Genomic DNA, 72089 nt, shown 5'->3' with positions numbered 1-72089 from the left:
CAGCTGTGTGCTGTCTGAGGAGTTCTCGGTGAGAGAAATATAGAGCCTAGAGAAAGAGGCTAACTGTGTGTGAAGCCTTACAAGAGATCTGTGTGAATGAGTTTGGATGAAGCAACCAGAAGAACTAAGAATGACTTTTATGTAACCAATACGCTTCTTAAAAAATAAACTTTTATTTTGTTTTGTTATATCCCAGAGTTATCTCCCATTCCTATCCTCAGGGCCACATAGAACCACGAAGGAGCCTGACGCTCAAACACGTTACAAAAGGGAAAATTTAAATAAAACATTTTGGAATTATATATTCCTGGTGGCAGCTAACTACCCAGAGGGTGTGAAGGGAAAGATTAAAGCAAAATCCACCCCAAAGAAAGTGAAGATCATAACACCACCCTATGTCATTTCTAGGTTTCCCCTATAAGTGACATAGCAGTTCATACAATGTCATCTCCACCCCCCGGTTTCCTGTCCCCCCAACCCTCCTGTGGGTTGACAATCTCAGACTGGCCCCAAACCTGCAGAATTCACTCACATACTAATGAAATCTGAATCAACTATGAGTGTAACTACACATTTAGTGTCATGACTGATATTATGGCCAAACTCAACTATAATAATTGTATGCTAATAGACCTAATAGAAGCAGTGATTTCTTATTCTGTAGGCTCACACATGCGCAAATGTGATAGGAGCTGACTTTGCACTAAAACGGTGACATGCATACTGAAATTTCTGTGATATATACTATGAACCAATCATATCGTAATTAATTACACTGATACTGTGATGTCATAAATGCTATAAAAACGCCACTGCTCAAGGGAGAGGCCAGAGAGAAATAATTTTGAGGGCTTCTAATGCCTGGTTCCCTTCCGCTGTTGCATCAACGAAGTAACTCTAACCCTCTCCTTACTCCTAGCCCCCAGTGTCTTATTGAGTGGGGCACTGGAGGAGATGGCTCTTTTCAGGCACAACAGTTTCATGTTGCTCCTCTTTTTGAGAGAACCACACAAGTCCCTACTATTATTCTGCTGAAATATGCTGTGTGGCAACAGATCATTTTCTTTTCCCCAATCATTTGCCCCAAGAGGTGGGAAGATGCCCAGCACAGGATTCTTCTGCCAACTTCCTCATTTCTCTTTATACAGTTCTTCTCTTAAGTGTTCTTTGCTTATGGCCAAGGCAAAAAAAAAAAAAAGACCTTTAGCGATCACAAGAGGGCTTGCCCTTTGTTCAGCTTCCATGCCAGGCCTACAGCCTGGCAGCAAATAATATAACAATCTCTTTTTGATGTTTATGTTGATAACTTAATTTAACTTGGCAGTGGCTTGCTTGCCAACCTCCAGTGGAACCTGGAGATCTCCTGGAATTACACCAATATCCAGGTCACAGAGATCAGTTCTCCTGAAGAAAATCAGAGAACACTTTGGAGGGGTACTCTATGGCATTATAATCCTTCTGAGGCCTCTTCCCTCCCCAAACCCCGCCCTCTCCAGGCTCCACCCCCAAATCTCCAGGAATTTTCCTACTCGGAGTTTGGCAACTCTATCAAGATGTGATCTCTCTCCTAGTGGGCTTGGGTCTAGTTAGAGTTGCCAACTTCCAGTTGGTGGCTGTGTCAGACTTGTGGCTAGATAACGTCCTTACTCCAGACTACCTCCTGCAATTAGACAACAGTCCATTGTTTCCAAAAGGCTTTTACTGAAGAATTAGTTCATTATAGTCCACGAGCCTGAATACAAAATTCAGGATGGTACATATGTCTTGTTACCAATGACAAGCAAAGCATGAGGTACAGAGTAACAGATCACAGCAGGCCCAACCTCCCCCCACAGTTCTCAAAACAACCCCTTTGAAGTCGGAAGAGCGAGAAGCTCCCAAGGCCGGTTCTTGGTGGAACGTCGGTAGCCAAAACAATCCTTTTCTGCGAGATAGCTGCCTGGGCACCTTGGCACCTGGAAGAGAGCACTTACACACTGAAAGGATTAAAATGGAGTCAGTTAAGCAAAAGCATACAAGAAAGCAGTCTGGACCTGACATTCTGCCCCCTCTAAGATGCTCCCCCCCCAGGTTTCTGTGGGTAGCGGGAGTGGAACGCCTTAACTAGTCTAGGGGCATGAACATGTACAGAGTTCACCCATTCATCAAACCCAGAGTCAAAGTCCTTCCACCTAATGAGATAAAATAACTGATTTCTTTGTAATTTAGAGTCCAGTATTTGTTGCACTTCATAGTGGGTTTGATCATCGATGAGAGTGGGGATTGGCGGTGCACAGGTGTGCCATTGATTAGCAGGAGGGGCTTTTTTCAACAAACTTACATGGAAGGTATCATGTACATGACGAAGATTCTTTGGCAAATTTAGAGCAACAGTCACTTTGTTGATTACTTTGCGAACAGGAAACGGACCTAAAAACTTCAACGCTAGCTTGCGGCTGGTTTGGGTTGTTTTCAAATTCTTCGTGGAAAGGTAGAACAGATCACCCGGTTGTAATTCCCATTCTGCCGCGCGGTGGCGGTCAGCGTATTTTTTGTAATCCTGTTTGGCTTTGATGAGATGTTTCTTAATCTGCGTCCATTGTTGGGCTGCTTCCCCCCACCATTCGGTGACGTCGTTGGAGGCTGTAGTAGGGGGGGGAAGCGCCTCGAATGGGAAGGGCTTGAAGTGGAAGCCATAGACGATTTTGAAGGGAGTTTCTCCCGTAGAGGCGTGCACGCTGTTATTATATGAGAATTCTGCCAAGGGGAGCAAATCAAACCAATTGTCCTGTTGGAAATTAATATAACAGCGCAGGAATTGTTCTAATATCTGATTTGTTTTTTCTGACTGTCCGTCTGTTTCTGGGTGGTGGCTTGAACTCAGACCTTGTTCAATACCCAATAGTTGTAAAAGCTCCCGCCAGAAGTTGGCAACGAACTGTCCGCCGCGATCCGAGATCACCTTGGATGGAAAAGAATGTATTTTTACAATGTTTTTTATAAAGATGTCGGCCAGCTTCCTAGCCGAAGGAATGGTTGTACAGGGTATAAAGTGGGCTTGCTTGGAGAATAAATCGACCACGACTAAGATACAATTGTGTCCCTTGGAGGGGGGCAAGTCTGTGATAAAGTCCATGGAAATTATTTCCCATGGTCGGCTTGGCGTTTCTAGGGGTTGTAGGAGTCCCGGAGGTTTTCCTTTTCGGGATTTGGCGCTGAGGCAGATGGGGCAAGACGCTACATATTGTGAAATGTCCTTGCGCATGCCCGGCCACCAAAATTGGCGCTGTACCAAATGAAGTGTTTTTAAGTACCCATAATGTCCCGCTGTGGGAGCATCATGACAGCGTTGTAACACTTCTTTCCTTAAGCTTTTGGGTACATAGAAGCGATCTCCCCAGAGCCATTCCCCCTGATTGGATTGTTGCAGTTTGTCTTTGGGCACATCTTCCCCCTCCTTTTCCACTTCAGCTTTTAATTTTTCTCTCCATCCCTGGTCAGGTTGGGTGGTGCGGCTGCGTGTTGTCACCACGCCCCCTAATTGCGTAGGTGAGAAGACTGTGTCTATTGTCTCCTCCCTTTTGCTTTTGTGTTGGGGCATGCGCGATAGAGCGTCCGCTAAGAAGTTGGTTTTCCCAGGGAGGAAGTTCAATGTGAAATCAAATTTGAGAAAAATTCCGCCCATCTTAGTTGTTTGGCGTTTAGCCTGCGAGGTCTGCGCAGGGCTTCTAAATTTTTATGATCCGTCCAGACTTCGAACGGATGGCGGGCTCCTTCTAACCAATGTCTCCAGGAGGTGAGAGCCGCTTTTACAGCAAAGGCTTCTTTCTCCCATACATTCCAATTCCTTTCCGATTCTGAAAATTTTCTGGAAAGGAAGGCGCAGGGTTTGAGCTTCTCATCCGCTCCCCGTTGTAGCAGTACACCCCCAATTGCCGTGTCGCTGGCATCGACCTGTACTATGAACGGGCGACTTTCGTCGGGGTGTTGTAGAACGGGTTCCGATACAAACTGCGTTTTAAGGTGATCGAACGCCGTTTGGCATTCCGCCGTCCAAGCCAGTTTTGCACTCGGCTTTTTGGCTTGGTCCCCCTTATCTTTGGTTTTCAACAGTTCAGTTAGGGGGAGTGTGATTTGGGCGAAGTTTGCAATGAACTCTCTATAGAAGTTGGCAAAGCCCAAGAAGGATTGTAATTCTTTGCGGGTTGTGGGGGTTTGCCAATTTAGCACTGCCTGTATTTTACTTGGATCCATTTTCAAACCCTCTCTAGAAATACAATAGCCCAAGTAAGTGAGTTCCGTTTTGTGAAATTCACATTTGGAGAGTTTAATAGGTAACTGGTTATTCATGAGGGTGGTTAAGACTCTCTTTACCAGTTCTACATGTTCTTCTTCAGTTTCTGAGTAAATTAACACATCATCCAGATACACCACTACACCTTTATAGAGGAATTCATGCAGTACCTCATTAATCATGGACATGAAAACTGAGGGGGCTCCGGCCAGGCCGAAAGGCATAACTAAGTATTCAAATTGGCCGAGTGATGTGTTGAAGGCCGTTTTCCATTCATCCCCTTCCCGAATACGAACGTGAAAGTAAGCATCTTTCAAATCTAATTTCGTAAAGATCTTACCTTGAGCCACGACGTTGAGTAGATCCCTTATGAGCGGAATAGGGTAGGCATTGCTGGAAGAGACCGCATTAAGACCTCGAAAGTCCGTGCATAATCTCAAGCCCCCATCTTTCTTTTTTACAAAAAGTACTGGCGCTGCGTGGGGACTGTTAGCTGGTCGAATAAATCCTCTTTGAAGGTTGAGGTCGATGAATTTGCGGAGCTCCTCTCTTTCGTTGGGACTCATAGGGTATAGGCGGCCTTTGGGCATCGAGGCGCCCGGTAAAATTTCCACAGCACAGTCTGTCCTCCTATGAGGAGGTAACGAGTTGGCTTCTTCTTCTGTGAAGGCTTGGGTGTACGCCCTGTATTGTTTGGGTATCAGGTTGATTTCTTCCTGGGAGAGGAGAGCCGGTTCGGTTGTGGTCGGATCTTTTCCCCAATTTTGATCCCACCGATGGCTTTTGCATGACTCATGGGTGAATGTGATGCTTCCCTCTGCCCAGTTGATGTAGGGGTTATGATCGCATAACCACCGGCTTCCCAGGATCAAGGGGTACTTTGCTGTGGCACTAATAACGAAAGATCTTTTTTCCCAATGTTGCCCCATGCCTGTGATGATTGGCATGGTTTCTGTAGTTACTGGATTCATGTTAGTGCCATCCATTTGTTCGAAAATGACCGGTATGTCTAATTCTTTGACAGGGAGTACTAGTCCGTTTACCAAGGCTGGTGCAATAATGTCTCTAGAGCAGCCCGAATCAATGAGGGCTTGTACCCGGATGTGCATCTTTCTGTCAGAATTCACTAAAGTTACTGGTATGAAGAGTATGGACCCATACGGTCGGTTCGGAACCGGAACTGACTGAGGTTTGATCTGCCGTTTGGGTCCTTTTACGACAGATCCATTTCGTTTCCCGAGGAGGGGCTTTCTGGATTCTCCCCTCCCGCCATCGCCATTGGATCATATTCCATAACTTCTTCCAGTTCTAGCCCCCTCTCAGGGGGATTTCTTCGCGGCGCTCCCCTACCTCTTGCCGTTCTGGGGGCTGGGGTAGGGCGCTGTGGCGCCGGGTAGGCAGCGGGGGCTGGGCGTCTGAGTTGGAGCAGAGGTCTTTGCACAGGCCGATAAGGACATTGCGCTGCAAAATGACCACTTTGTCCACACTGCAAACACAATCCTTGTTGCCATCTAGCATCTCTCGCTCCACGGATAGCGTAGCCAGCCCCCCGGCCCCCTCGAGCAGGAGTGGAGGAGCGTCTTTGGCCCGGAGGTTGTTGGTGTTGCTCCACCAAACGAACTTCCATCTGACGGTTTTCTACTTCACAGGTCAATTGTATCCACCCTAACAGCGTAGGAGGATTATCTTGCATTAAAGCTCTGTCCAGCAATCTAGGGTTCAAACCCTGTTTAAACATGATAATCTTGGTGGATTCCTCACACCTTGGGCATTTGGCAGCGAGTTGTCGGAATTTTGCGGCATAGTCTCTAGCCGACATGCTGCCTTGCCTGATAGCCTGTAATTCTGTTCGGGCTCTGGTTTCTTCTAGGGGATCCTCATATTGAGCTCGGATTGCGTCTACCAGCCCTTGGAGTGTATCTAACTCCGGGGCCCCCACGTTATACAGTCCTACATACCAGTCAGCTGCTTTGCCTTGAAGACGTGACCCCAGATGTTCGATTTGACTAGCTTCACTTCCGAAAAGATGCCCCCAACGATTAAAAAATTGCACTACTTGTACTAGGAAAAATCCCAATTTGGCAGGGTCCCCATCGAATGTAGCATCCAACTTGACCCATCCCATGGGTAGGTCTTGTCGAGGGGCCGGTGCCGGCATTGGATAGACATCGAGTGGGCCAAGTTGTAAAGGAGGTTGTCGTGGAGCTGGCGGCAGCTGTGGTAGAGGTTGCTGCGGGTGCGGTTGCGGCTGGTACGGTTGCGGGTGCGGTTGCGGCTGGTACGGTTGCGGCTGGCGCGGCGGAGGCACTCCTGGAAGCGGCTGGGGGAGTCCTCTCGGGATAGGTCGCGCTGGCCGAACGGGTGCTGGTTCCCCTCTAGGCAGCGGCTGATGAGGGGCCGGCCGTAATGGTAGCGGATGGGGAGAAATGGGTTGGAGAGGTACCGTATCCCCTCGAGGCCCTGGCGTTGGTCCCGTCCCTGGTATGGTTGGCGGTTGGTTCGCTTGCGTTGTAGGTGGAGGGGCTACCGGCTGGTCCGCTTGCGTCGTGGTTGGAGGGAGAAGCGGGGCCGCCGGCAGTAGCGGTTCTCCCCCGCCATCGGTAGGAGTGGTGGGACGGGGATCTCCCGGCTGCGGCCCGTCACCCCCTCCACTGGTCCCATCGTCACCTGGCCTGACCGGTTGGTCAGGATGGGAATCATCTGGACACGGGTTATCTGGGCCAGGGCCTTCTCCGGTAACCGAGTCATCATCTCCCGTCTCTGGTGGCTGCTGCGGCCAGGGTTGAACAGGACCCCCCGGCCGAGGTAGGTGCGTTTGAAGGTTGGCCAAACTCTGACTGATGTCTGGTAATCCAGCGGGCCGATCACGACCGCTGTCCCCCGCAACTAGCACTGACAGCAGGTGAACGGCACTAGCCAAACTTTCTTCCATATTTATGAGTCTGTTTTCCAAAAGCTGCACTCTATCCATAGTTTCTTCTCCCTCAGCAGTTCCGGCAGTCTGCGAGGTTTGCCTAGTTTCAGTCCGCAATCCCGTGGTGAGCGTTTGCTGCCAAGGCAAGGGTGTCTCGTCTCCTCGCTCCTCTTGGGACCTCGCGGCTAAAACTCCTTTTGTCAGGCCGGTGATTGCCGAAATCCCTGAGTCAATGGCTATCGTCCTGCTCTGCAGTTGCACCCACTGGTGCTCACTTACTTCTTGTTGCCCCGACCACGGGCAACTTCCGCATAATCCCAACTCAGGGCGCCACGGCGGGACGTGTCCCACTCCGATTGTTCGGTCGACCTATTCCAATATAGCCAAGGTTGATCACCGGTTTGCTCGGGGATGGATTCCAGGCTACGCCGACTATCCAGCTGTAAATGCGTGAACATCGCGCTGGCCCTCCTATCCCTCGTTTCCCTTGGTCTCGCACCCCACTGTGTCGGGGTAGGCAGCGACAGCAGCGGGAGAGCTGTGGCCCGAGGCTGCGTATCAGCCCTGCTTGGCGCAAGGGTATAGATCGTTGTAACCGAGGAGTTATTCTCCCTCGGTGCAGGTATTTGAGAGTCCGAGCCTTGAGAGCCGGGGGAGGCATATGGGTCAAACAAAGGATCCCTGACCGGGACAGCTTTGGATTCCGTCTGATCCGGCTTAGGCATTGGAAAATGAGATTGGTAACAAAATGTCAGACTTGTGGCTAGATAACGTCCTTACTCCAGACTACCTCCTGCAATTAGACAACAGTCCATTGTTTCCAAAAGGCTTTTACTGAAGAATTAGTTCATTATAGTCCACGAGCCTGAATACAAAATTCAGGATGGTACATATGTCTTGTTACCAATGACAAGCAAAGCATGAGGTACAGAGTAACAGATCACAGCAGGCCCAACCTCCCCCCACAGTTCTCAAAACAACCCCTTTGAAGTCGGAAGAGCGAGAAGCTCCCAAGGCCGGTTCTTGGTGGAACGTCGGTAGCCAAAACAATCCTTTTCTGCGAGATAGCTGCCTGGGCACCTTGGCACCTGGAAGAGAGCACTTACACACTGAAAGGATTAAAATGGAGTCAGTTAAGCAAAAGCATACAAGAAAGCAGTCTGGACCTGACAGGCTGGAGATCTCCTGGAATTACAACGGATCTCCAGGCCTTGGAGATCAGTTTCCCTGGAGAAAATGTAGAAAAGACCAAGAGTCCAGTAGCACTGATAAGAGTAACAAAATTTGTGGTAGGGTATGAGCTCGCTTCTTCAGGTACTTCACACTCTTGCTCTCTTCTACTGCTACAGATAGACTAACACAGTTATTCATCCTGAACTGGAGAAAAAGGTTATTTTATAAGGCAGACTATGGCATTATACTCTGCTGAGGTCCCTCTTCTCCCCAAACCCAACTCTCTTCAGGGTCCACCTCCCAAATCTCCAGGAATTTCCCAACCTGGAGCTGGCAGCCCTATGTTGCCAACACTGCCTTGACAAATGTTGGAGATTGCTGATGCTGGGAGAGGGCAGAGTTTGGAGAGAGGAGAAAGCTCAGCAGAGATGTAATTGCATAGAGTCCACCCTCTGAAGTTGCCATTGTCTCCAGGTGAACTGATCTTTGCAGTCCCAGGAGAAGTCCAGGCTCTACCTGGAGGCTGGCGAGTCTACTTGGATGTCTGTTAGGGTTTGTGGGGGGTGGTTGTATTTCATTCCCTGAGAGGAGGGAGCTTTGGGGGCGGGGTTAGGGGAAAGGGATTTCTGAGCAGAAGGAACATCCCATGCAGAGAATAGCATGGCCTCAAGAGGAGCCTCCCATGGACCTTGCCAGTCATGCTGCAGCCAAGATTGGGAACAAGAGATTTGCAGAAGCAGGTCTCCGAGAGACAGGAAAAGGCTCTCTCACCGCCCTTGTTCCAGCTTTCTGTTGTGTTACCTAAGTTTGTGTTTTTATGTGTTTGTGTCTTACTTTGAGTCCTCTCCCTTCTTGATGAGTAAACGCATTGTAGTTTGAGTTCTGCTTGCCAACCTCCAGATGAGGCCTAGAAACCTTCCACAATTATATCTGATTTCCAGACTAGAGATCAGTTCTCCTGGGGAGACCAGCTTCTTTGGAGGATAGACTGTATATATGGTTGCCAACCTCCAAGTGGCTCCTGGAGAGCTCCCAGAATTATAACTGAGCTTCATATGAAACAGACTGATTTCCCTGAAGAAAACCACTGCTTTGGAGTGGTCTCATTTTGGGACCAATCCAGGCTGAAATGGGCCTAAAATGGCCAAAAATCAGGTGGGCGGGGCCACCTGACATGTGACCTCTTTGGAGAACTACCGGAACTGCATTCCTGCGTGTTCCCCCTCGAAATGAGCCCTGCAGGTAAGAATCACGGGATATTGGCACATGACCCAAAAGCAATTCTAGAACTGGCATGCTGCATTCTTTTTTTTTTTTATAATTTTTTTTATTGGATTAGATGTCATTAAATTGTACATTACAATCAGTTTCCTTTAATTTTTCCAATTCTAACCCCTTCCCTTTCCCCCCCTTTTGTTGACTTCCAACAGTTTTCCAACCCCTTGTCCCTTTTCCCTTACTCATTTTAAATTTATTCTATCTATCAAACGTAGACTTTCACTTTCCTCTAAGCTTATCTATATAACACAGTGCTCCTTCTGTCTTCCTACTTACTTTAACAACTAAATAATACATAACTAAATAATACATTCTTGGCATATTTTCTTTTGATAATAATCATTTAGCTAATTTTGGTACTCTATACTCTATCTTATAATCTCATCTTCAATATGGGACAAACAATTTATCCCTCATTTAGCATAATTTTAGATACTTCTATAAACAGTACATTCAATATAAGTCAACCAATTTAACTTATACTCTCTATATTACTTTTTCTACATATCTTATCTTCATACTGTTTTAATTATATAATTATATTATTCTTTCATTATGCAGCTATCCACCAAAAATAGTCAACCAATTTGACCCATATATACCTCCAAACCAATTCAATCAATTTAATACATTAATATATATTTTCCCACCTTACTTAAATTCCTTCATTGCAATTATAAAGTTATCTCCATTATACAATTATTGCCAGAAATGAAATTAATTAGTTTCTATCCTTATAATTAGTTAATTTCTATCATTATAATTCTTGTAATAACACCTATAATACTTAATGCTATATATAATAGTCTAATAAAGTAGTTGCTTAGAAATTCTCATTTACCTCTCCACCCCCCGGTAAAGTCACCTCCCTCTACTTTTATTGTATTTCAGTAATTTTCAAACTGCCACAGTTCTCCTCCCACCTCCCATTTCTTCACTAAATATTGTTTCAGCTTCTCCCAATCCGTGTTGAACTGTCCTGGATCAAGGTCTCTCAGTTTCCTTGTCATTTTGTCCATTTCCGCCATGTACAGCAATTTATATATCCAGTCCTCAATAGTTGGCACTTCTTGCACTTTCCACTTTTGTGCGTACAAAAGTCTAGCCGCTGCTGTCATGTAAAATAGCAATGTCCTATATTGTGCTGGAATGTCCTCCATTCCCAATTTCAGTAGCAGGAGTTCTGGGTTCTTATTAATTTGAAATTGTAAAATCTCGCTTATTACTCTTATTATTTCCCCCCAGTACTGCCTAGCTACCTCACAAGTCCACCACATATGATACAAAGATCCCTCATGCTTTTTACATTTCCAGCATTTATTAGACATGTTCAAATTCCCTAGCGCAATTTTCTTTGGTGTCATATACCAACGATAAATCATTTTGTAGACATTCTCTTTAATATTGGCGCATGTCGTGATCTTCACTGTATTCTTCCACAAGTATTCCCACGCCTCCATTGTTATTTCCTTATTAAAGTTTATAGCCCACTTCACCATTTGCACTTTAACTGTTTCATCTTCAGTATACCATTTCAGCAGCACTTTGTATACCTTAGAGATTTCCTTTTTATCCTCTTGTAAAAGTGCCTGTTCTAATTCCGAATTCTCCATTCTTATCCCTCCCTTCACACAGTCCGAATTATAAAGATCTCTGATCTGTCTGTACTGAAACCAATCGTAACTTGGAGACAACTCGTCCTGCGTCTTTATTTTGGGTTTAGAAAATTCCATTCGGGTTATCTCCTTGTATGTTAAACACTGTTGTTCATTATCGACAGTTCTCGGATCTATTACTTCATATGGAACCACCCATGAGGGGATTCCATCTTGTAGGTAATTTCTGTACTTCTTCCAAGTTGTGAATAGGCTTCTCCGAATATAATGATGTAAGAACATAGAGTCCGCTTTTACTTTATCATACCATAAATATGCATGCCATCCGAATATTTTTTTATATCCTTCTAAGGCCAGTAATTTCCGGTTTTTCAGCATCATCCAATCTTTCAACCACACTAAACAAATTGCGTCATAATAAAGTCTTAGGTTGGGCAGTTGCATTCCGCCTCTTTCTTTTGCATCTTGTAACACTTTCATTTTCACTTGAGGCTTTTTGCCTGCCCAAACAAAATCTGATATTTTCCTCTGCCATTTTTCAAACTGCTTAGAGTCTCGGATAATTGGTATTGTCTGTAACAGAAACATCACTCTTGGCAACACATTCATCTTAATTACTGCAATTCTTCCCAACCATGACAAGTTCAGTCTGTTCCATTTAATCAAGTCTTGCTCTATCTGAGTCCACAGTTTCTCATAATTGTTTTTAAATAAATCTATATTCTTTGCAGTCAGTTCAATTCCCAGATATTTCACCTTACTTGTTACTTCGCAGTCTGTTATTTCCATTAATAGTTGTTGTTTTTGTTTAGTCATATTTTTACATAATATCTTTGACTTCTTTTTGTTTACATAAAATCCTGCCAAATCTCCAAACTCCTTAATCTTCTCTATTACTTTTGGCATATTCTCCATTGGATCTTCCACAATTAACATTATATCGTCCACAAATGCTCTGACCTTATAGGAAAAGTCCTTTATTTTTATTCCACGGATTGCATTGTCTTCTCGTATCTGTATCATGAGTATTTCCAAAACCAAAATAAACAACAGTGGAGACAACGGGCATGCTGTATTCAAGAGTCCAAATGTGACCACAATGGATAATCTGGTGCATTTTCCCCCTTTCCCAAATGCTTTTTCAGAGTAGTCACATCATAAGTAGGATTCTCTTGTCAGCAGTATCACATCCTCAACCTCTCACTTTAAATTGCACTGCCCTTTTAAGGGTATTTCTAGTGTATGAATTTTGTAATGATTCACAAACTGATCCTGCATATATTGATATATGACATCAATTGTTTTATCTGTGAATGGCCAAATCGCACTAGCACTTCATTAGTCTGAGATACTCTTGTTGGACAGAGGAATTTTGGATATGTAGTTACTAGTACTTATTGAGGCTTATGTAGCCCTTTGTGTTTCTTTAAAGTTTACTCAACCTAGCCTTGGCATACCATTGGAAAAAAAATGTGTTTGAGCATTATAGAATCTTGTTAGCCATAAAAATTCCTTTGAAGATTAATTATATATATTTTTCAAACATGATTGCCTCTGGTTTTCTAAGTATTTAATTAGGATAATTTTGATTGATGTCTTAGTTTTCATGGTTTGCTGTTCTGTTTTGAACTTTTTCCATGATGCCCTCTTTTGCATATGTATTGAGTAAGGTTGACTGCCCTCTGCTGGCGACCCAGGGAGGGTCGTGAGGTGAGGGTTACAGAAATCGATGTAATACAAAACCGCAAAGTAACTTCTGGTTTTGTACTTGGAAGTGCCATTGCAGCATTGCTTGATGCCCGCTTTTCCCTTTATTTTGCTCCCTCTGCTCACACAGAGCACAGAGTCCAGGGCAGGAGGTTGGCAACCTGGCACCCTATCATCCACATTTTTGATTAATCAGTTTGGTGTAGTGGTTAAGAGCGTTGGGACTCTAATCTGGAGAACCAAGTTTGATTCCCCACTCCTCCACTTGAAGCCAGCTGGGTGACCTTAGGTCAGTCACAGCTTCTAGCTCTCTCAGCCCCTCCCACCTCACAGGGTGATTATTGTTGTGGGGATAATAAGAACACACTTTGTAAACTGCTCTTAGTGGGTGTTAAGTTGTCTTGAAGGGTGGTATATAAATCAAATGTTGTTGAGAAAAAATATTAAAATGTATAAAGAAAATAAATTCTCAAGGCAAATCTGAATTAAAAGGTTATTAGTTTGGGCCATAGTTTGGGGAGAGGCCTGATCACTGAAAGCAACACATATCCACCAGCAACACTGTAAACTGCAGGGTTAAGTGACTGTTCTCAAACAAAGAAGCTTCAAGGGCAGATTAAAATGTGAGACTGCTGAACTTGAGTTCATTCACAAATTCAGAGAAATGGAATCCCAGGGCTTAATAGAAATAAGGGATTTCTATCTCACTTCAAATGCTAAGCTGCATTGTGTCGGAATATCCTAATCCCCTTCTTTGCAATACCTCTCGCAGCTCCAGACTGCGACGGATATAAAGGCTCCACTCCTCCCTTTATCTGAAGAAGGGAGCTCTGACTCTCAAGAGCTCATGCACTGAAAATCTTGCTTGCCTCTAAGGTGCCTCTGGACTCAAATCCTGTGACATGGTGAAGTGACAAGAAGGACTTTAACTTGTTGCTTTAAAATATTTATATGCAGCTTTATTCTGTGCTTAATGGAGCTGCTGTGCAGAGTGGAGTATCTCCGTCACATGCCCCCCCTCCCCTTAATCAACATGAGGCACAGTTCTTGGGGAAGTTCTCCTGCACAAGCCGTATTGGGATGTGCTCCCGCACGGCCCCAGTTCAGTTTGACTAGGGTTGAGCAAGAGAACTCCCCTAGGAATTCCTGAGGGTTAGATCTAACTGCCATAGGAAAGTGGGTCATAGAAAAGACTCCTCCCTTTCCCCCTGTCCCCCCTCTTCTCAGAGCATGAACTTTCCCCCTCAAACAAGGCCCCTGAGCTGGCAGGGCACTTGCGTTAGAGTTGGGCCTGCCAACAGAGCATCCTCTCGTGTTGCTTCTGAGGTGTTCCGAGTAGCTGGAGAGTAAAAGCGTTCTTGAAGTTTTACTCTCTTTGTTGACCTCGCTGCCCTCCAGAACCAGCCCTACATATGGGGATAGGCATCCCTGGAGACGGGGAAGAGGAGGTTTAAAAGGGGCTTTATTGTTTAAGATCAACCCTGAAGGTCACTGGCAAGCAGAGCAGCCAATCTAACTTGGCCAGTAGATCAGTTCTTCCCATCTGATCTAGCAGAAAAGCAGGTGACTGTGGTTCAATTTGGGCTTCCAAGCCAGCTTCAAGGGCCACCTCAAGCAGAAAGCTTGAGAGAAATCAAGCCATATCCCTGAACCGTGTGCAAAAAAAAACGTAGACTGAGCAGGGAGGCTTGGACAAGAAATGCCTGGACTGCTTGGACAAACCAGGACCTCTCACCCTAGTTCCCTGCCTATGGCCAGGAAGCTTCCATGATCTTCCTGGGTCAGGCATGTATGAAGGAGAGGAGTGGAACAGAACATGACGAGGGCTATAATATGAATGATTTTTAAGAATATGTGGCAGGCTCCAGGTCTTACTTGGCAGAGTCCATATTCTCTTCACAGCTGCGAATGAAGAAATGCCTCGTTAAAGACTGTTAAGCATATGATATCTCTATACAAGGCAATGATTCACAGACTGCCTCCTTGGCAGAGTTGGCTCAACTGCATGAACCCTCCAAGTTGTCTCATAAAGTGGAAATATTTTTAAGAAGGATGCCCCCCGAAGATGGCGTGTGCACAATGATGCTATGGTACAGTTTGAGAGCCAGTTTGGTGTAGTAGTTAAGAGCAGCAGGTCTCTAATCTGGAGAACCAGGTTTAATTCCCCACTCCTCCTCTTGAAGCCAGCTGGGTGACCTTGGGTCAGTCACAGCTTCTAGCTCTCTCAGCCCCACCCACCTCACAGGGTGTTTTGTTGTGGGGATAATAGTAACATACTTTGTAAACCGCTCTGAGTGGGTGTTAAGTCATCCTGAAGGGCAGTATATAAATCAAATGTTGTTATTCTTATACACTGCTCAGATCATGTACAATCCCAGTCAACATGGCCAGAGACTCCGGAACACATCCTAGACGGTACGGATGAGTCTCCTGGAGTAGTAAGGCTACCAATTCAGGGTAGGGAATTTCCTGGAGATTTGGGGGGATGGAACCTGGGGAAGATGGGGTTTGGGGAGGGGATGGAAAGACCTCAGCAGGGGTTAATGTCAATTTCCTCCAAGAGAAGTGATCAATGTCACCTGGAGGTCAAATGTAACTGTAGGAGATCCCTAGGCTCTGGGTTTCCTGCATGGAGCAGTGGGGTGGATTGGATGGCCACTTAGGCCCCTTTCAGCTCTCAAGGTCAAAACACACAAGACGCATGGCCAAGTGTCAAATCCTGCAATGATCCCTGGGAATTGTACTTTAAAAAACCATCCACTCAACGTGATTCTCAGCTGGTGAGGGAAGGGGGAGTTTCTCACTCACACACACACGCACACACACAAAGACGAGATGTTTTGCGAGTGCGAGAGAAATCCAGTTCCTCCCTCCCATACTTATTCTCCCGGCAGGAAATCGCAGCTCGGATTCCCCCCACCCCACCTCCATCTCTGAGCTGAAGGAAAACCTGCTGATTGGATTTTTGAAAGAGAATCAGTCTCTCTTTGAGGGAATCTTCTTGAAAGACTATCTCTTCAACTGAGTGGCTGTTCTTTCAAGAAAATCCACTTTGCTTGGGGGGGTGTGTGTGTTAGACTACCATTCCCAGCAATGATTGCAGGACCAATCAAGTGCTCTTCACGTGAAGTTTGTCTCGTGTGTTCTGACCCTCAGACTTCATGCTTCTAGGTCAGCTGGTTGCTAGTATCTTCTGGACTGCATTAACCATGTCTGAAGAAAGAAGCTTTGACTCTCGAAAGATGACACCCTGAAAACCTTGTCGGTCTCTGAGGTGCCACTGGACTCACATCCTGCTGTTCTACTGCAGACCAACATGGCTACCCACCTAAAACTCTGTATTTTGTAATCTTCATTTTAACTTTGAAACCAGGAGATAAATGAAAGGTGGACAAATAGTGGCCCAGGGACTGCACACAACCCGCTTTTCATCTGGCCCTCAAGCTGCTCAACAACTTGTCGGGTGCCTCTGCCTGGTGGACTGCAGCATCACCTAGGAGGCTGATAGTCCTCAGTGTCATATTGTTTGGGCACTGTGCATTGCAAAGGGTGACGGAGTGGGGGAGAGGGCCAAACCTGGGTCTCTGCCTGCTTTTGGAAGCCAAACAACAATTACAACCATCTAGTTGGAAAATTACAAACAACGCATAGGGTAAGTCGCCATGTGAGTATCTAGTAACAGTCCTATCAATGACTCATAAAGGCATATGTAATCCACTCTTCACACAATCAACGCAGCTGGTCATATGCAATCCAAAATAAATATCATTTACTGGTTTTTGGAAGCCAGCTCTTCCTGTTTCCATTGCTGAGACTGAAAGAGCTGACATCCCAGGCCAAACTTTCAAAGTGGGAAGAGAGCAAAGTATGGCCTTCGGGTGGCAAAAGGGTATCACCCTGGTGCGAGGGATTTAAATAATGCGGATGAATAAGTCAGAAAAGGCAGCAAAAGGTACAAACCTTGCCTACTCTTCATGAAAGTCGTCTTCTTCTTCTCAGTACCGCAATGGTACAAATGTCCAGGTAACCTTCAACCTTCTTGTAGGGCAAGTTTTTCAGACCCCCCAGCCCACCTCTGAACCTCTTTCTTACCTGTGTGTGAAGCAGAAAGAATTTTCAGCTCGTTGTTTTGAAGAGTAATTCCAATGTTGAGATAGCAGTTCTGCAACTTGAAAAATTGGTTCCACTCAGCCAAGGTAGGAGGAGAAGGTGAAGACACCACCCATTACTAGGGGTGTGCAAGCCAAAAATTTTCGGCTATAGCCGAAAGTAGAAAGCCGAAAGAAGATTCTCTATCGTTAAAGCCGAAAGCCGAAACAAGAATCTCTTTCGGCTTTCGACTTTCGGGATTCTTTAGGCATTATTTCGGCATTCTTTCGGCTTTTTTCTATGGGAAAATGCCTCCGTCTTCCAGGACGCCTGGAGGAGGCATTTTCCCACCGAATAAGCCCAAAATTGGTGGGGACCTTCCTCTAACCCTTCTCTAACAACCACCCAAGTTTCAGACAGATTGGACTTTGGGGGGCCATGTTATGGCCCCCCAAAGCAGGTCCCCCCATCCTCCCATAAGAAAGCGAAGGAGCAGCATATTGTTAGCATGCTGCTGCTCATCTTTCTTCATTATTTCCTATGGGGAAAAAATGAAGAGGCAGGCTTCCTTTGCCAGGGGTGGCATTTTGCATGCAAAATGCCCCCCAACCCTCTGGGGCCCTTCTCCCACCCCTCCTCCCACCCCCCACCAAGGCTCAGCCTGATCCCACTTGGGGGGGGCATTTCATGGCCTCCCCAAGTAGGTGCTCTAATCTCTACCACTGCCAGCTGGGGGAGGCTTGTGTTGCCAGGGGTGGCATTTTGCATGCAAAATGCCCCCCAACCCTCTGGGGCCCTTCTCCCACCCCTCCTCCCACCCCCCACCAAGGCTCAGCCTGCTCCCACTTGGGGGGGCATTTCATGGCCTCCCCAAGTAGGTGCTCTGCTCTCATCTCTACCACTGACAGCTGGGGGAGGCTTGTGTTGCCAGGGGTGGCATTTTGCATGCAAAATGCCCCCAAGCCCTCTGGGGCCCTTCTCCCACCCTTCCTCCCACCCCCCACCAAGGCTCAGACTGCTCCCACTTGGGGGGGGGCATTTCATGGCCTCCCCAAGTAGGTCCTCTCAGCCCCTAAAGTCCACCCCTTACAGCCCCACACAAACCCAGTTCCCCCCCAGCTGCCACACACAGACCCAAATCCCCACATTAGCCCCTCACAGACCCAAATCCACCCCCACCTGCCCCACACCCATAACCCCAGGAACAGGCTGGCAAAGGCCAGCCCTCTCCCTTTGTTCCCTATGCTGGGAACTTCTAAACTCTCTTTCCCTGGGCAATTCTGCACAGCCCAGGGGTGCCACAATGGTGGGCACACTTCTGAGTGCCAGCTGGTCCCTGTGAAAGAGCACCTGAACCACAGACACCCTCCCTCAAATTCCCCCACCACCTACAGAGATGGCTGGCCAGCCAGCCCCATTGTTCCCTATGATGGGAACCAACTGCACAACAAAGAATAAAACAAGAACAACACAAAATAAAGTTTTAAAAAAATTATTTTCTCCCTTCCAAAGTACAAGTAGGCAAAGCATTATGACACATTACACCAGCAGTCCCCCACACAGAAAAATTAAAACAAAACTCACTTAACATCAGAGAATCACAAAACACGATTCCTGTCAAAAACACTTTATTTCTTGAACAGCTTTAGGTTACACAGCAGGGGGGAACACCAAAGGGCATGGCAGCACTATCTTACACAAAAATAACACAACTCACTTAACATCAGAGAATCACAAAAGCACAATTCCTGTCAAAAACACTTTATTTCTTGAACAGCTTTAGGCTACACAGCAGGGGGGGAACACCAAAGGGCATGGAAGCAGTATCTTACACAAAAATAACACAACTCACTTCACATTAAAGAATCACCCCAAAAAATTGCTGTCAAAAGCACTTTATTTCTGTAACTGCTTTAGGTTACACAGTAGGAAGGCACCACAGAGAAGGAAAGCAGTGTACTACACAAAAATAACACAACTCACTTCACATCAGAGAATCACACAAACACAATTGCTGTCAAAAACGGTGAAGTGGGTTGTATTATTTTTTGTAGTACATTGCTATCATGTCCTGTTGTGCCCTCCTACTGTGTAACCTAAAGCTGTTCAAGAAATAAAGTGTTTTTGCCAGGAATTGTGTTTTTGTGATTCTCTGATGTTAAGTGAGTTGTGTTATTTTTTTGTAAGATAGTGCTGCCATGCCCTTTGGTGTTCCCCCCTGCTGTGTAACCTAAAGCTGTTCAAGAAATAAAGTGTTTTTGACAGGAATTGTGCTTTGTGATTCTCTGATGTTAAGTGAGTTTTGTTTTAATTTTTCTGTGTGGGGGACTGCTGGTGTAATGTGTCATAATGCTTTGCCTACTTGTACTTTGGAAGGAAGAAAAAAAAATTTAAAACTTTATTTTGTGTTGTTCTTGTTTTATTCTTTGTTGTGCAGTTGGTTCCCATCATAGGGAACAATGGGGCTGGCTGGCCAGCCATCTCTGTAGGTGGTGGGGGAATTTGAGGGAGGGTGTCTGTGGTTCAGGTGCTCTTTCACAGGGACCAGCTGGCACTCAGAAGTGTGCCCACCATTGTGGCACCCCTGGGCTGTGCAGAATTGCCCAGGGAAAGAGAGTTTAGAAGTTCCCAGCATAGGGAACAAAGGGAGAGGGCTGGCCTTTGCCAGCCTGTTCCTGGGGTTATGGGTGTGGGGCAGGTGGGGGTGGATTTGGGTCTGTGAGGGGCTAATGTGGGGATTTGGGTCTGTGTGTGGCAGCTGGGGGGGAATTGGGTTTGTGTGGGGCTGTAAGGGGTGGACTTTAGGGGCTGAGAGGACCTACTTGGGGAGGCCATGAAATGCCCCCCCTAAGTGGGAGCAGTCTGAGCCTTGGTGGGGGGTGGGAGGAAGGGTGGGAGAAGGGCCCCAGAGGGCTGGGGGGCATTTTGCATGCAAAATGCCACCCCTGGCAAGACAAGCCTTCCCCAGCTGTCAGTGGTAGAGAAAAGAGCACCTACTTGGGGAGGCCATGAAATGGCCCCCCCCAAGTGGGAGCAGTCTGAGCCTGGGTGGGGGGTGGGGGGAAGGGTGGGAGAAGGGCCCCTGAGGGCTTGGGGGCATTTTGCATGCAAAATGCCACCCCTGGCAACACAAGCCTCCCCCAGCTGGCAGTGGTAGAGATTAGAGCACCTACTTGGGGAGGCCATGAAATGCCCCCCCCAAGTGGGAGCAGGATGAGCCTTGGTGGGGGGTGGGAGGAGGGGTGGGAGAAGGGCCCCTGAGGGTGAGGGGGCATTTTGCATGCAAAATGCCACCCCTGGCAAAGGAAGCCTGCCTCTTCATTTTTTCCCCATAGGAAATAATGAAGAAAGATGAGCAGCAGCATGCTAACAATATGCTGCTCCTTCGCTTTCTTATGGGAGGATGGGGGGACCTGCTTTGGGGGGCCATAACATGGCCCCCCAAAGTCCAATCTGTCTGAAACTTGGGTGGTTGTTAGAGAAGGGTTAGAGGAAGGTCCCCACCAATTTTGGGCTTATTCGGTGGGAAAATGCCTCCCCCAGACGTCCGGGAAGACGGAGGCATTTTCCCATTGAAAAGCCGAAAGAAAGCCGAAAGAATCCCGAAACGTTTCGGCTTTTTTCTTTCGGCTACCCGAAACGTTTCGGCATTCCCCGAAACGTTTCGGCATTCCCCGAAAGAAGCCGAAACACTTTTGTTTCGGCATTCTTTCGGCATTCTGAATGCCGAAACGCACATCCCTACCCATTACCTGTCACGCAAGCTTCCCCAGATAGCTGGACTGCTACTTTGGGCAGGTGAATAATGCGTACAACTCTTTGGGTCCTCAGTGTCAGATGAGGTGAAGTGCGGTTCATAATTCAGAGCTAATCCATCGGGGGTCTGAACGAAATTAAATTTCTCAGAAACAAATGTTTCTCCCTGCAGAGATTCATTTTAGCCCAATGGAGATATGAATACATGACTGAAGAATTAGGATATACATTTTGTAATTAAAAATAAAGCAGAGATTAACCTGTAGGTTGCACTTCCCTGAAGAACATCAGCTGGTGATAAGTAAGATATGAACTCTGGTTTATTTCAACCCGATGCTGATAACAGGGAGGAAAAAACACTTACCTGTGGACTTTGGACCAAGCACAGAAAATAGCTGTGTAGCTGCTTTGCACAGGTTCCTTAAGCTATGGTGTGAGTGCAAAGTTCCGTATCCCAACTAGCATGATGCTGGAAGGGTGCCTAATATGTGAGTGTGCTGGCTGTGTGCAGATACACACTCTCACATACAATATGACCAAGCCACAGAACTCAGGCTGGGGCTTTGTGACTAGGAAGAGGCTTAATTCTCAATGTCTGCAGTCACTAGAGGACAAATATTCCCTCCAACCCAGCAATAATATGCCTTGGCTTTCACCTATGTAAGTGATGGCTTGGTATTAATTCCGGAAGGTTGGGTGTAGGGTGTATGAAAGTAGGATTTGACCCTCAACAGGAAAGGTCTCTCAGGATACCTATGTGCTGACATATGAGCCAAGGTTGAGATTCTTTGCATGGCTGTCACTGAATGAAAGTACTCCTGTGTACTGACAAACAACACAAGAAGAACCTTGAATCGTGAAGTGTCTTTAGAACATCACAGTTCTTTTGGTACTGGCCGAAAAACTCTGGGAATCTTGGTGCGGCGGATCACATATTGCATCTTTGCACTGAGCACTGATAATTTAGAAGGGGGGAAAGGGGACAGAAGGAACTGCAAATTGTGACAGAGCACCCACTCCTCGGTACACAAGTCTGTCTAATTCTTTCAATAACTACCAAAAAAATGCAGGCTGCCCAACGCATCAGTTACACTTTGGAAACCATGTCATTATTCCTTCCACACAGTTCCTCTACTGAGCTTGATTCTCTCCTTGAGTCCCAAGAGGTTTCAAAGCCTAATCCTAGAGCTCCGTACATTCACAGGCCTTGCTCAGTCTCTTCAATACCATTCATAATATTCTGTATGATGCCATCAAGCCACTGAGGACAGGAAAAGTCCCTGGGGAGGGAAAGGGCACTTTGAAGATCACTTTATTGTAGCATAAGCTTTCGAGAACCACAGCTCTCCTTGTGAGAAGATCACCGTCACTCATTTCTTCATGGTTTCCACATCTATCAAGTTTAAATTCTTAATTTCCTATGTCAGTGGGCTTATTTGTTTATTCAATCTGTCAGTCTGTCAAAATGGTGGTATCCAGGGCTTTTTTTCAGGGGGAACGCAGGGGAATGGAGTTCCAGAACCTCTTGAAAATGGTCACATGGCTGGTGGCCCCGCCCCTTGATCTCCAGACAGAGGGGAGTTGAGATTGCCCTCTGTGCCGCTAAGCAGTGCAGAGGGCAATCTCAACTCCCCTCTGTCTGGAGATCAGGGGGCGGGGCCACCAGCCATGTGACCATTTTCTTCGAAGGCAACCCACTGAGTTCCACCACCTCTTTTCCCAGAAAAAAAAGCCCTGGTGGTATCTAACAATCCAACTTGGTTGGGAAAGGGAAACATTTTACACTGGCTTGCTAAAGCATCTCAGAACATGAGCGCCTGGCCGTAACTGTTGAAAATAAAAATAGGAAAATGTCTGTCCACATTTTTGTAAGTGATTTTGAGAAGAGGGTTTCCCCTGGCTGCATTCATTGGAGCTTCCTCCGCAGCCCACATGCAGTCCGTGAGCCGATGATCATCCTCTACTCCCTTTCAATGTGGAGAAGCAATTTGTGTCTGCGATGGAAAGCCTGCCACGGCCCTGATGGGAAGGGAAGGGCTCAAAGAAAAGGAGGCAGCATTAGCCACAGTACAACTCACCAGAGGGTTATTCGGATCCAGAGCAAAGGGCTTCGACGGCATGTGCATCATACGGTTTTCGATCGCGCTGGGGTCTGTGGTCACGTCAGCTGTGGCTCCTTCTTTCATCGGGCAAAGCGACTCCCAGGAGGTGGTGGTGGTGGTGGTGGGAGCGCCACAGTGTTCCTGCTCCTCCTCTTCTCCTTCTTTTCTTGATGCCTGTAGAGTAACAGAACGAAACAGTGTCGACATCAATAGAGGCTTGATTACCTGGGCTTATTTTTCCCTCTCGCTGTTCTCCCCCTATCTTCTGTGGCGATCGCTGCCCCAGTTCCAACTGCCATGTTTCCACAGAACTCAGGAGAAGAGGAGCTCTGTGCAGCCAGCCCTAGCCCTGACTCAGCAGAAGCTGGTGATCAGGAACAACAGCTGCCGGCTGATCAGAGCTCACAGCCAGCAGCTGAGGCAGAGGCACCAGCACCCTCTGGCCCCAGTACCACAGGGGGAGCTCAGCCAGGGACGTCCAAGGCTACAGGTGAAGCCCAGCCAGGGGCTTCCATCCCCCCCCCCCAGGTTCACCCACACCCAAAGAACGCCACAGACAACAGCAGAGACTGGAACTGCAGGAGAGATGGCGCAGTGGTCGTCTCCTGAGCCAACGCCAGCTGCTGGAGAGCTGTGATGAGTAAAGTCAGGGTGGAGCCCCAGCAGCTGGCTGCAAACCAAGCCTGGCTATAAAAGCCAGAAAAGCCTCCCACCAGAATGAAGCTGGAGAAACTGCCAGGCATGGAAGCAAAGTGGTACCTACCTGCAGCCACTCCGCGGTGCCGTTATTGTGCTTGTGCATATTCCTAGACCTGACGCTATCAGTAACTGACTTTGGACTGGACTTCACCTGGCTTTTGGATTCTGGACACACCCCTGGCATTTACCTCGTGCTCTGACGACGGATTGGACTTGGCTTTTGAATCTTGAACTCCCCCTTGGCTTCGTGTTGGTGCTCAGACCCAGCCCACGACAATATCATTGAACATAGCTACATGGCAAGAGCCTAACTAGCAGTACAGGTCAGGCCCTGGGGTCACCCTAGACCTCCACCTTACCTGTGTGGGTGAGCCCCACTACCCCGGGCGCGAACCAAACAAGCAATAGCTGGGACCCGGCCAGCTAGGCAAATGGTTCCCTCCTCCAAGCCTATAGCACCTCGCCATATTGCAGGAGGGCCTTACTTGTACAGGGGGAGCTATGCGGCAGCCTGCCCTCTCAGCTGGCAGCTGTCAAGCAGTACCAGTGATCCTGACAGACCCCTATTCCCTCCCAACTGGGGATATGTCAAGGGTGCTCACTAGCCCGCTCATTTCTCCCCATCCTAATCCTGCCACCACTAGGGCCAAGCCTCTGCTTAGGCTCTTGTGCTCCACAGGTGGCCTATAGCCAACCGTAGCCCTTGCTGCAGGTATTCTAAGAAAATGCCGTTGCCTTTAACCTAAAGTGTACCCCATCCCCTCAGTAGAGGACAGCAAACATGGCCCATATTTGCAGGTGGGGCAAATAATCCCTAGCCCACCCTCTGATGCCTCTTCGTTAAGAATAGCTCTAAGGCCCTCACATGGCCATTCTTAAACTCCAAGCTCCTTACACACCACAGGTGGGGAGTCATGGATTAACTTCAACCCAGAGCCAAAGCTTCTGCACCGCAGGCAGGGAAGGCTAGGAGCTCAAGCACACCCAGGCACAGGCCGTGGGCCTAAAACGAAACAAAATTCCCAGCTTCTTCCTACACCACAGGCAGGGAAGCCTTTGTAGATCCAGCGCACCCAGGCACAGGCCGTGGGCCCAAAACAAAACACATTCCAAGCTTCTTGCTCACACTCGGCAGGGAAGCCTTGGAAAACAATAATAATTAATAATAATAATAACTGTGCTTATATACCGCTCTTCTAGACAGATTAGTGCCTCACCCAGAGCGGTGAACAAGTTAGTGTTATTTTCCCCACAATATAGCTGGGGAACTGGGGCTGAGAGGAGTGGCTTACTCAAGGCCACCTACTGAACTCATAGAAGGAGTGGGATTTGAACCAGTAGAGTACTAATTCGCAGCCAAACCACTTAACCACTGTGCTACAGCATAGTGTAGCTATAGTGTAGCTACTGCTACACACAGGGATCCCAAGTTTCTTGCTCACACCTGGCTGAGAAGCCTTGGGCCCAAAACAAAACAACTGTCTAAGCTTCTTGCACACACCTGCCGGGGAAGCATTGGAGTGAATACCGAAGAATTTCTCGGCTCCTGAAGCACCCACTGTGGAGAAGCTGTAGGACCCAAACAGAATAAAGCCTCAACAAAACCCCATGAATCTCCATCAAATGACTTGGCAGGCTGCAACTCCCAGGTTTACGATTCCTCACCAGTCCACCAACAACCGCACCTAGGGAAAAACACAACTAATAACTACTTCCAACAACATGCAACAGATTGTGCTGGTGATCCTGGTCCCAAGGCAAGGAAGGGTTAAGGGCAGCGCACATTTGAAACTCTTCGTTATATTGCAGCCAAGCTGCACTGGTGAAGTCCAAATACCCCCTGCAAACTATATCCATGTACTGGAACAGAGGCACCGCCTGTCATGGCTGCCCCCAGGCAATGTCTCCTGAATAAATTAAGAATCCTGGCAGCCAGTTGGCCCACGTGCAATCTATCCTACGACGTTTAAGCCACTCCTTCTCCCGCTCGTCCAGATCCTCTTTATCCTTCTTCTCCAGCTCCCTGAAGAGAAGGGGAAAGACGTCCACATATTCTCCCCTCAGAATTTTCTCCCTGGTGGCAGCCATCAGGTGGTCACCCAGAGGCACAGCTGTATCTCCAAAAAGGAGTGCCTTGAAGGGTACTGACCCATAAGAAGTCCAGGGGGAACTAAAAAGGGGGCCCCAAGGTGCTCCTGACCCCATCCAGCTCTGTGATTGAATAGGTGGCCATCCAACTGCCCCAGACAACTGACCCGTGAAAGCCTGTTGAATCCACTGTGGCCACCAACCTGATGCCGCCAGCACCTGGGAAGTGATAGACCTGATAGCCCATCAGCCACTAGTCAATACTGTCCTTCATAGCAATGAAGCTTCTGTATCATTCTGCCTACTCCAGCCTCTGCATGGTGATTGGCAAACACGCAGGGGATCTGATTTTGGCACAACAGAAGCACTTGATTGATTGTAGGTAGACCGCGGCGTACCTAGGGGCACTGAGGCAGCGGCCTGACCCCAGGGGCCCCATGGCCAAGTCAACTTACTCTCATTCTCGCTTGCTTGAACTGTCACGGCAACCAGCACCGCCTCTGTTTGGCAAGCTCCCTCGGCCACCATCGAGCTTTCTGCACAGCGCCTCCCAGGACTTGCCCAGATGCCACCTCCTCTCCAATTGTACTTTTGAGAGCAGCAATGTCATGGCCCAGTCTGAGAGTGAGGTCTCCTCTGGAGGAGAGGAGCCTCATGTAGCCAGCCAGGACTCCTCAGGAGAAGAGGAGCCCTGTGTAGCCAGCCCTAGCCCTGATTCAGCAGAAGCCAGCAATCAGGAGCAACAGCTGCTGGCTGATCAGAGCTTGCAGCCAGCAGCTGAGACACCAGCACCCTCTAGCTCCTACATCACAGGGGAAGCTCAGCCAGGGACTTCTACAGGTGCAGCGCAGCCAAGAGCCTCCACCCCCCCAGGTTCACCCACGCTCAAGGAATACCGCAGGCAGCGCCAGAGACTGGAACTGCAGGAGAGACGGCGCAGTGCTCGCCTCTTGAGCCAACGCCAGCTGCTGGAGAATGATGATGAGTAGTGTCAGGATGGAGCCCCAGCAGCTGGCTGAAAACCACGCCTGGCTATAAGAGCCAGTCTGGAGGAACTGCCGGGCGTGGAAGCAACGTGTCTACTGCCTGCAACCACTCCGTGTTTTGTGAACCTTGCCCGTGCCTGCTTTTGGACCTGACACTATCGGTGACTGACCTTGGACTGTGCCTGACCTTGCTTTTGGACTCTGGACTCACTCCTGGCTTTATCTCGTGCTCTGACCACCGGTTTGACTTGGCTTTTGCTCTTGGAACTCCCCTTTGACTTTGGCCTTAAGGTTTGGACTTGAACCACCCTGCTTGGGCTGGCCCAGCCCATGACAAGCAAGGTGAAACAAAACATCACATTCAAAAGCAGCCCCAGAAGCAAGCCTAACAGGCCTCTTCATTTTTGAGCCCCCCGAGGCAGAACTTTCCTTAGCCTTCGCCCGTACCAATGCCTCCAACCTTGCTAAGATTTCATGCCTGCCCAACCTAGAGTCATCATCCGATGACAACAGGGTTATTGGAGGCCGCCTGGAAATAGGCCTCTTTGCTGGCTGCTTGCCCTTAGAGGGCCCAGTGCCCTTCTTAGGGGGCACTGCTAGTTCATTCACCCAACCAGCCACCAATAATAAGTGGGCCTATATACCACTCTTCTAGACAGATCAGTGACACCCACAGTGATACTTTTAATAGCCTCGAGCTTGATATGTGCAAACACTATCAGGCTTCCTAAAATGGCCACCAGGATCTGACCCACTTCAAAATGGCCACCCTGTCTTCAAACACCCTTACCCTGCGTTAATACAAAACCCCCTCAGGCTCACTAAAATGGCCACTAATCCCTGATCCTCTTAAAAATGGCTGCCCAGCATTCAAACACCCTTACCCCAGCCTAAATGCCAGACCTTGCAAGGAGCAGTAGGCCGCACGGGAGAGCAGGGCCCAAGAGGCTGTATGGCTAAGTAGGGCCCAGACTGATATGGACAAGGTTCTCAATAGTCTAAAGGAAAAAAAGAAGGTGGGGGCACAACAAGAAGGCTGAGTCTGAAAAAAAGGAGGGAATAGGGTCCCTCCTTTAAACGTATGAGGCAGCTAATGCCCTGAGAAATGAAAAGGGGGGGTGGGCCGAAGGGTAAATAAGGGAAGGCAAGGCCGGTTCCCACGGCTGCAGCAGGCGCTACTCCCAAGTAATAGGCCAGAAGGAAAAAGTGGGGGCAGATATCACCCTGCCACCTGCAAATTACTAGGGAAGGAGCCACGTCTTAGCACGCTGAAAGCCGTGCTGCTGTTCCAAACCGCTTCAAACCACAAAGTGCAACCTGTAGGGTGTAATCCAGGTGCGGCAGCAGATGGTTCTCCACTGCCACAAGGTGCGCTAGCCACCTGAGCCGTGCACACCTGATTTGCGTTGCTGCTGGAACGCAAGGCCACTCCCACTGATCAGCTGGCTCACTGAAAGCCTGCCGCTGAAGGAGCTCTCAGAGCTGTGAAAAATGACCACTCTTCAACCAAGCTGAAAAGCAACTGCTGGGGAGCAGAGGAGGCCCCACCCCCTCTTAATCCCCATATGTAGAGCTGTCTGTCTGCTCTTCTTCCTGTGGGGCGGCAAAAGGTGGCCCCCGGCCTTAAGCAGCTACACTGCTGGCTGGGCAGGCCAAATTACTTTGGAGTTATTTTGTGGCTGCTAGTTAATTGGGGGGGGGGGATCAGCCATAGAGTGTTGACAATGAATCCAGTTGCTGAGAAGAAAGTGAAAGGTCAGTTCTCTGGCAGGGAGGACAACCCTCACACATTGATGGGGGAAGTGTGAGGCAGGGGTGTCCTGTGAAGGAACTAGAGAGAGGTTCTGAGAAACAGGTTGCCTTGGGGACAGGTGGCCCAATATCCAATGAAGGACAAGAGAACTGTGACACACGGCCAGAGGGACAGAGGGTGGCGCTCGGGGGAGATCTATCGCCCCGTCACCCTTTGGTGTGCTGGGTTCCGCAAGGGGCGATACTCTCCCCGGTGTTATTTAACATCTACATGCGCCCCCTCACCCAGTTGGTGTGGAGGTTTGGGCTGGGTTGTCATCAATACGCGGATGACACCCAGCTTTTTCTGTTGATGGACGGCTGGCCAGACACGGCCCCAGGCAATCTGGCCAGAGCTCTGGAGGCTGTGATGGCATGGTTGAAACAGAGCAGGCTGAAACTGAACCCGGTGAAGACAGAGGTCCTGCAGCTGGGACGGGGGCTGCCAGATGTTGGGATCCAGCTCCCTGCCCTGGATGGGACACCACTGGCAACTTTGCCTGTGGTGAAGAGTCTGGGCGTGCTCCTGGATGCCTTCCTGTCGATAGAGGCCTAGGTCACGCCGGTTGCGAAGTCTGCATTTTCCCATCTTTGTCAGATCAGGCAACTTGCCCCCTACCTGACGCCCCAGGACCTGGCTACAGTGACCCATGCAACGGTCACCTCCAGGCTAATTACTGTAACCCACTCTACGCTGGGCTACCCCTGGGCCTGATCCGGAAACTACAACTGGTCCAGAATGCGGTGGCGCGGGTCCTGACTGGTATATCCTACCAGTCACATATCACACCTGTCCTGTGCCAGCTGCACTGGCTTCCGGTTGAATTCCGAATCAGGTTCAAGGTGTTGGTTCTTACCTTTAAAGCCCTGAGCAGGTTGGGACCGGAATATCTTCTGGACTGACTCTCCCTGTATGTTCCCTGGAGACCGCTTCGATCAGCGGATAAATGTTTACTGTCATCCCCAGCCCTAAGGAAGCCTGCCTCGCTTCAACCAGGGCCTTTTCAGTCCTGGCCCCAGCCTGGTGGAATGCTCTGTCAATGGAGACCAGGGCCCAGTGGGACATATTATCGTTCCGCCGGGCCTGTAAGACAGAGCTGTTCCACCAGGCGTTCGGTGGTTGAAGGGGGCGGTGCCATGTCGGCCTCCCACCTTTGGGGTGGAGGGGTTCTCCCCACCATTGCACGTGGTTAATTTATTTCATTATTGTTTTGTATGCTGATTTTAGTATTATTTTCTTGTTTTTATTGATTTTAACTTGTTCACCGCCCAGAGCCACCGAGGATGGGCGGTATATAAATTGAAATATAAATAAATAAATAAAAATATTGAGCCAGCTATGAAATGCTCATCTGGCAGTATGTTTCAAATCTCCAAAGGCCAATCAGAAGCACTGTTTGCCCCACCTACTTTCTTAAAAACACTTGGTAGGTACCATGGTGCCCACGGGTACCACGTTGGTGACCCTTACTGTATAAGTATCCAGGATGAACTAAAGAATGCAGAAATAGCAACAACCTAAGCCCCAATACCCAACATTGAGCCAGAGCAGCTCTAAAGTAGTGTGGTCGACTAGTGACAGAGTGAAGTTCACATTTTTGCAATTACAGATAAGGGAGAAAAGAGACATTCAAACCAAATAAGCCACTTGATGGTTTGGTTCATGATGGGGCTATGAATAGTGGGATGAGGGCTTTTGCTACTTTTCCAATTGTGGCTATATTTACAAGCTTTAAAACACATCTGTTCTCAGAATATTACTTCGATTTTATACTGTGTATTTTAGCTGTATTCTTTCTAGTTAGTTTACACTCTTTAATGTCCAAAATATGTTGAGCTTTGGTTTCTGTGGCGGGGATGAGTAAGTGTGATGGGGACAAAATAGCACAGTAATATTTTTTGAACTTTATGAACAATATGAAAAACATGTGCTCTTAGAGGATAGAAGTTACAAGTTCCCGTAATGCAATAGTTCTACATAAAACAGCAGAATTGCTGCACACAAGTTAAAGTGCTAAGAAGTTTTCACAACCACATGCTCACTAGAATGTTCATAATGAACAAGATGGGGGCTGGTATTCCAAAGACTGAAAATAGTTCTGGGTCCAAGGGGGTTTAGGACCTGTTTTTCTCAAGCAGAAGCACCTTCTCCACTCCCCCATCACAGAGCTTCTGAAACTGAAGAGAATTTTAAAAACATTTGCAATTATAACACAGAACTCAGCATTTTGAAAGAAGAGTGTTTTTTTTAAAAATGACTGGACAATTGCAGATCTCTGCAAACAGCTCTATGGAAACAATTATTTCCTGAATAGTTTTTGTATACTCAGAATCATAGAATCATAGAGTTGGAAGGGGCCATCTAGTCCAACCCCCTGCCCAGTGCAGGATGAGCATAAAGCATCTCTGACAAGTATTCATCCAGCCTCTTCTTGAAAACTGCCAGTGAAAGGGAGCTCACCACCTCCCTAGACAGCTGATTCCACTTTTGAACTACTCTGACCGTGAAAAAGTTTTTCCTAATATCCAGCCGGTACCTTTGTGCATGTAATTTAAGCCCATTGTTTCGGGTCCTACCCTCTGCTGCCAACTGGAGCAGCTCCTTGCCCTCCTCCAAATGACAGCCTTTCAAATATTTAAAGAGAGCAATCATGTTCCCCCTCAACCTCCTGTAAATTAAACATTCCCAAGACCCTCAGCCTTACCTCATAGGGCTCAGTCTCCAGACCCCTGATCATTCTTGTCGCTCTCCTCTGCACCCTCTCAATTTTGGCCACATCCTTTTTGAAGTGAGGCCTCCAGAACTGCACACAATACTCCAGGTGTGGCCTGACCAAGTCAGTATAGAGAGGGGCTATGACCTCCTGTGATTTCGATGCTATGGCCCCTTTGATACAACCCAAGATTGAATTAGCCTTTTTTGCCACCGCATCACACTGACTGCTCATATTTAGTTTACAGTCCACTCTTACCCCAAGATCCCTTTCACATATACTACTGCCCAGAGGTGTATCCCCCATCCAGTATTTGTGCTTCCCATTTTTGTGGCCCAGATGTAATACTGTGCACTTGTCTTTGTTGAATTGCATCCTATTCACAGCTGCCCACTTCTCCAGAGTATTCAGGTCTTGTTGAATTTTAATTCTACTTGGGTGTTTGCTACTCCTCCCAATTTGGTATCATCAGCAAATTTAATGAGCAGCCCTTCCACTCCTTCATCCAGATCATTGATAAAAATATTGAAAAGTACCGGGCCCAAAACCAAGCTCTGCGGCACCCCACTGGACACCTCCCTCCAATCTGGTGAAATGCCGTTGACCACCACTCTTTGAGTGCGGTCCTCTAACCAGTTCCCTATCCACCGAACTGTTCTATAGTCCAGTCCACAGTCTTCCAGTTTGCCCATCAGAATGTCATGGGGGACCTTATCAAAAGCTTTACTGAAATCCAGATAAATCATGTCAACAGAGTTCCCCCAATCCAGTAAGCTGGTCACTCGATCAAAGAAGGAAACCAGGTTGGTTTGGCAAGATCTGTTAGGAACAAAACTATGCTGACTTCCCCGGATCACTGAGCGGTCCTTCAGATGCTTACAGATTGATCCCTTTAAAATCTGTTCTAATATCTTCCCAACCACAGAAGTCAGACTAACTGGCCTGTAGTTTCCCGGGTCATCCTTCTTCCCTTTCTTAAAGATTGGGATAACATTCGCTCTTCTCCAATCTTGTGGCACATCCCCAGTCCTCCAGGAGGCCTTGAAGATGATGGACAGGGGTTCTGCAAGTTCTCTAGAAAGTTCTTTCAGAACTCTTGGGTGCACCCCATCCGGCCCAGGGGATTTGTATTCATCCAGTGCAGCCAGATGCCTCTCCACAGCCTCTCTGCCAATGTCAATTATCCACTCAGGTGTCCTGCCACATTTTCTACTATCTCTAGATGTGCCTGAGTTCTTCAGGGAGAAAACAGAGGCAAAAAAGTCATTAAGCCAGTCTGCTTTTTCTCTGTCCTGCATCAGAGTTTCTCCATCTACTCCCAACAGCGGTCCAATTGCCTCTTTTACCTTGCATTTGTTTCTCACATATCTGTAGAAGTTTTTCTTATTGTAGCGAGCCATCCTGGCCAGACCCAGCTCGTACTGAGCTTTGGCCTCTCTGATGGCTGATCTGCAGTATGTAGTAACCCTCATATACTCCTCTTTAGAGGTCTGACCTTCTCTCCATTTCCTGAACATTTCCTTTTTCTCCTTTAGCTTATTCTGGAGCTCTCTGTACATCCACATCGGTTTCTTGGAGCCCTTACCATGTTTCCCTCTTGCTGGGATAGTGAGGGCTTGAGCTTGCAAAAGCTCGTGTTTGAGAAGGGCCCACCCTTCACTCGCTCCTTTTCCTTCCAGCACACTCCCCCACAGAATGACTCTCATCAAGCCTCTGAGTTCATCGAAGTTGGCCCTATGAAAATCTAACCTACGAGTCTGGCTACAAACGTCCTTGGCTCCCCACAGCAACTGGAATTCAAGGAGGACATGGTCTCTTCCCCCTAAGGTCCCCACCACCTTCATCTCATCTACCAATTCTTCCCTATTGGTTAATATCAAGTGTAGTATGGCCGAGCCCCTTGTAGCTTCCTCCACCTTTTGAAAAAGGATGTTATCGGTCAGGCAGGTCAGGAAATTGCGTGATTCATGACGCTTTGCTGAGCCTGTCTCCCAGCACACATCAGGGAAGTTGAAGTCACCCATAATTACAAGGTTCTGATGTCTGGATACTCTACCAATCTGTTCAAAGGGCAGCATCCATTTCTTCTCGCTGGTCAGGTGGTCTGTAGCAGACTCCAACAATAATACCCTGTGTCCTTCCTCCCTTTATTTCTACCCATATGCTTTCCACCGGGCTGTCCGCCCCATTCTCCATAACTTCTTGACAATCAAGCCCTCTCCTCACATACAACGCCACTCCACCTCCTCTTCTACCCTTCCGGTTTTTCTTGAACAACTCATACCCAATCCACTAGCACATTCCAGTCGTGGGAATCATCCCACCAAGTCTCAGTAATTCCTACTATATCGTAGCCCTCTGTTTGTGCTATAGAAGCTCAAGCTCTTCTTTCTTATTGCCCATACTTTGGGCATTGGTATATAGACACTTGTAGCCTTGTACCTTTGTTTGACCTTTCCTACCTAGGTGTGTCCCCACTGTTTTCACTTCGTCATTGAAATCACCATGTCGATCGCCCCCTTCCCCTTGCGGCATCAGTTTAAAGCTCTCCTGATGAAGTTCTCCAGGTTCGTTCCAAACGTTTTCTTCCCTGCCCTTGAGAGGTGAAGCCCATCATGTGCTAGAAGGCCTTCTCTAAGAAAACCTATCCCATGGTTCCGGAACCTAAAGCGCTCCTGCCGGCACCACCAACTCAGCCAACGATTTACCTCAAGTATGATCCGCTCCCTGCGTGTTCCTCTTCCTGTGACTGGAAGGATAGAAGAGAATACCACCTGAGCCCCCAATGTCTTCAACTGCCTTCCAAGAGCTTCATAGTCCTCTTTAATTCTTGCAACAGTATTCGCAGCCGTGTCGTTCGTTCCCACATGAATCAGTACAAACGGGTACTTATCAGCAGGCTTGATGAGTTTCGGCAGCTGGTCGGTAATATCCTGAATTCTGGCCCCCAGCAAGCAACACATCTCTCGGAATAGGGGATCTGGCCCAGAGACATGGTGTTCCATACCCCTGAGCAAAGAGTCCCCGACGACTACCACCTTCCGTTTTTTTCCACTTCCATGTGGCCCCATGTCTTCTGCACACCCTCTTCCAGATCTTTGCGGTTCTCCTTCCACCATCTCTGTCACCATCTCTAGCACTTCAAAATGATTCTTGAGCTCAAGTTGCCTGTTTATAACATGATGATTCAACAGACTGAGTCACCTTTGTATCTCTTTGTTACATATATTTAAGTTTGGATGATTCTGAATCTACTTTGCAGATAACCTGATGCTTTGATCCTATATATGTTAGTTGAATGGTCTTTAATTCCATGGCCGTTACATGTTAGTAAAGGAACTTAAACTGTATATAACTGATACACATTCATAAGCTTAGCTGTTTACTTATTTTCTCATTTCATTCCATGATTATATTTGAATACTCTCAGGTTAAAATAATTGTCTCCCCAGCCAGGATTCAGACTGACCGTTAAGAGGTGATTGAAACAGTTCAAGTAATTGGTCATGAATCGCTAAGCATTATAATACATCTTTGGATTCACTCAAAGAGTGGGCTAGATAAACTCAATTACCCAGGGTTAAGATAACCCTCAGCATGGGTGTGAATTCTTTGGGCAGCAGCAGGGTGCAACCCTTCCTGGTTTAAGCAGATTTTCCATCCACATCAGAATGAGTATCCTCTCTTAATTTTAGGAACAAAAAAGGCTAGATGTGGGACACATTCAAAGCATGTTGCTTCGATTGTAGTAATCAAGGCAGGCATTTAAAGTTTTTTTCAATATAAAGGAGGTTGAACAGGTGAGTCTAGACACTGATTTCCACAAAGGTGTAAAATTTTCTTTTAATCATCTTCCCTTTATAAATGGGAAATCTCATTGTAATATATGTTAAGTTATAAGAGGATTTGTTTAGAGTTTTAGAAACAGTGAATGGCTTGTGCTTGCAATTACATGATTTGTTATCTCTAAGCGCTTCACAGACGAGGATTTTGCAGACGTGCATGTGATTTGTGATATTTAGTTAAGATGGTATTCTGATCTATAGGGCAATTTCTCAAGTGGAAGGGTCACATGAAGCATCCTTACCTAACAACCGGTCAATATATGCATTATTTTGTGTGCCTGCTCCTCCTGCCTCCATTTATGTGTTCCAATGCAGAAGAAACTGGACTTGGAAGATTATTTCTAGCTATAGATGAACATAAAATTCCAGAATTCATATATAGTAAAAATTAAGATGTAACAAACTGGAGGGTTTCACATCCTAATTGTACTAATCTATGAAAGCAATTATTTCCTGAATAGTTTTTGTATACTTGATGATTCAACAGACTGAGTCACCTTTGTATCTCTTTGTTACATATATTTAAGCTTGGATGATTCTGAATCTAGATAATACTTTGCAGATAACCTGATGCTTTGATCCTATATATGTTAGTTGAATGGTCTTTAATTCCATGGCCGTTACATGTTAGTAAAGGAGCTTAAACTGTATATAACTGATACACATTCATAAGCTTAGCTGTTTACTTATTTTCTCATTTCATTCCATGATTATATTTGAATACTCTCAGGTTAAAATAATTGTATATTTTATTGAAACTCTGGTTTCTCTTGCAGTACCAGAGAGGGACGTTCACAATTCCTGATATGTAATTTGGTTTTGTGGAAAGCAATCCTAAAACTAGTCCAGTTTTTATGTAAAGAGATCCAGAGGAGTTAGTCGTGTTAGTCTGACGAGAACTGTGATTCTCAAAAGCTTATGCTACAGTAAAGTTGGCTAGTCTTTAAGGTGCTACTGGACTCTTTTCTATTATGTAAAGAGAAGTATCTATCAAGGGAAAGCTTTCTTGCTGAAAAGAAATCTTAATTGCCTACTGTGAATTAGATAGCTGCATGGGCCGGTGGGGGGGGGGGGTTAGTGGGCAGAATCCAGCTAAACATAGTTACATCCTGCCAAAATGAGCTCATGAATATGCCTATTCTACCTTCTGTGTCCTCAAGGATCTGAATTAGGGGTTGGGGGGTTAAAGACAATTTTCAAGAGCTAGTTCTGATAAACTGTTTCAACCCTGAAAAATCCTTACAAGAGTAAAAAATATAAATTCAGCATTGCAGATATTTTTGCAGGAATGTTGCTCTCAGCTATTGAATATGGCTTACCTTAGTTATGTAAAAATAAAATACTCTGCAGTTCACAGTATTCAATAACTACAATTCAAGCTTAGAGCTTGAAGCTAAGCAGGGTTGGTCACATTTTTATTTCTATATACCAGTTTTATGATATGAAATAGTGGCAGCACTGGTTTACAAGCAGCCTTTCAAGAAAAACAGATTTCCTCTGTTACAGCTGGATCTCTAAAATTCCTTTGAAGTTAGGCATGAAATAGTTGAAGCAGCACATGAGGTCCAAAGTGGGCTTGAATGATTTGTTGTTTTATTCTTCTACTCTTATACCTATCCACAAATTAGAATTTGAATAGAATTTAATTGTGAAGCTTTCCTGAGATTACAAAGTAGCTTTTATAAACTTTCATCCTATTTCCAGTTCATATTTAATTATTGTTGGATTATTAATACAACAAAATAGTAAAAATATGGAATTGTTAGGGATGAGCAGTTTAAAATACAAGCAAAAATAGAATTGTCTTTGTAAATAACTTGTTCTAGCTTGTGCCTGAATTTTATGCAAGTTAAGAACTTCTCTACATACTATTGAACCTTTACATACCACTGGATGAAATTTAACACATTAACTCAGTGAAATTAGTTGGACTTGTGTATGGTGTGCTGTGCTGGATCGCGCCCAAGAGTTATAAAGCAGAACACGAATAATGTCAGAAGCTCTAGCTGTGGTTAATATTCAAGACTAACACAAACAACTTCTCTATAAACCACTGGGTAAGTCAAGGGAAAAGCAACTAAAGAAAGTGCACTAACAGTGTTTGGAGTATTGGAACAATTCCATGAAGAGGAATAGTACTTCCACATACTTAAGATAGCCATATTCAAATTAGCATGCTTGTTGTGAAAGAATCTATTCACCCATTATTGTTCAATGTGTTTCAGAAGATGAAATATTTTTCTGCCGAAGTGGGGGGAAAGGAGGTTGAAATTTAAAAGTTCGCCAGATGACCAGGCAGTGATGCCTAGACTTCTTATGGCATCCATCAAATTACTCTTATCTGACATAATATGGAGAGTAGTCTGTGCAAGCAAAGATGCAGATACAAGAGGGAAGATTTTCCTTTCTTACTGCTTCAGTTACAGAAGTGATACTGAATAGCACGAATATATTCTCACATGAGCAGCAACCCTCTTTGTTGACCTAGTGGGATGAGTTCCTCTTTGGACAAAGGAGTCAGATTCAGTGCTTCCCCCTAACAAACACAGCACTCTACAATATCATTGTTGTGCACATTTAAGCACTTTCAAGTTTTAGAAGTGCAATCCCAAGCATGTATATACTCAGAAGTAAGTCCAATGGAACTTCATAAAATCATAGAGTTGGAAGGAGCCATACAGACCATCTAGTCCAACTCCCTGCCCATTGCAGGATCAGCCTAAAGCATCTCTGACAAGTATTCATCCAGCCTCTTCTTGAAAACTGTCAGTGAAGGGCAGCTCACCACCTCCCTAGGCAGCTGATTCCACTTTTGAACTACTCTGACCGTGAAAAAGTTCTTCCTAATATCCAGCTGGTACCTTTGTGCATGTAATTTAAGCCCATTGTTTCGGGTCCTACCCTCTGCTGCCAACTGGAACAGCTCCCTGCCCTCCTCCAAATGACAGCCTTTCAAATACTTAAAGAGAGCAATCATGTCCCCCCCCCCTCAATCTCCTCCAAACTAAACATTCCCAAGACCCTCAGCCTTTCTTCGTAGGGCTCAGTCTCCAGACCCCTGATCATCCTCGTCGCTCTCCTCTGCACCCTCTCAATTTTGGCCACATCCTTTTTGAAGTGAGGCCTCCAGAACTGCACACAATACTCCAGGTGCGGCCTGACCAAGGCAGTATAGAGAGGGGCTACGACCTGCTGCGATTTCAACGCTATGGCCCCTTTGATACAACCCAAGATTGAATTAGCCTTTTTTGCCACCGCATCACACTGACTGCTCATATTTAGTTTACAGTCCACTCTTACCCCAAGATCCCTTTCACATATACTACTGCCCAGAAGTGTATCCCCCATCCAGTATTTGTGCTTCTCATTTTTGTGGCCCAGATGTAATACTGTGCACTTGTCTTTGTTGAATTGCATCCTATTCACAGCTGCCCACTTCTCCAGAGTATTCAGGTCTTGTTGAACTTTAATTCTATCTTCTTGGGTGTTTGCTACTCCTCCCAATTTGGTATCATCAGCAAATTTAATGAGCAGCCCTTCCACTCCTTCATCCAGATCATTGATAAAAGTACTGAAAAGTACCGGGCCCAAAACCGAGCCCTGCAGCACCCCACTGGACACCTCCCACCAATTGACCACCACTCTTTGGTTGTGGTCCTCTAACCAGTTCCCTATCCACCAAACTGTCCTATAGTCCAGTCCACACAGTCTTCCAGTTTGCCCATCAGAATGTCATGGGGGACCTTATCAAAAGCTTTACTGAAATCTAGATAAACCACGTCAACAGAGTTCCCCCGATCCAGTAAGCTGGTCACTCGATCAAAGAAGGAAACCAGGTTGATCTGGCAAGATCTGTTAGGAACAAAACCATGCTGATTTTCCCGGATCACTGAGTGGTCCTTCAGATGCTTACCGATTGATCCCTTTAAAATCTGTTCTAATATCTTCCCAGCAACAGAAGTCAGACTGACCGGCCTATAGTTTCCCAGGTCATCCTTCTTCCCTTTCTTAAAGAGTGGGATAACATTTGCTCTTCTCCAATCTTGTGGCACATCCCCAGTCCTCCAGGAGGCCTTGAAGATGATGGACAGTAAACTTACTCCATAGTAAAAGAACTTACTCCATAGTAAAAGTGCAGCCTAAATGTGGATAATAAAAAAACTCTACAGACGTCATACGTAACTGACAGCTTTCTTTCTGACAGCTGTGCGTAAAACCATGTAACAGCTTGGTGGTTCAGTATGAAGTCGGTTGGCTGAGACTGATGTTCCAGAAAAGGGTCAATGTTTTGTTTTTTTTAAAAAAGGAGTGTTTTGGTATATAAAAGCTCGTAAGATGAAAAATAGTATCTATCAGATCAAAATGCTCAATCACAGAATTTTAAACATCATCATTCATTGTGTTTTAATGTAATTTTATACCCATAATGACAGCATATTATTTAAAATGTTTTTTAAGAGAAGGGAACCTTATTACTCATGTTTCAGACATAGTTTCACCTTTTGTAAGGAAAAGATCAATTTCCATATTTTTCCACTTGCAAATGCACTGCAGATTTTTACATGTACACTTTGATTATATCAATGGAACTATGTCTGACAAGGGGTACATAGGAAAACTAAAAGTAGAAGCCATTTTCTAATGGTGAGGGTATCTAATCAAAGTGATTACAAAAGGTAATTACAATAATTGCTTTTTCTTTAACATAATACACTGATGCTGCCTCTTATAAACATAGTACTTCTTTCATCGCTTGTCAGTAAAATAATCAACCAACATGTAACAAGTCATATAAATTAGAACACTTAGAGCTACTCTAAACAAACATACAAAAATAATATCAATCAATCACCCTGGCCCATTCCTCTTTCCAGAAGAACATCTGAATGTCAATCATCACTATAAACATCCCCTGCAAATGGAAGATGCACTTGACTTCCTGTAACGTTGGGGAGTCTTGACAGGTCAGGAAGGCTCTGGATGCGGGACTTCAATTCTTTCCGTACCTGAGACACTCTGGCTAGCTTGTGCTTGTATTCCTGCAAGGCCAAGAACAAAAGACCTTTAAGTATTCTCTTCCAGAACTGTTCTATTTTTCTGGTTTCTGATAAATTGTGAAAAGCTACAAAACACAAAACTGTTTCTTTGTGGCCAATGCAGACCCACTTGGAGAACTGAACATCTGTAAGTTATCTGCAAAACTGTGCATGGGTATCCGAGGTCCTGCTGCCTCTGTTGGGAACATTTTGCTCCAAAGCGGCGGCAGCGGATTCCTACCCAGTTCCTTCTTTACCTTTAATCATCTCACTATTCCCTAGTCCCCCCTCTCCCCAAACACACACGTGTGTCAAGAGTGTTCGCTCTCCTCAGATTCATTTTCATTCAGTTTAATTTCAAATAAGCCATTTCAGAGTAAGCACTGGTTGACAGTTCATACCCTATAGTTTTAAGGGGTGGGGGGATTGCTTCCTTGTTTAGATGGTTTTGTTTAAAGCCCTTGTAACCTGTCTCTATAAAACAATATCTCAGGTGGCGTAGAAACGATGACATCCATACTAACAAAGCAATAAAAAACAAGAGTGCCAAGTTTAAACTGGAAACAAAATGTGTCAGGTTAATGAATGAGATCTTCAACTTTCTTAAGTTAAACCTTTAAAAATCACAGCCTAAAATCATTAGAACAAGATGGGGACATTTACACCAATTATCAGGGGTGGAAATGGTCTAAGAGTCTTCCGAAAAATAAAAGTTCCTTTGCCTTGTGCCTCCCAGCGCATCAACTTGCTGTCAGGCAAGCCTGGGTGAAGGGGTTCCAGAGTGCAGGTACCCCTGACCCTGGAGGCACACACCCTGGCCTCAGACCACAGGGGTGCATCAAACAGCCTCCCATGATTGGACAAACCAGCCAACCTCTGCGCAGAAGAATAAATGGACACAAATCTGACATTAAAAATGGCAACACCCAGAAACCAGAACACTTCAATCTATCAGGACATTCCATCAAGGACTTAAAAGTCACTGTAGTTCAACAGAAACCTTTCAAAAACAGAATCCAACGGGAAGCTGCTGAATTGGAATTCGTATGTAAATTTGATTCAGTCAGGCTTGGCTTGAATAGAGACTATGAATGGTTATCTATCAGAAATAACTGATTTCATTATCAGAAGCTACTGATTGCATCTACTCCCCCCTCCCCTCTCCACCTATATATCTGACCAGTTTCTCTAACAAAGAGAACTGTGATTCTCAAAAGCTTATGCTACAGTAAAGTTGGTTAGTCTTAAAGCTCCTACTGGACTCTTTTCGATTTTGCTACTACAGACTAACACGGCTAACTCCTCTGGATCTACTCCCATGAGTGGGCAGCAAAGTATATATGGGAAAAGTACTGTGATCCCAGGTTGTGCAGAGGTTAACACCCACCCAGAAACAAACTGGCAGCAAGTAAAGGTTTTAAAACGGGCTAGGTGTGACACATATGAGTTACACCTGCTAGCTGTCTAGCTGCCTTGTTTTAACCAGCACCTTTTGAACTGTCTTCATCAGCAGCCCTAGGTTGCGTACACTGCAGTAACCCAATCAGGATGTAATCAAAACACAGATAACGGAAGTCAAATCCTGCTTCTCAGTGGCATTCCAGACAGTATGGGTTGAGACACACTAAATTGGCAAGTCCACTGATCCACCCTTCCTGCTGCAGACCCTTCTCATTCCTCAGTAGCAGCATTTGATGGAGATTAGTGGGCTGCAATGGAGATGGCTTAGAAAAGCTCCATTCTGCCAATGGGAAATGTAGTCTGGCTACCACCCCTTGGTGGGTTTCATGAGATCATTGTGAGTTGCTGTTTTAAGATGAGTATCACTTACTATAAACAAAAACTGCTAATCTCCAAACTAGTTTTAAAAGCAATTCTATTATTTCATGTATTTTCTAAGAAAATATGAACAGTCAGATGTTTCATTTTTAAGATGGATTGGCCTTAGTTGCTGTTTTCATAGATAAGACTTAACTATGCCTTAGTTGGTTTTTCCCATTCTCTAATTCTGTACTCTTATTCCAATTTCATTGTTCATTGGTGGATTGCACTGCTTTAACATCCTGTAATCCACCTTGAGTCTCAGCAAAGAAGGTGAACTTGAGTAACACAAATAAAACAACTGCCAACTGTTGCTTTTTAGGTTGGCTCTTTATTGTATGGGATTGCCATCAATCAAACAGAAGGGTATTGCTTCTTAGAATGTGCCACCAAAACTGTTGGTTTAATTCCATTTCTGAAATTCAAGTTTTGGACAACAGAAATTTAATGTGGGTTTCAAAGACAGTAAAGTTTCCTCTTAACAAATAACGAGCAATACCTTTGCAAGGCTCCTGAAATTACTTTCATACTGTTATTTTTTCACCATCATCAGCAGCAACCTCTTATTGGCATAAAATACAGTAGAATAAAACAACAAAAATGGAAGGTACGTGTCAAAATGGTAATACGAAATCTCAGCAGGTCAAAAACTGTGGTAAGATAAAAAAACAGGTACACAGTAAAGTCTAAGTATTATAAACTCCTGCCCTTAATTTACATACCGGTGAAAGGAACTCAGTGATGGATGGAGTCATTTGGGGGGAATGTTATTTTTAAAAGTTGGAACCACTGGAGACTTTCTAGATGGAAGGATATCTTGCCCACAAAATGCAACTTGCCAGCCTGCTCCCCTCCAGCGGCATCCAAAATGCCCCTGAAAAACTGCACTAGGGAGGAGGCCCAAGTCCTTCTGCCTGCAGAAACACTCCTTTAGACAGAAGCTAGCATCTCTTGATGTAGGATAATTACAGTCCTCTAGAGTAGTGTTATTCCCAAATTTTCTCACTATTCTAATCCTTCTTTGTACCTTGGCAAAAACTTGACAGAATTTGTCGGCAACAATACCAAAGCCAGAGTAGCTGTACTTACCATGCAGAAACCACGTGGATTATAACATCCCAATCAAATGGTAATTGATTTGTGCTATGCTAATCATTTCAAGTGCATGGTGCAATGGGTCAGGCAAGACTTAAATCACCCATGACATATTAACAAATGTTGCTCTCTTTATCAAAGTTTTACTGGCTTTGACGCCCAAGTTAACTGATACCATGAAATAAGAACTTTTGTTTCATCAAATATTCTCAGTCCCAATAGTTCTGCATATTTGTATAGCCTATTAGTACAAGATCATGAATTAAATTAAGTACTGCATGAATAGAAACAGGCAGTATCATGGTGAACTTTTGGAACCTACTAACATTCTATATATTAGTTGTAGTAAGAGATAGTAAAGGTTCAGTAAAGGTGTCAAACATTCTTTAGTTTATTTTGTTGCATAATGATAGCAAATCAATTTAAAGCTAGTTGAGATCAGGCGTGTTCCACCTCCTACCAGTGTGGTCAACAATCTGCTTGCCAGACACAAACTGGAAACTGAGGGTTTGGTGAGCTCTTGGATGTGTCTGAAGAAGCTTTGATGTTTTGCAGGATTACACTTCTTTCACCCACACGTAGGAAACCATACTACTGATTGGCTATCTCCATCTGCATTGATTGCCACATTCCCCATTTTTTTTAAAAAACGGAAATTGCCATTGTTACACCATTTCCAGAGCTAGGCAATATTCCTGGAGGAATGGTGTAAGCCACTGCTTAGTGGCTTAATTTGGAAAATAACATTACAGTCTACCGACATCAATAAAAAGTGCAAGACGTGCTAGTGGTTCACCAATTCCAGTACTTTATAATAGCAGCTGCCCATCCCCCCTTTTCTCGTCTGCCACTGCCTCTAATTTTGAAAAGCAAGTGATTAAAAGGAAAATAATTCCTTTGGACTGAAACTATTGGAGTTTCCACTGTCTGCTTGTTGCAATTAGGAATTTATTTTGCCCTGTGTTTACTGATGTTGGCAGTATACCTGCATAATATTATATCCCCCCCGCCCCGCATGCCATTTGAGCCAATGGCACTGTTACACCATGTATCCAGAAATATTGCTTGATGGTAAAACTAGTGCAACGGTGGCAATTTAAAAAATAAATTAGAACGGCAGTGGAATTGCAATAAATGAAACTGCAACATGTCTACATACAATAAGCAATTATTGTGCAGGCTAAAAGCTGCTTGATAGAAACACTGAGTGTCATCAGGGCAATCCAAGCTGGACCTCACCCTGCATCTGATTGAGGGTGCCAAGCAGGGTAAATTCACCTAATGATCATGTTTGTGTCAAATTTTGCAGCATTCCTAGTTACGATGCTAAGAACTGATGTTATTGATTCTGGTTGGCATACACTGTATTTGTGGATCAATCTCTGTGTATTAACTGGACAGAAATTTTTATAAACCTTTATATGGATGGCAATTGACACCATAATAAATAAGTAAAATTTATTGCACCAAAGATGAGATATGCTGGAATTGTTCCCAAGCAAAAAAGCTTTAATATATAGCTGACAGCACTGTCAGATGATACAGAAATTGTAGGAAACGTTTAAAATATGAAATCGTTGATGGACTATATAAAAATCTGTGATCAGTTAATCATTTGCCTAAATTTGCATAAAGTCAATCTTAGAATCTGGAATTTACTTACAATCTATGAATTCAAAAATCCCAGCACTGTCCAGAATTACCTTCACTTTCAAGTGGCTTGTCAAAAATTGGCAAATTATCAAGATGTTGAGAATTACTGACCTTCGTAAAAGGGTAATAATAATGATGTCATGAGATGCAAAACAAATTCCACTGTATTTCTGTATTTTTAAAAATATAAACGACAAACTTTACATTGTGAGCAGAGCTGCGTCCTTCTAAGCCCGTTGGCTTCAATGGGCAAAGGTGTATATGCCTGTTTCAGGTAGCACCATTAGTTTGAGAAACGGTTGAAGAGATTTAGAGAGTAATCCTAACAACTCGGAAGACTACTCAGGTCTATTAAATATGTCTTACTTCCAGGAAAGTCTTCACTGCAACAGCTGGCAGAATTAGAGTTTTAATTAATTGTTTTGCACCATTTGCTTTGGAAAAGGTTTCCAGTATTTGTGAATTACTTGAACAATGTAGAGATTTGCCTAATATATAAGAATGTAACTGGATTGTGACAGAATTCACAGTATTTTCAAGGACTAGTTTGGTAAAAGATAATAAAAGGAGTCACGGACCAGGTTGCTAGCTGGCACCCCAAAGATAATTTTTCTCTAGTTGTAAGCTTTGCGATACTAGGCAGACCACAAAACAGGTGAGCCCTTTACCATGGCTGCACCTGCATTCTACTAGGAATGGTTCCACCTGCTGAGTATCTCATTAGCTGCTCAAAGCATAGGAGGCTGGGAGCCCACTCAGCGAAAAATTGATAGCCAAGACGTTTTGGAATGAGCTTCAAGAATCGTTTTTTTTTTTAAAAAAAACATTCCAGCCGAGAGTATCCCTGCATGCATAGAATTATTGTTACACAGACACTGGGAAGGAAGTGACTTTCATTTATTTGATCCTCCATTCCAAAACACCAGAACACAATCTTTCTCCAATTATACTGCTTGATGCTACCCCCCTCCCCCTCACACTTGCATCGTGAAAATAAATTATGCTATAAGATGTGCGAATGGCAAAGGATTTCACCAAAAAGGCAGGTCACATTGATGTCTTAAAGCTCCCATGATACAAAGCAGCCCTTCTCTGACCATTTTCCTACATAATCTGGATTAGGAGAACAAGTTAAGAAAAAGCAACACCAAATACAGACCAAAAAGAAAAAGAAAAAAGGGCTGACTCTGTTACCAAATGAATTGCAGGGGGGGGGGGGCAGAAACTGGACATAACTAAGTCTTCATAGCAATGGAATGCAAAGACCTGCAGAAAGAGATGAGATATGCAGGTGGGCAGTCTGTCAAAAACCCAGTCCTAAGCACTTTTGAGAAGCTTTACAAGCACCTTTTAATTTAGACTGAATTGGGGACAGAAGGGATAAATCAGTATAAGGTTGAAGATGAGACAGCCTATAAACAAACAGAAGATTCAGACTAGAACAGGGGTTTCGAGCCAGCAAGCAGAAAGACCTGACTCACTGATTTATGCGTTCTTCCCAGAATGTTTCAGGAAAACAGCAAGACTTCTGAAGGTTGCTAGACTAGTAAGAGATTATCATCTAATATGTATTTTCTTCTGCGTGCTCATACTACTAAAAAATGCAATTGTAGCAGTAATCATTTCTATAGCAATTTACAGATTCACTTTGCATTGTTTTTTCTTGGGTGTGCAAAGAAGTCTCACCCAAACCTACTGAAAGCTCTGGCACAGCAGGGCTCACTGCCCCAGAAATATTGGTAAAGAAATGTGCTTTTGCATTTCATATCATACACACCACTTCAGGAAATACTGTATTTTATTGTTCACATCCAAATCAAGGCCTTAAAATACAGCAGCTACGATTGTAAATTTGGGGAATTGTAGGGCTGAAGGATGGGGTTGGCTGGTTTAAATCAGCAAAATCATACCCTGCATCTTCTTTTAAAGGATGGAATGTCTTTTTGACGTTCTAATGACTGGTGTTAGGATGACATGTCATTTAAGAGAAAACTGACCCCCTATTCCAGAGGTGCTCAGATCAGCCAGTCACACAGATAAAATATGTAACATACATTTTAGAAGTTGCCACTACTAATGAGTAATATTTTGGGATGTATACTTGCTTACTTACCAGTAAGCACTTGTCAGCCAAGTGAGGAGCCTTCCTTTCTTCTTCTGAAAGAAGGGTCCTTACGCTGGAGAAAGACTGCACTTAGCTAAGCAGAGCTGGTAGGATACAAAACCTGAGGAAGACCTCGCTACAGCCGAAGTCAAGAGAACTGTATAGGGGAGTTAGCTACAGTTTTCTGCAAGAGTTCATTACTCCAACAGTTCATAAACAGAAGGAAATGTCAATTTCCCTTATAGAATACAGACCGTGGCTGATTCCGCACACGTTGGATAATGCACTGAGGTGGATTTTGTTCCGCACACAAAAAAATCCATTCCAAATGATCCATAAAGAGGATTGGAAGTGCATTATCCAACGTGTGCAGAATCACATAGGCTGATTCCGCACACGTTGGATAATGCACTTAATCAATCATTTGAGGTGGATTGGAAGTGCATTATCTAATGTGTGTGGAATCGCACATAGTAAAAATAATTCTTTAGGGCATGACTAAAAGTGAAGTCCCATGTGCTCAAGGTGTTGGAATCAAATGACACCAAGATTACAGATCCAGAGGAGTTAGCCATGTTAGTCTGTAGTAGCAAAATCAAAGAATCCAGTAGCACCTTTAAGACTAACCAATTTTATTTTAGCATAAGCTTTCGAGAATCAAGTTCTCTCTTCGAAGATTCTCGAAAGCTTATGCTACAATAAAATTGGTTAGTCTTAAAGGTGCTACTGGACTCTTTTTGATTTTGCCAAGATTACAGATGTTAAGTCTTGGGTCTCCAGATGTTGCTCTCACAGGACCTTAAGTGCACTGCCACATTTTTCTTTAGCCAAATATTGTGCCTGGTCCAGGAAACACTGTGTAGATCTACCTCTACCATTCATTCAGCTCCTGCTTTTACAAGGTGAGTAGATAACAGTCTCACATTTCAGGGCTGTAAGACCAGTGTGGATAGGTGTTTGGGTCAAGGTGGCTGTGGTGAAGAGGGGGAAATGCCCCGTTCCCACCCTCACTGCAGCCCACCCAAATCACAAGATTTCTCCTTATGATGCCAGGAGCATTCTTTTGGGGGCTCCAACAGGAGCACTGGGGGAAGGAATACAGGGATGATGCCTTTCATTGGGGGCTTCCTACAAGCCATTGCATTCTGACAGATTCCACGAGCACTGGGGAGTCTGCAACTGAACTTGAGCATCAGAACAGACTCACAAGCAGTTGATCTTGGCATTGAGCTGAAAGGAAGGGACGCCTTTCTCAAGTTTCTGGAAGGCAGCTACAAAAAGTTGGGGAAGCTGCTTGTGCCGCTGCTTTAGAAAGAGCATGGTCAGCGGTCCAAGAGGTCAGCAGGACCTGTAGGATCAGTCTAGGCTCCACTTCAATCGGCTTTATTTGCCCTCAACAACATTATCTCGTAATCTGTCTGGTGTAGCACTATGATGAAAGCACATTTCTTATGTCACCTTTAAATGGGTGAGATTAGAGTGAATTAGAAAGGAAGGGTGAAGGGGAAATGGTGTCAAAGTAGCTGCCAATCAGGCTGCAGACAGGCCTGAAAGGATGACATTTGGTAAAGAAAGGGGTTTGGGAGAACATGCCCCCAAGCAAACAAGAATCCCGCCCCCTCCCCTGCTGAGATGCCGCCCTCAGGGCCCAAGGCCACCACGTGCTTGAAGCAGGGGAAGGAAGCCACAAAGGCAGTTTCAGAGGCACAAACTGAGGCCTCAAAGCCCAACAATTCTGAATTTTTAATCACCCACTCTCTGGAGCTCACCCAGCTGGAGCGCGCCAATTTCAGCTGGCTCCCATGGCACCCTGCATTTGGCACTGTGGATATGAAAACCAACCCTTTAAGCACAGGATGAAAACTAAAGATCAAAATAAAAACTTGCCATAGGCAGTGGGTTCATTCTTCCGTCTGTAAAGAAATGCTGTGACACTTTGGGCATTTCTATGCTACCAAGTGGTGATTCATAGAGAGAATGACACAGACTGAGCAATCTTGAGACCAGCCAAGACCTTGACCCTAAAACCTGGTTCTCTGCCAAGGATTTTGCACCTGTAGCTCTACAAACAGGCTGGCAGCCACCATGCCGTACTCCGTGCACGCACTTCCTGCCTCAAGCGAGATAAACAATTTGACAACAAACAAAGATGGACAGCCCCCGATAGAGCCTAACAGATGGCAAGAGTAGGCCCAGAAGCTCAACAAAATGAGCTAAGTGGCAGTATGCAGTAGCTGCTGCGTTCATGCAGGGGTAGGAGGGGATGGGCAAAGGTACTGAGCACCAGCTCCACGTCCCTTAAACCCAGAAGCTGCTGCTAAGTGAAATGGCAGCAAGTGCAAATAAAAAAAGAGAGCACAGTAAAGTGGCACATCATCCTGCTGTCACAGGGAAATCACTTGGATCCTCAGCTTTGCTTCTGCTTGTGCTACACATTATCCATTGCACGAGCAGGACTCCTCAACGGACCCACATTCCTCTAATGTTACTCACTTTTTGGATTACAGAGACAGGTCTTGCACAGCCACCCAGGGTCCAAGCCACCATACCTACCCTCTAATTTAAAAAAAAAAAAAACGATTCTCAACCCTCTTCCTTCAGTTTAGTGCCTGGAGGTTAAATGGGGAAATGGAGTCAAACTGAAGCACAGCCCAAATCTTTTATTCCCCTAAACCACAATCAAATCTGAATTATTATTGTGCAACTTTGTTTTACTGGGAAGCTCTTTGCTTTGGAAAGGGGGAGGGGTCTGATGGTTTCTTTGCTTTTTCTTAAAAGGGCTGGGGAACAGAAGGTAGGACTAAAGCTTGCAGCTCCAACAATTCATATATCCCATCAGAATTAAACAGCATAAATTAAAAATGGTTAAGTCTTGATACTGAATATGATTTCTATTATGCTTTATACTTTTGAAAAGTAGTTTCACCAGTCATATCCAATTAGATCCACTAAAACATGTTCCATCCTTGTAGTGGGATACACACTAAGCTGTAATATTGATATAAATTGTACTGCGCAGTGATTGAGATCCGAAGAATTTATGTAACCTGTGTGCGAGCTGCATTTCAATTTTCCCATCTGAACTGGAACCGAAACAGTTCTGGGGACATACTGAAGAACTTATCCAGTACGTACAGGCTTGAATTGTAAGCCACTTTGGGCACTATTAAATCCAAATCAGAACTAATCCAAAATACTTAAATCTTTCATGAAAGCTTGGATGCAACAACAGGTCATCCTTGGATCTTAGTAGTGTACACCACAAGACACTGACGCCTAGGACTTGCACTGATAGTCATAGAATCATAGGGTTGAAAGGTACCTCAAGGGTCATCTAGTCCAACCCCCTCCATAGTGCAGGAAATTCACAACTACTGAGTCTTAATAAGCAATGTCATTACTGAATATACAAAATTCTAGCTTTTGTTCTTGAAAATAGAAAAAAATCTGTTAAAACTGTGTCCATTCAGGACTTCTACCCAGGAGAAAATTGAATTCGTGTTCAAGGGGTCATAAAAGTGGTTCACAATATGAAGATCTCTAAAGACAAAGAAATTCTAACTACTAAATACAACCAAGCGTCTCAGTTATTAGAATTTAGCATGTTTCATTCATTGCAGATAGAATCCTTGCTTTTGTGAAGTAAACTCATGACATATCTGCTTTAAGTTTAGCAAAAACTAAAAATCAAACAGCTACACAAAATGCAAATCCTATTAATTGAGATAAATACAAACCAAATTGCTCTGTTAGTTCCAATTACATTCTTCCAATTTAATGGTGTAAGGGGCACCCATTTTTCTTTTTGGAATAAACGGTTTCCTTACTGTACATAATATATTATATAAAGGGGTAATTTCATTTCTACATATTGTTACAAAGCAAAACAAAAAAAATTGTCCTCTGCACTTGAAGTTTCTTATCGTGGATAAATTGCTGCATGATCACATAGGAGTTGTATGCTGTTGGAACAGATTTTAATTAGGCCAACTAAAGTTAACTGCTTTCTAATACTAGTAAGATCTTGATTAAGTTAGGTTTAATACGTAATACCTGACCCTTCCTCCAAGGTCCTCATGCCAGTGTGGCAGGAAAGTAAAGCTTAGATTGTTTGAATTACCAATTAGGCTTTCTATGACACACAGACCTGCCTTGGTGAAATAGAAACTTCTTAGATCTGTTAATTTTAAATAATTTTGTCAAAATCTTGCACTAATGGTGTTGCAGGCAAGTCGCATTAAAATGAAAATAATGCGACTCCTACACTCAAGACGCGTCAGGGGCACTTGACTCAGGAGACTTTGTTCAGTCTGTTAAAAGATCATATAAGGAAGGGAAGCCATCCAAGTGGAATCTCGAGGGACAATGACGGCTAAAAATAGGCAGCGGACGTTTTACGACCATCAGACTGGTCTACCAAAGGTTACATTCAAATGTGAAAAGTGTATCAATGCTGCAGTGCCTTTCCTCCACTTCAGATAAGGATGTAATTTAATGAATGCGCTAAAATTTAGGGTCTATGTTTATTTAGGATATAACTAAACAAATAGAAATGCTGAGCAGTGTTTAATGCCAGAATGATACTGCATAGGCATTTAAACTTGACCAAACGAATTTTGGAACTGGGCTATACCGCGACTATTTGGGACCTAATGTACAGCAAGAGAGATACATTTGTGGGTAAAAGGCTGGTTCATGTATAACAATTATGTACGATCCCCAGAGTAAAGCTTTTGATAAGGTCCCCCAAGACATTCTGATGGGCAAACTGGAAGACTGTGGACTGGACTATAGGACAGTTCGGTGGATAGGAACTGGTTGGAGGACCGCACTCAAAGAGTGGTGGTCAACGGCATTTCATCAGATTGGAGGGAGGTGTCCAGTGGGGTGCCGCAGGGCTCGGTTTTGGGCCCAGTACTTTTCAATATTTTTATCAATGATCTGGATGAAGGAGTGGAAGGGCTGCTCATTAAATTTGCTGATGATACCAAATTGGGAGGGGTAGCAAACACCCAAGAAGATAGAATTAAAATTCAACAAGACCTGAATACTCTGGAGAAGGGGGAAGCTGTGAATAGGATACAATTCAACAAAGACAAGTGCACAGTATTACATCTGGGCCACAAAAATGAGAAGCACAAATACTGGATGGGGGATACACTTCTGGGCAGTAGAGTATGTGAAAGGGATCTTGGGGTAAGAGTGGACTGTAAACTGAATATGAGCAGTCAGTGTGATGCGGTGGCAAAAAAGGCTAATTCAATCCTGGGTTGTATCAAGGGGGCCATAGCATCAAAATCGCAGGAGGTCATAGCTCCTCTCTATACTGCCTTGGTCAGGCCACACCTGGAGTACTGTGTGCAGTTCTGGAGGCCTCACTTCAAAAAGGATGTGGACAAAATCGAGAGGGTGCAGAGGAGAGCGACAAGAATGATCAGGGGTCTGGAGACTGAGCCCTACGAGGAAAGGCTGAAGGCCTTGGGAATGTTTAGTTTGGAGAGGAGGTTGAGAGGGGACATGATTGCTCTCTTTAAATATTTGAAAGGCTGTCATTTGGAGGAGGGCAAAGAGCTGTTCCAGTTGGCAGCAGAGGGTAGGACGCGAAGCAATGGGCTAAAACTACATGCACAAAGGTACCGGCTGGATATTAGGAAAAACTTTTTCACGGTCAGAGTAGTTCAAAAGTGGAATCAGCTGCCTAGGGAGGTGGTGAGCTCCCCCTCACTGGCAGTTTTCAAGAAGAGGTTGGATGAATACTTGTCAGAGATGCTTTAGGCTGATCCTGCACTGGGCAGGGGGTTGGACTAGATGGTCTGTATGGCCCCTCCCAACTCTATGATTCTATGATTCTGACCAATGCATTAATTCAACTGTATGTGGAAAAAAATAAAGCAAGGTATAAACTTGTTATAGGGTTGCTTTTTTAGATAGCTGTTAAGTGTAAATCATAAATGGACATCAAAAAGTTTGAGAGCGCATAATTTGTTACCTATACAATGATTAAAATGGGCATATGAAGCCAACTGGTTAAGCACATAAACGGCCAGAAGCCATAGTGCAGTAACAGGTAAAGCTGTGTCTATTGCAAATCCACAAGAGGCACAAAAAGTGCAGGTGAGGGGTTTTTGTTAAGCTTTTATCCCATACAGCTGTGAAGGCATGCTTAGAAATGTGTGGGCAACACCTACTGAAGTCTCAGAAAACATAGCAGTGACCAAATACATTCAGCAATAGGCGAGGAGGTAAGGAACCCCCGTGCTCAGCATCACCTTTTGCTCCCTCTCCATGACAACTGCAAATAAAGTATTTCATGCCAATTTCTATACATTGGTAGAACAGAAATTATAGAACCCAGTTGTCCATGGTAGAGACAGTCTGCCAGTACAACGGGATTTTAAAAACACCTTGGCCACAGAAAAGTAAATATTACAGCAGGATTAAAGAGAATTCTTATCTATACAAGTTTATCAAGTGAGGGATTTCCCTCCTCTCAAGTAGGAAAGCAGCTTCAGCAGGGGAACCTCTGCTCTACCTTGAGCATAAATACATAATACGCATCAAGAGAAGTAGGTAAACTTCATAAGCAGAGGACTATGTTCCGGTCTTACTGCAAATCAAGGAAGTTCAGATCCTACAATCACAGCTCCCCCCCCCCCTCCAAACCACTCAGTTTGCAGTCTACAAATATTAAGACCCTCGTGACATTGATTTATTTGGCAATGACCAGAATGGAAAGGCAAATAAAAAGCAGAAGCAGCGGGCGCTGGAAGCAAAAATGAGAAAAGAAACCCCCTCCAAGAGACTCCCTTTTGAGTGTCTTCGCTTCCTGATAGGCATAGCTAACCATTTTTCTCTAGACTGATGAACACTTGGCAGCAGTGCTGCAAGGAAGGAAATGTCTGGGTGACTGTTACAGGATCTCAGATGACTGTGAAAAGAAGTGAATTGATGTATCCGTCCATTTTCCTATCAGGTGCATGCTGCTATGAAAATTATGCCACACCTGAGACTACCAGTCCGTCACAAGCTGCCGTCAAGGCCATTTCTCTGCCTTTCCCCCAGCTAAGCCAGAATGACTTTCAGCAGCAAAGGAACTTTCCATACTATGGACAGGATATTAAGAACCATGTAGCTGATCAAGGAGGCTTTAGCCTTATTTTTCTCAAACAGCAGCCCACCGTGCCACATGGACAATCACTTCAGAAACCCATCAAAACTGTCTTTGAAACCTTTAAAGCACGAGGGCTGCTGTTCAAAGGAAAAGAAATTGAGCATGCCTCAAACAGCATTTTTAGATCTCAGAACACTTGACTTTTGTTGTTGTTGTTGCAAGTGTAATGTGCAGCAGTTTGGATGCTACATAAAACAACAGGGCTGCCTGTAATAATGAAGTTAATTACCAGCTCTGTGGCTTCTAAATAAACTGAGTGAAGCTTGAGATTTCATGTCAATACACCCACTCTTGAATTGTGATAAATTAATGCCTGTGAACTAATGGCCATTTATCCTATTTTGTGGTTGTCACACCAAAAATCCAGCATGGTGTTACCTAAATAAAAGCTGGTGGTTCTCAGTAGGTATGATTAGGGAGAGAACTGTAACTAAGCATCAGCACAGCTGTAAGTTGTTGCGCTAAACTGAAGTCAGGACACACACCAACAATGGATGCAGGATATCTCCGAGTTCTACGGAAATGAATTAACAGGCTTCAGTCTGGGGCAGAAGTTGAAGGGGGGGGGGGGGAGGCTGACCTCTACTAACACATACCAAGGATGCTAGGAAAATTCCGCCACCCCCCCTCTTAAAGGTTTACCTGGGCATACCCTTGGAAGTTCCATGGAATGAAATAAACAGGTCATACCCCCCAACAGTGTAAAGGAAACACTTAATTCCCATGTGAGGGTAAGGTCACAAAGGGTAGGTTACAATCCTTGAGAACTTTTCATGTGTTGCTTACAAGCCTGCCCCACTCCTAATCTTCCCAGATGTAAATTGTCTATTTTGGCTAATCAACTATACTAGACAGTTCTGTGGTTGGCCTGTTCTTAAGCTTATAGAGATGAGCTATCACTTCTGTGACACAGTTCTTGACTTAAGTTTTTCAGAGTTATCATCTCAAATAACCACATGAAAGAGGCCCTAACGCTAGCAACATGAATTCAAAATGTCTGATTCAAGGCACTTATAATCTCAAAATGCATAGCTTACTTGATATACTAGAAATGTTTGAAAAGGGGTTGTTTTTAAATAAATTAAAAATCAATTTTCAGGTTTCCAGGAAAATTTTTTAAAAGTGACTGAAAACTAAACGTGTAGTTAGCTTAGAAATTCCATTTTGAGAATCTGGTGTTTGCAGTATATGAAACACATCATGAAAAGGTATCTGGAGCAGTTGTAGGCATGGTTTTTCAGTTCTCAAGAACAGGAGACAAAACAAGATTTTGATTGTGAATTTTATTTTTAGCAGGACGGGTTACTAATAGAAGGCACCATCATTAGACGACAACATCCACGTTCCTCACCTGAAATAAAAGCTGGATAGATGTTAAATAAGTTCTACTACAAAAGCTATGAAGATGCTACTTACCCATACAGAAGTCAGGAGGAACCTTAATAAATAAATGTTGTAAATTTAAGGCATAATATTAAAGCATCAGTATGTACCTTGTATTTTATTTTGAACTATTAAATCAAGTGAGGAGTGATCAGCATAGCTGTACCTTATAAATCGTTATTCCCAGTAATTGAAAAATGGGTCAGCGTTGTCATCATAATCCTAGTTTTAAACAAATCATCGAGTTGCAACTACTTTAACTCAGCATTTCATCACCCCATAAAGTCTGCCAGAGTTATGGGCACAACCAAGAAATGAGAAGGCTTAAATTCTTTAACTTGGCAATCTTCAAGATAAATGAGCAAGAAGCAAGCACTTCTGCATAAACTTTTTTTTCAAAACCCTTTTCTAATCTTGAAAATGATACAGGCTAAGCTAAATAGAAAGTTATGGCCATTTTTATACCGAAGCATGCAGATTATCCGGCATTTCAGCCAACTTATTTAGAAGGTAATATCCATTATGTGTAACCAAACATGAAAGTGACATTGATGACTGCTGTAATAATCACTAGAATAATTAATGCATTTATGGGGGAGGGAAAAGGAGTAATTCTCATTTTATAAACGTTTTACTAAGAAATGAAACTTTATTACATACCTGTTCCCTGTCAGATTCACAAAAATCCATCCACCAAAACTTGCTTGTTCCAACTGACTCAAAGAAAACTTAAAATGGAATGTCAACAAAGTATGCTAAAAGCTCCTAAAATTCTTGGTAAAATTAAAAAACAGGGTCGCTGCACTTAATGGTGACTGTTGTTCATCAAATGGTCTTCTGTGCAGGCACACATTAGGACTGTGCAGGCCAGCCATGAAGAAGATTTTCAGAGCTTTCTAGAAGACCAGGAGCACCCCTCCACCGAAATCATCACATGCCCAGGAGGAGGGGTGCTATTCCCTCAGTTCTCTCCATACTGCCACCAGGTAACCCCCAGAAACAAAGGTTCCAAAGAGTTCACAGAGGGGCAGGAGGGAGGGATGTGTGCCTGCACAGAAGACCACTCAATGAACATAAGTTACAGGAAAAGGGCAACCCTGTTTTCATCTTCACGGCTACTGTGCAGTCCCACATTGGCAAAGTAGCAAGCATACTTATTGAAGAAGGTGGGTGTGAAGCTCTCAAAGTAAGAGACCATGGAGAACCACCTTCCCAACAGATGCTTAGCTGGCTGTTGTGGGTTTTCCGGGCTGTATTGCCGTGGTCTTGGCATTGTAGTTCCTGACGTTTCGCCAGCAGCTGTGGCTGGCATCTTCAGAGGTGTAGCACCAAAAGCTTCTCATTGATATTCACTTAGCTGCTTAGCTTCTCATTGATATTCACTCACAGGTGCTTTCAAAGAAGCACAGAACTCTCTACAAGTGGCTATAGTGTTTTATACCTTTCCATCCTATCCATATAAAAACTCTGCAAAGCAGGCCTGGCTGAGAGAATGCAACGGGCCTGAGGTCATAAGCAAGACTTTAAGGCAGAATGGCACTTGAAGCTGAATTTCCTAGATCCTATCCCAATGCTCTATACCAAACTGGCTCTTGTTAGAAAGGCTTGCGCTAGGCCTTGTTTCTCTGCTGAATCTGTGTTGACCAAAAGTTACCCTCTGCACATTCCTAAAGGACTGCTGAATTTTACAGCTATGAGATTGAACCCTGGGGAGAACCAGCATCATTCCCTGGTAGGAAAAAGGGAGCATAGGCATGCATGGAAGAGATGGGGGGGGGGGGGGCCTTTCAAAAAGCATTGGGCTTCAAGGTGCAGGTTTATCATCTGTTAAAACAGAAGCAGCTGAGGAGCTCCAATCATTACATTGAGGGTTCCAAGCCTTCTATGCCACTGTGTTACTAACTTTTCTTTAAATATAGTTTTATTATTCACTAGAATGACTACTGATGGTTAAAAACTTTTAAGATAAAATAAGTCCCCTCAGCCTCAAAGATGAGGTCAGGGAAAAGCAATAGAGATCCTCTCTTCATGGTGACAAAGAGAACGGAGGGAGTAGCGTCCCTCCTCCTGGCAGAGAAGGACCAATGGGAAGAAAGGTGTTCCTAGCCTTCCAGAAAGTTCTGGAAATCTTCTCCATGGCTGATCTGCGCATGCACAGTCCCAATGTGTGCCTGCAGAGAAGCCACGACAATGAAGTTTATATAATGCCAAGTCATTTATATAGTTGGGGGGACAAATATTCTACAACAGTATGGGCAAATTAAGTTCTTAAATATTATTTGGTGTCCAGTAGTTAAAATCAGGGAAAATTTTCTTAGTGAAAAGAAAAATGTGAAGAAAGCAGATCTACTATGCATCCTATGGAGATAAAATTTAAACAGAAAGCATTTTAATAAAGAAAAGTTAGAGATTATGACTACCACCAAGTTACGCACTTCCAATGTTTGCTCTTTCTCTGTGAGAACTTCTTTTTGGCATCGTAGAAAATCTGACAGCATCCGAGTCAGCTGTTTCCTATCATCTATTTCAGCTGCCAACCGGCCATTGTAATCTGCTAGTAACATGCACGCGTCATCTACCATCTTTGAAAGCTGCTCTCCTGATTCTTTATCTGGAAAGTAATAACAGAATATTCATGTTCCAATAAAAAATAACCCTGTCAAGCGCTAGTGTGCTGCCATTTGACTGCCATTTCCGTTACCTGTTATTCTGTCAAGTAGGGACACATCTTGGACCTCTACAGGTAACGAGGCTATTCTCTGGTGAACGGCTGCATCCCCGGAGGCGGCATTTTCTAGTTCTTGCAATGCTCTAATGAGATCTGTAGTCTAAAAAAGTGTATTACTTTAGAAAACAACCAGCTACTGATACGTAAGGTAACGGGTACTATAGCAAAGAATATCCAACGCTAATTAGTCTCTCCTCCAATCAAAATATCATTGCAATATACATTAATACATTAACCAATTTCCTGCAAGTCTGTGGTCTTCTGTTCCCTGACAAGTCCATGTTTGCCTAATGTCTATTTCCATGGTACTCTCTCCTGATCCCAAGCACTGCTGACTATACAGAATACACATGAGCAATACTTTTAGCAACTCAGAAATCTAGTCAGCATTGATAACTACAGTATTTATCGCTAGTAGTTATTGCCAGAATTGGAGGAAAACCCCAGTACTGGAATAATAAAACTACTACTGGCCACTTTCGCTCAGATTCTCACAACGGCTCAACAATGTACATACATACGGCCCTTTTGGAATTGGAACTCTCCAGACTGTTCAAGTATTACTCTATCAAACACTTGGAAGCAAGACTCCATTTCTGTTTGGAATTTGCCAGAAAATTGCTACCTGTGGAGGATCACATGGAGAACTCTGAGCAGAGCAGTTGTTGTCCTCTACTTTTATCTGTTCATATGTGCGTTTCCTTGGGGCCTTTTCACCATCTAGAATAAATTCAGAGGGCTAAACATCAGTCAGAAAGATATGGAAACCATAAAAATAAAATTTTCATACAGAAAAAACGTACTTACACAAAGCATGCCTGAGCTGTTCCAGGACATCGTTTTCATAAACGCATCTTTCCTCCCAGATTGACAGCACACGGCCAAGGTGCTTCTTACAACTCTCATCAGTCTCACTACGTGGGCAATAAAAAGCCATTCACATAATCACTGAATAGGCAGAAACGGCAGAGTTCGGAGAAATAGTTCAGAAAGAATTCTGTATTTATTTAGAAATTTGAAAACGGTATTATTCGCAACTCCCTGATACATGAAATGCCTGATTTTTCAGCCGGTGAAAGATTTCTCCCAGTTTACTCAGATTAAATATTCCTCCTTCAATTACTTAAAAACTCCACTGGAAAAAAGTGTTCCCTCAATTGGCTTTTCAATGAAAAAAATATCATTTCACAGTAAGTACCAGGAGTTAACTTATTATCACCAAGATGTATAGGGGGGATAAAGCAGAATGCTATCCTAAACAGAATTAAACCCTTCAAAATCCACGGAAGGTAATGGATTCACAAGGGTGCAACTCTGCTTAGAATCACACTATTAAACCCAGGGATGTGAAGGAAACTCACCGGAATAAAGGGGTTCTTCCTGTGTCTGTGCATCCCTTCCACCCCCGCCCCTCATGCTAAGATAGCACAGGTCTGTGCTTAAAGAAACTAACACATCGACACTTTAAAATTTCACAGATACACCAGAGAGTAGAAAGAAAATAAGTACTGCATATATTTAATTTTTTCCCCATTTTCACTGTTTTCTCTGGCTTCAAGATTTCCAGAAATTGTACATTTCTACTCGAGTCTCAGAAACAGTTTTTTCCCCCTGTACTTGCTCAATATTTTAGTCCTAAACTTACTCCATTTCTTATATTACTCAATTTGAGGTAAAAAAAAAACCCCAGGCCTATATGAATTCAGTGAAGACTGAAATGCCCCACAAATACATGAGAATGTTTTTTATTTGTTGGCAAATAAATGTTGTTCATTACAAGCAGGTAACTGCTTATGTTCTGACCAACACTTCATACATACTACACCTCCAGGTAGCTAAATTCAGCTTACTTTGTTGTAACTCCAGCTCAAATATACACAGGCACCCTATTTCTAGAAAGTAACAATGACTATTAATTGAATTTGCTTCTACAATATTTTAATTATTCAGAGCATACATTTCATTTAACAGACTGAAAAAAGTGCACTGTACCTGGAAACATGCTTAAAAGCTTCCACTATGACTGGAGCGAAGTCTTTTGTAAATTCTGGTCCTTTTCTTTTGCTGTTCTGAATGACATCATTGGCCAGATACAAAAATGTCAATTTCCTGTTCGGTTTTGCTACAGGAGAAGGAAAGAAAGACTGAAATTAGACTTTAAGGTGCACTGGCCTTTCACTTTATTCAACTGCCCTAACCTCAACCAATGAACTTCATGGCTAATACAGGACTGACCCTGTTTCGTCATATGGAATCCTAGCACTTTAGCCTCCGGTACTGGAAGGACATTACTCTTTCATGTAAAGATAAATGCAGGCTTTTTAAAAAAGTTGTGTCTTCAAGTTGAACACTGTTTAATTTGAAATCCTGCTCCTTTAAATCCAGTTTGACATACAGAAATTAAGCAAAGGAAGCTTTCCATACCAACCCTTCACAAGTGTAATTTACCTCCCATCCCGTAAGCCATACATTCCCCACATACTCTGGCAGGTAGGGTTAGAATACAAGCAGTATCTAAATTTTATGAGCCTATCAGGGTAACAGACATAGTGGGAAGAGCTGGCACACAGACTACCATCTACATGGAAGACATATCACCTGCAAAAACCTCAGGTGTTTCCCAGTGTCTGGAAGTACAGCAAGATATAATAGGGATTCCAGTATCAGCATTAAAAACTTAAAACTAAAGTCAGCCCTTCAGATATCAACTGCTAGAGCCACTTAATTTTAATATTTTTTCTTCATACAATTCTAGTCCCTCTTTACTAGCAGTAACCTTTTGTACCTCTTCCATCATTCCTTCATCCTCTTCCCACTTTGGTCTTCCTTCCTTCTCAATGCTTATAGCTACACTGAAATTGTACCCATTTCCTTTAGGTCAATCCAGAGAATTCAATTACTTTTAACAGAAGGGAGGGACTAACAAGACTGAATTCATAACCGTATTAATTTTCTTTAATTCCTAGTTGTTACTTTAACAAGACAACACTGGCAATAGACACTTTCCAAGCTCCTTCTCCCTCACTCTTGGCCAGAACTACTCCAGATTGACAGTGGTTGAAAATGTATCTATGATGACCATAAACAGCTGACTTCCAAATATACTGCATTATTGTACCTTTGACAGACTGATTATTAAAGGTAATAAACCTGGGGATCAGGTAAAAAAGGCTCTCTACTACCTGCCCTGATTTAACAGAAGGGAATTAGAGCCAGCATAACACAAGAAAATCAAGACCCACCAAACAATGATCTGAAAGTATAAATCAGTTTTGTGTTAGGGTACATCATGAAAATCATAAATCATTTGAAGGAATTCAGAACCTGCACCCAGAGTATCCTTTCCACAAAGAAGAATGACTCTTGTTTGTAGTTGTAGGTGGTTAGCGGTGCTGGTCTGCAGCAGAAGAGCAAGACTCGGGTCCAGTAGCACCTTGAAGACCAACTAGATTTCTAGGGTATGAGCTTTCGAGAGCCAGAGCTCTCTGACCCAAATCTTGCTCTTCTCCATAGTTTGGGGATTATTTTTCTTAGATGCTTCAATATGACAGCAAAAATCATCCATGGAAAGAGAGTGCTTTAGTCACGTGAGCATTCTGCAATAGACAGACAATTCTTTGTGCAGCAGGTGTCAAAACCTTGTCACAGACCAAACTGCTGATGAGCAGCTGGTGCTTTTCACGGGCCACTACTCTCAGACGAGCTACGCTCAGACATCCGGACAATACTGTTTGATTGTGATGGGCATATGCCCAGCTTGTTGCTGTTTGTGCGCTCTGCTCCCCTTCACATGTAGAACACAACTGAAATCTTCATCATGGCAAAGGACTTGAGTCTGATTTCATATGACCATGCCACCGGAATTCAAATGCCTGGCCAAACAGTAGCTTGTTTCCTCCCCCACAGTAATCAAGCCAGCAGCCCATGGGGAATAAGCAGCAGCCAAGCCATGCAATGCTACAGCCCCACAGCAGCAACAGAAGGAAGCAATTGCTGGGGCACCAGTGCGCGGGGGGGGGGGGGGCAATAAGGAAAGGCAGGGCTGTCCCATGAGGGCAGTGAGCGGGCCAGCAGCCCCACCGCCTGCTTGATTTCATCTACAGATTTCTCCTCAGTGAGGAAGGCTGCCCCTTACTGGCCTATGAAGGGAGAAGCAAGCTGGGAAGAAGCAGGAGAATTTCCATGAGCATCTGTGGATGATAAGGAAAAAGAAGAAACGTTTTTGAGCTTCCCTTCATCCCTTCTCCTTAAGAGGGTGGAGAAATACAAAACATACTAGCACTCTATTTCTCATAGAATCATAGTGGTGGCTTCAGTTTCTTTCATCCTCACCGTTTGGGTATCTGCTCCTCTTATACCAAGGGAAGGAGTAATTTCTTAAGAGCTGACTTTCCATCCCCCTTCCCCAATTTTCAAATTTGCCTTATCCTTCGCTTCTCTGGTGGAGAGTGCCCTCAAGTCAGAGTTGATTATGGCAACTTGTGGTAGGGTTTTCTTGGCAAGAGACTAACAGAGGTGGTTTGCCATTGCCCGCCTCTGCAACTCTGGTCTTCACTGGATGACCAGGCTCACCTGGGCTATACAGGTCAATTTTCACATTTGTCCCATTAACCTTTCCATACCACTCCCTCTTGCCATCCCCCCTCCATGTTTGTTTCTCACCTTCCCAATAAACGCTTTCTATTTCAATGAAAGGTTGCTCATCCAGATCTTCATTTCTTTCTCTTCTACCCCTCCCTGAAAGTAATTTCTGGGTGCCACTTTGCCCCATTTTTATGTCTTCACCCTGCTATTCCTTCCCTGGCCCTTTTCACCGGAGAAGGTACTTTTTCTCTTTGCTTTCCCCCCTCCACAACAAGGGTGAAAAGAACTCTCTCCAATCAAAGGAAATGCCGGAGCTTGTGGCAGTTATTCCCAAAGTCCTGCCTGTCTTTCAAGGTCCTGAACCAATCCTCACTGTTTTGGCCTCATGCAAAGCCAAGTGACGGGCAGCCAATCAGAGCCCATGGAACTCCACTGGAGGGGAGGAGGGGAGGCAGCCTGTGTTTGAGGTGTGTGGGGGGGAGGGAAGGGGGGAGAGAAACCTTTTCCCATCAGAAAGGGAACTGCAGCTCTGGATAAGAGCATCCCTTTAGCCAGAATTTGTATTTGGTTTTTAGGTAGGATTTTGGGTAGGCTTAGTAAAGAAAGCTTATTTTCAAAATAAATCTGGTAAAAGCCAGGCAGTTTCTAAGAACCAGACTCTGTGAGCTGAAAAGGTAAATAAACCTACACCTTTGAGATAACCTCTCTGGAGAAAATCAAATCTTCCCTCAGTGCCTGTGTATGTTAACTAAGGCTCAGCGCCACAGGTGAACTCCCATTGGGAAAACCTATCATCTCCAGGCAGTGAAACTGTCAGCTATATGTTCCCTACTGAAGTATTACATGCACAACCTTATGTTACACATCTTATTTTCTGCAAATAAATCTCTGTTGTTCATCACCATCTGTGTCATCTCTGTTGAGTCAAAATATCTGTGAAAAGGAGGTTCATAACACTAGATGGGGGGCTGATTTTAATCAACTCAGTCCCGCATGGGGGCCTTCACTTCCTTGTTGCATAGGGAATGATGCCATTCCCAGAGCAACATGGAAGAGTTCAGGGAGCGCACATGCACAAAGCAAGTGTGAAGTAAATGCAAACAAAGTGCCCCCCAACCCCCTGGTTTGGGCATCAGGGGACCTGGCAACCTTAGTGAAATGCTCCCCACCCCCCCAGACACACACTGCTAACAGCTACTAAAATCCATTGAATCTGCACACTGAGCTATGGTATATTCATATTTGAGAATGTGGGTGTCATGAACAGCAAATATAGGCACTAAAACTGTTACTTAAAGAAGTTTATACAGATACTCTAGCAAACTCAAGATACCAAGAAAACTGGCTAATACAAGATCAGCAGCAGGTTCTGTGCCTCCAAATTTACACAGTGAAGTAGAACAATTGTAGCTGTCAGATTTAAAATAATCTATTAAGGCACACAGCTGCAATACTCTTAAAAAGAAAAAAGATTGACAGGTCATAAAAGCAACCCCACAAGATAGCAAGGAAAGGCTTTAGCAATCCTATACTGAGGATCTATATGACACCCCCCTGGTTTAATATAAAAAGCTAACGACTCCTTCTAAAAGCAAGATTGCAATCCAAAATGAGAAACAGTCACTGCTTGTGACCCCAAAATATAAAGACACATTCATTAGTGCTGGAAAATGCTACGAAAAGCACGGCCACCACAAGAGGGAAATATACTCTGCCTTCAACAACAACAACAAAAAAAAGGGCCGTAGGGAACTTATCCTGCCTAGATGATAGGTATGAACTACCATAAACAAAAGTGATTAGAAATAGAAATGTTTACTGTTCGTAATTTAATCTATTGTGCCTACATGACTGAAACCAAGTTTAAAAAATTAGAAATGTTTAACATCAAATATTTTACACAAGACAGATATAACAGGAAAGATTAAAAGATGCAAGTTTCCATTTCTCTTACTTTCCAGATTTTCACCATCATTTTAACCATATCACTGAAATTATGAGGATTAATATCCTACCTTAAGACAAGATTTTCAATTCTAATAAAAGCCTACATAAAACTGCCTCACCGCATTTTATATAAATTTTGTGGCAGCTTACTTAAATAGTCACCACAAATAAGAGCCCCAAGTCATTTATTGTGATGTTCATCCTGTTTCAAGATACCCTCAAAATGGTAAATAATTTTTTTTAATGTGTGAGTGCTATTTGTTTTAAAATCAGACAATTAAGGCATACAATTAAGAAACTCCTACACCACTTGTCACACATTAGAAACTTCAGTTTAGCAACAACCTTTAGTTTAACCTGTACTCTACTCCTGCTTTCTACAAAGGAAGTACATAGCTGATATTATGCTTAACACTTTTGTGATAATTGTAAGTAGACTACTTCACACAAAAAGACCTGATATATATGCAAGGGAAGTAACACTGGCTTCCTGAGTTTGGTAGTCAACTGGCCTCAGAAACATGAGCTACCTCCACCTTCCCTGGAGATATTTCCCATTCTTTCCTTGGTTTTACATTGCATGATTCTAGTACAGTAAACCCTAGTAACTTTGGTTTGCAAACGAAGTTCAAACTATTCAATCTCTAGTTTACAAAAACACCACCCTTCTGAGCAGCACACACAATTCAAAACCACAGTTAACCCCGAGATGAAACTGTTCCATATGGAAGAGGAAGGAACATTTCCAAGCCGGGTTCCTAATGTAAAACGCATGGCTTACAGGGAGCCAGCATTATGTCCGCAGCAGGTTGAGCTGCTGGTTCTAATGTGTACTGCTTTCAAGTGACCAATCCCAGCCCTCAAAGCCAAGAGCCACAGTTTATCTTTGAGGCTATGAAAACAGAATCAACTGCTATTCCCCCTACATGGAAAGCAAACGAAAAGCTTACAGATTTATAAAATCTCTTTGATATTCTCTCAAAATGTTAAAGACAATAATGAACATTAATACAGTTGTTCCGGAAGCTAAGTACATTAGAATGGCTATCTAACATATAATCATATTTTTTATGATTTATATATATAGACACACACACACACACACACACACATGTTCCTTTCCCTGATGTGCTTCCTACTACAAAGATTCTCTTTGCTAAAAAGCTTTGAAGACACAGCCACTTTCCCCTGGGTGGCATGGGTATGTGATTATTCAAGTCACTTCTGCAGGAAAATGGAGAAGTGATGCACTAATATAAAATTGATGTACCAATACAGCAACGATGAAAAGGAGAATTCTATATAAAGCAGAACCCCCAGGCAGAGCAATTATTTCACAACCATTCATTCCCATTTATCAGCCCCAAAAGGCCAACATAGGAAAACAAATTCTGAAACCACTATTTGCATTTCTTTTTATTTATGAAATATATAAAACAGCAGTTGAGATGTAAAAAGGCTGAACAGAGACTTGAAAGTGTATAGTCTTCAAGACAAAACTGCTGATGAAAATAAATATGCATATTGAGGTTTGTCTTTAGTGTGTTTGCATGGAATATACATTGGAGAAATTTAATATATGTCCCCTGCAAACACACCATAAAATTAGAACTGCTATATATTTATGTTTCACCTTGAGAACAACTTACAACTATTCCTGGGGATTTCTGACATCCCCTCTGCACAGTATCTATATTAATGCAACTTTTAAAATATGCCACAAAAAAGTTTAGACAGCCAACTTCCTTCCATGGCCCAAACCCATGGTAAAGCATCCCCAGATTAAATAACAGCATACCTTATAAAAATAGTTTTTATAACTGATGAATTAAGGTACACTAAAAATGATGAAATGCAAGTAATAATAGGGAAGGCTAAAAAAATCATTATGAATACAAACAGTCCTGTTATTATCTTGAACATTCTAAGTACCTACTTTAACGTATGTGCCACTTTTTAATAAAAACTGCAATTAAAAAAACTATACAATTAACTTCCACCAACAGACATGCTGCAGCTGCACTTAAAATCTTCATGTACTTCTGTTAAGTGGAGTCCACGTGACAAATGGTGATGTTTTTCATTTTCATGCTTTTTTAACTCCTTCCGATCATGCCACCACAACATGTTTGCCGACTAGTAGAACGAGCACATTGGTCAAGAGACTGCGGGTCCACTGACCTCTCATTAGATGTCTGGATCTTTGAGCTGAGAGCAAGTGAAATACTATTTTTGAAAATTAAATAAATAAATATTGATCACTCCTTATTTTAGAAATCAAGAACTATTCTATTGCCAGTACGCTTACACCCTTCTTTATTTCATTACGATGCCATTTGTTACTAAGGATTAGCCTGAGTGCTGCCTGCTGCTAGCACTGCAACGATCAGGAGCAGCCCTGCAAGCATGACAGATCTCCTAGTGGCCACCTTCTAGAGCCACAGGTATCCGCAAGAAAGAAGGACTGACCGGCTGCCCACTTTGCACAGCTGCTGTCCTGTTAAATAGTTTCTGTTCCTTGATTTCTACTTTAATTTCATTTTCAAAAAACAAATCTGTAATTGTAGCCTGAGTCTAGCCTTCCACAATAAAACCATGGACTGTTTAGTTTGTCAGCATAGTTTGTTTAAATGCAAAACATTGTAAGCTCACACATAAACAGACATGAGTTTACTATATGTATAGACAAGGGTATGGTACTTATATGCTGAAACACATTGATGATGTTTTTTAGTCATACTTCTGCACTTTCATTTGTTGAATTAAATTATATACCAGTGTTTTATTCAGTTGAATCATTTTTCAAGTTACATTTAAATCATTTTTTCCCCAACCTCTGGTTACCCAAAAGTTGAAACCATGCTAGATGTTACTTTTTTGAAAAAAGATAAAACTGCAAGTTCTTATGGCTGCAGAAAAGCTCTTGATGGGATGGCTGCATCAGGTGCTGAAATGACCAAACAATAAGGAATACCAACTTAAAAAAATTTCTCTTAGCCAAGTTCACAATTATTAATGGCCAGATTTTTAAACATAAAATGAGGATCCACCCTGAGGCAAACAGTCGTCAGCTAGATGCTTCCAGGAAGTCCACATGTAGGGCACATGAAAACACTAGCCCTCCCTCAGGGTCAGTCCCCCAGAAAATAGTATTCAGAAATACACTGCCTAGTGTCTGAGGGTTCCACTGGACATGTCCAAACCCTGTTGAGTGAGCAGAAATTCGCCTACTTTGTCTGGGTTTGATTATATAAACAAGTTATTTGACATCAGGTATTGGCTAACACCTACCACATACAACAAATCTGCATCCTCCTCCTACCAGAATACTGTTATGTGTTATTACTTCATGTACAGGAGACAGCATTTATGCATGCAAAAGACCTAGATTATGTCACCAGCTGTGACCTAAGAATTCGTCCTTTTTCTATCTGCTTCATCTCCAAAGAAATATAAGCAGATGACAAAAAGGGACACATGGAATTTTGAGGATGCTTGTTTCAGTTTCAGAAGTCAAATGCACAGTGAACACTGCGCTGCCCACATTAATACAATAGTTACATAATGTGCATTACCTTACGTCCATTTCTGTATGAGGTACTCTTTAACTGTATAAAAATAAATGTTTTCCAATGGGATATTGCTAAATTGTCATGAATGAAAGATGTTTGCACCCCAATTCATGGTGCACACCAAAGAGAGGAGTAGGATAGGTAAGAACCAGGAATCCTCAGCTCAGATCTCACCTCTTCAGCCTCATCTGCAATAAGGGGGTAATACTGAATGGTTGAGAGAGAGAGAAAACAGAAGACGACACAGGGGGAGGGGATTTATTAAAACTTGCTCCATGGCACTTGCATTGATGTATATTCCTCCTAAAATCTGGCAACCTCTAATACAACAAATTTCTGAGTTAAGACCAGAAAGTTGTGGATTTTCAGTTTTAAGCAGAATAGCTAGTTAACTCTCTTTCTTGCAAGGGAGAATGTACATACTATTGAAAAAGTGTCTTTTTCAATATAACTATGGAGACTAGATCTTGGATTCTAGAAGAACTCTGTTAATTAAACATGTACTTTGTTTTAATGGTTGTATTACTGAACAGTATGTTGACCATATAATAAACTTTGAGATGTTCAGTTTTATCACTCGCCTGTAACTTCCCAGGAGCCAGACAAATCTCAACTAATCCTATTTACCTCTTCCAATCACCCATTATAGTCCCATAGTATTGTATAACTTGAATGGTGCCTGTCTTCCTCATCCCACCCAAACTGTTACATCTGTTACTGTTACGTCTGCATGGAAGTTTTAGAAACCATGCACCGAGTCATGCTTAAACATAAACTTTATGTGCAGCCATTCCCAAAATCTCTAAACAGGGTCTTTTGCAGGTGCAAACCTGCAAAAGGGCCCATACACAGGCTCTCTCTGTTGTCGCCCCTACCTTATGGAATGGCCTGCCATGAGGAGTTTCTGCAAAGGAGAGGGCTTTTTTACACAGGTAGGAGGGCTACTGTAAGGAAATGGTGCAAAGAGATGCACTGGTAAAGAGAGGGGTACTGTAATCTACACTATTCTGTGCTGTGTGTTGCAGTAAGTATGGTCCTATTGGGGAGTTTCTGCATTGGTTTAATATGTCAGGTTTAATTACTTGTGCTCAATTTCAGCACGGTTTCAGCTCTGCAGTGGTTTTCTGCTTGTTTTCAAATTTCTAAAATCTTGCATTTGCATTATTTGTTGAACGTCCCAACAGTTGATCAGACTGACTCACACTGTGTAAGCTGCCTTGAGTCTCAGCTTAAAACCAGTTACACGGGGCTGCAACCTTCAGTGCTGCAACTGATGTTTACTCAGAAGTTCTATTGCCCAGTGAGACCCCATGAAAATAACAAAGTGGGTCGTAGTATACAAGACCTTATACCTGCAATAAATACTACTCTCAGGAGAGCTGCCAACTCTGGGTTGGAAAATTCCTGGAGATTTGGGGGCTGGCGTCTGGGGACAGACCTCAACAGGGTTGTGCCATGGGGTCCAGCTTCCAAAGCAGCCATTTTCTCCAAGGAAACTGATTTATGTGACCCAGAGATTAGCTGTCATTCTGGGAGATCTCCAGCCACCAACTGGAGGCTGACAACCCAACCAAGAGAGAGAAACATCAGCTTCCCCCTTGCGAGTAACAAGATTTTTCATTGTCGAGTCTTCTGTGCAGGCCCACAGGGAAACTGTGCATGTGCACAAGTGCGCATGCACAGTTCCCCTGTGGGCCTGCACAGAAGACAAGATGATGAACAACGGCTTAAGAGCACTCCTGCCATGAGCCACAAAAAGTCCAGGGGCACCTGAAATACATCAAAGGGAGCATCAAGAGAAGTTCCCCTGCAACCCTAGTCAGAGCAGCTGGTTTAGTATTAAAGCCTATTCTCTAGGCCTGTGTTCACATATACGCTGGTTACCGCGCATTGGGGGGGGGGGGGAGGATTAGAGTTGCCAACCTCCAGCTGGTGGCTAGAGATCTCCCACGATTCCAACTGATCTCCAGGGCACAGAGATCAGCTCCCCCAGTGAAAATGGCTGCTTTGGAGGGTGGGTTCTATGGCATTACACCCTATTGTTTTGGTTTGTTTAGTATGTGGATCATCTCATTTCTTACCTTATAGCCACCAAGCGGGAATTTACTTGAAAAAACCTGTTGTAAGATAGTATATAAAATACTGCCCAACACAGTCACCTGCTGCCTCCTCTTAAATCTCACCGTTAGGGTTGCCAGCCTCCAGATGGTCCCACCCCACAGAGAAGCTCTCTAGATTGCAGGCAGAAACCAACTAAAGGAGACAACGCCACCAAGAAGAATACAATATTTTTCGAATTTTTAAATATATTTCATCCAATATTCTTAAAGCGCAAGCGCCTAAAGTGCTCTACACTTAAACATAACATGGATAAGATACGTAAGGCATTACACCCTATTCAGCCCCCGCTCCTCCCCGGACTCGCCGTCTCAAGGCTCCCCCCCCCCGCCCAATTCTCCAGGAATTTCCCAACCTGGAGCTGGCAACCGCACCGAGCGAGGGCTGCCGCCCCTGCCCGGAAGGGGCCGCGTGAAGCCCCTCGGGGAGGCCGGCCCCTTCCACGCCCGCCTCTGCGGCGCCCTCCCTCGGGCCAAGGCCGAAACCACGCGGGCCTGCCTGGCGGCCTCTCCGCGGGGCCCCGCTCGCCTCGCCTCGCCCCGCCTCACCTTTGCGCAGCTCGCGCTCCCAGACGGTGACGATGAGCGGCGAGTGCTTGCGGTGGTGGATGAGCCACAGGCTCAGCGTCTGCACGCTCTGCTGGGAGTTGCTCAGCTCCGACAGCTTCCGCTCCAGCGCCGCCTCCGAGAAGGCCGACATGGCCGGCCCGCCTTCCCCGCCCTGCCTGCCTGCCTGCCGGCCTCCCGTTCGCCGGGCCCGGCCGGACAAAATGGCGGCGGCGGCGGCGCCCCGCCCCCCCCCGCTGCCGCCGCAGGGCCCCGCCCCCTCGCGCGTGGCGTCAGAAGGCGGGGCGGGGCAGGCGGGAGCGCAGGGCAGGAGCGGGCCCTGCCCCCTCTCTCTCCTTCCATTGGAGAAGTCACCTGTCACTCCAGTGTAAACCCGCCTATCCGCCCACTTGCCTCCTGCCGGGGAATAAAACGTCTCGGAAGCTAAGCAGGGTCGGTCTTGGTTAGCAGAGAAGCCCAGGGTTGCTATTTATGTACGCCATTTATAGCCCTCCCCCCCTTACTGCTTGAGACTCAAGGCGGATTACACAGAGCGAGATTGGTACAGTATCAAGGGTATTTCCACAGACAATGCTATAGAGTAAATAAATGCAATTCTACAAAGACGTAGCATTAGCAAGAGTCTGAAACAGAGTTGAAGAAATGCTGAAACAGAGCATAAGCAACTCTAGGACTGACATTAGACAACATAAAACTACCCAGTAGTTGAAGCATAGCTAGCACATAGGAGCACATAGTATGTAAGGCAACATGATGGTGAAATCTATGGTCTAACTCATTAGCAAAGCATCTGAGATCCCCTCCCTACAATATAGCACTCCTATCTGAGTAAAAAGCCTTTTTGAGTAATTCCGGTTTGCATCATTTACAGAAACCCGGGGGGGGGGGGGCTCCTGACCTCAGGCAGACCCTTCCACAGGATAGGGGCCCGTGTACAGGCTGCTGTTGATTTCACCCATGTTCAGGGTGGCACCTGCAGGAGACCCTGCTCAGATGAGCAAAGCTGCTGTGGAGAAGCACAGGGAGAGAGGTGACCCCATAGGTGTGCCGGACCCAGGTCGTGAAGAGCTTTGTTTGTGATAACTAATACCTTATGAAATATACAGAGGCAGGCAATGGCAAACCACCTGTTAGTCTCTTACCTTGAAAACCCCAATGGGGGTTGCCATAAGTTTGCTATGACTTGACAGCACTGAACAGGACTAAAGGAAGCAAGGCCTCTGAACATGGACAGAGTGTTTTTAGATGAGAGAAGGAGGTGTGGTGCTCCCACTTGGTTT

At 44.3% G+C, this 72089-nt stretch overlaps 1 protein-coding gene across 1 annotated transcript; it reads right to left on the bottom strand.

Annotated features, from left to right (window-relative positions):
* Positions 1 to 39420: 39420 nt before the first annotated feature.
* RPRD1A (regulation of nuclear pre-mRNA domain containing 1A) lies at positions 39421 to 71018 on the bottom strand. The gene is made up of 7 exons (XM_054991776.1): positions 70792 to 71018; positions 60015 to 60144; positions 58830 to 58936; positions 58648 to 58742; positions 57996 to 58122; positions 57730 to 57905; positions 39421 to 40070 (listed from the first exon to the last, which is right to left on the bottom strand). Exons 1-7 carry the CDS (start codon positions 70940 to 70942, stop codon positions 39921 to 39923), a joined length of 936 nt encoding a protein of 311 aa, XP_054847751.1. The 5' UTR covers positions 70943 to 71018; the 3' UTR covers positions 39421 to 39920.
* Positions 71019 to 72089: the final 1071 nt, after the last annotated feature.

Source organism: Eublepharis macularius, chromosome 11 (assembly GCF_028583425.1).
Source record: "Eublepharis macularius isolate TG4126 chromosome 11, MPM_Emac_v1.0, whole genome shotgun sequence".
NCBI lineage: Eukaryota > Metazoa > Chordata > Lepidosauria > Squamata > Eublepharidae > Eublepharis > Eublepharis macularius.
The sequence above is the reverse complement of the archived record's forward strand: the minus strand, read 5'-3'. Positions and strand labels throughout refer to the sequence as shown.

Coding starts and splice junctions, on each gene's coding strand:
- RPRD1A (XM_054991776.1), bottom strand. CDS start 70,942: ATGTCGGCCTTCTCGGAGGCGGCGCTGGAGCGGAAGCTGTCGGAGCTG. Junction 58,937..60,014: donor GCTTTTAAGCATGTTTCCAG/GTACAGTGCACT, acceptor TTGCCCACGTAG/TGAGACTGATGAGAGTTGTA. Junction 58,123..58,647: donor CTCCATGTGATCCTCCACAG/GTAGCAATTTTC, acceptor ACACTTTTTTAG/ACTACAGATCTCATTAGAGC.